Below are 72,089 nucleotides of genomic sequence, written 5' to 3' on the forward strand. Positions count from 1 at the left end.
GGGAAATTGAAATTCTGGGAATCTTACCCTTGAAATATTTGGAAATCGTTTTTTTGATTTTTGAGGAAGATAGGAAAACTCTTTTTGAAAATCTTAAGAAAATAACATTTTACAGGGAAAATCAAGGGAAGACTTTGATTTTGGAAATCCAACTTAGAAGTTTCTCGAGAAACTGATTTCCATGGAAAACTGTGAAAACTTAACTTGGGAAAACCGATTTTGGAAAATCCTCAGAGTTTCTTGAGAAATCGATTTCTTTGAGAATGAAGTTTTCTTAAGAAAATCCTGAGAAAACCAATGATTTCATGATGCAAATGACATGAGTGTATGAATGCACTTTGAAAGATTTTCTAAGAAATTTGTTGGAAAAATGTGTATTAAGTCAAAATAAATCCTTCACATATTCTGACTGTGGCCATGAATATGTTTCGAGTTTAATTGATTTAATGCACAATGCTTTGAAAATATTAGAAATATGATGTGCATTTTAAGATAGCCTAAGAGTGTAGGCTCAATGTGACTAATAGAAAGATGATGGATCTGGGTCTCGTCCATATTCCGACTAGGGCCGTAAATATGGATTCCACCGAGTTCATCAACTCCCTAAGAGTTGGTGCACGTGCCATTCGTGAACATCCATAGTGCTTTTGAAATAAAATACATGAATCACATAAACATGATATTGCAAGAATTTAAACTATATGATATGCATCCTAGTCTAAGCAGAAAAATAAATCTCTTATTCCAAAATTTACATTATTACATCACTAAATAAATGAAATAAAATGAAATTTGCAGACTTCAGCTCCTTCTTTTGAATGTCCCTTCCAAACTTGAAATAACGTTAGCTCAAATATGTGGGTTTTTCCAAGATTTTCCAATAATATTCTGAAATTATTGGATTTAATTGGATATAAACCTTAATCTCATGCTTCCTTGATATTTGAAATGGTGTAAATGCAGGAAATTCGGTGGAAAATAGTTTGAAATTCGGAATTGGGGTCAAAATGACCAAAATACCCCTAATATTAAAGTTATACCTTTAAAATCAGGGTTTTTTGAAGGAAAACTTGGTAAAATTGAGATTTTGAAATTCAAATTGAATCAAATGATGATGAAATGCAGTATGACATGCTTCTAAACACATTAGGACTGTAAAATCAGAATTTGACATTTTGCAATTTATCTAAAATAACGAATTTCGCTTGTTTTTCACTTGCCTACGAGACCCTGTTTTGGTATTATGGCTAATCCGAACCTCAAATGGATTCCAAATTGCACCAAATTCGGTATGAAGCATCTACTTACTTTGATAAACACCTAGAATGCTAAAAATCACGAAATGATATGATTTAAATGCTAAAATTTTAAAGAAAGTCCTAAAATGGTGGATTTTGCCTATGGATCCGAACCAAATGCAATGCTTAATATGGTAATGCAAGATTTACACCATGAAAACTTCTGATATTTTGCAGACTGTTAAAGGACCTGAAATGTAACATTTTTGGTTTTTACAGCCTCAGGATTTGAGCCATGGTGAGTTCGGCAACAGGGATTTAGTTCTGACAGAGGTAAAAATCACCCTAATCTGATGTAAAATGCTAACAAAATAGAATAAGCCATGGAAATTTATGAAATTAATCAGAGCTACTCACTACAACTATATTAACAACTTTTATGTTCATGACTTCGGCATTTGATCAACAGAGACACAGGTAAAAATATAACTTTTCATTCCTAAATTGACAGAACAGACAAATATAGAAAAACAGAGAACTGAAAAGAAAAATCCGAAACAGGTATCACAACTATTCTAAAAATCACAATATTCCATATGCAAATAGAGGACATTTCGGATATAACTTTCACTTTTTACAGTTTTGGATTTAGAGCAACACACAAAGAGAAACCATAGCCCTAAGTCGATCCAAAATCTCAGAGGCCCAAATCAGGCTCTGACACGTGTCCCTCATTCTCGGATTTTTGTCAGACATAATAAAAAATCAGAAAACTCTGAGAAAATCATATTAAAAACTAGACATTTTCCCGAGTTCATAACATTTTTAAGATCGAAAATCGGATCTCCCATGAGGGATATCTCGATTTAACAAGTCGGAGAATAATTTTTAAAACGCATCCCGGGTAACAAAACCCGTCTTGCCATTTTGAATGTTTACCATAGTAAAAAAATTCAAATGCTTCTGAATTTTTGGCACGAGTTTAGGAACACCTAAGGGCGCATTCCGTGATTTTTTTGAGATTTTTAATAAAAAATAAATGCATGAAATGACGTGTGTACTGACTGACAAAAACAGAGAACTACTGAAAATGAGCAGAATTGAAATAAATGCTAAATAAGTCCTAATTAATTCATGAAACATGCTAAATTAATGAAATAAAATGCAAATTAAACTTAGCTAAATACATGAATGCTAAAAATCATCAAGGAGGCATGATTGATTTTTTTTTTATATGTCGTTTTATAAGAATAGCTCAATCCATCCCTCGGATGAGCTCTTTCTTCAAACGACTCCCGAATCGAGTTATGAAATCAAATCAAGAGGAAAAGGGGTGCACCTTGCTTAGTTAGGCAGCGTTGAAGCTCTTGAAAGGGACAGCTATCACGAGCTTCGTTCATCCTTCGCTTCAGGCTTCGAATGATTCACCAAGATCGATCCACCGTGCCTTCTTCACTGAGCCAAAGGCGGCGTGAATTCCAAAGTGCAAAAATTGGATTTTCAGGAAGGCTAGGTCAAATTTCCAAGTTCACAAGAGCTAAAAAAAAATGGTCTCCTTATGCTGGGCGTGGAGCCTTGTTTTTATAGATTTTCTAAAAAAATTTGAATTTCAAACAGGCTCAATCTGAGCCCTCCATGTGGCGCCGTCTCAGGGGGTGCTATCTGGGGGTTTGAAATTCGAATTTGGCTTTTGCAGGGAGCCCTCAGGTGGCGCCACCTCATGGGGCTATCTTTATTAAAAATAAAATAAAAATAAAATTTGAAGACAAGTGGGACTCTGAATTGGCGCCACCTCAAAAGGTGTTTGACACATGTCAGAAGAACAGAGCAGTGGGCTCAGAAGGTGCCACCTCAGAGGAGTTTGAATTCTACTTTTTCTGATGAAAGGAGATATGGACATGTGGCAGTCCAGGATGGTTCCATACCTGACAAGTGTCAGCTTGCTGGAGGAGGTTCTTCAGATGGCGCCACCTCAGAAGGTGAATTTGAATTTCAAATGGAGGTTGGCTCTGGAGGAATGAAGGATGGACATGTGGCATTTCCTCAGAATGGCTCCTACGATGCCATGTGGCAGTTAGGAAAGGCAAGGAACATGTGGCGCCATCTTGGCCAAGTAGAAAAAGGTAGAACTCCAGGATTTTCGCCACCTATGCTCTTGTCTTAAAATTTTTGAATAGTTGCTTTTCTGATGGAAGCCAAGAGTGACATGTGTCCTCTACTTTTTCTGAAGGAGGTAGAAGGAGACATGTGTCACCTGCTTTTTCTGAAAGAAGCAGAGAATGACACGTGGCAGAGGGGAGAGAAGGAGGCTCAAGCCATGTGGCGCCATCTCAGACAAAATGAAAAAGGTAGAAGTTCAGGATTTGCGCCACCTATGGAGAGATTTGAATATTTGAATTCTAGCTTTTTCTGGAGAGAGCAGGAAATGACATGTGTCACTTGTTTTTTCTGAAGAAAGCAGAGAGAGACACGTGTCCCTTGCTTTTTCTGAGAAGAGCAGAGGGTGACATGTGTCACTTGCTTTTTCTGAGAAAAGCAGGGAGTGACATGTGTCTTCTACTTTTTCTGGAGATGACATGTGTCATCTACTTTTCTGAAAAAATAAGAGGGAGACATGTGTCATCTGCTTTTTCTGAAAGGAGCAGAGATTGACACGTGTCGCTTGCTTTTTTTGAGGAAAGGAGAGAGTGACATGTGTCACTTGCAGGAGACATAATTCAAATGGTGCCACCTCAGGGGAGACAAGTTCTACTTTTTCTGAACAAGACAACACATGACAGGTGGCATCTCATGGTGACCTTGGAATGACACATGGCACAGGGTGAAGATGGTAGACATTGACACGTGGCATAAAATGAAGAGGATGACTAATGACATGTGGCGGCATCTTAAGGTGGCCCCACACTGACAAGTGTCAAAGGATGGCAGAAGAGAGAAGGTGACATGTGGCGTCAACTCTAGGTGAACCCTATGTTGACACGTGGCAGGTAAATGGGAGGAGAGAGAAAAAGACAAGTGGCGTCAATCCAGGGGACAAGGTTCCTATTTTTTTGGGTTTTTCAAAGTTCAGGTTTTTCAAAAGAAAAGCCTGTGTGACACTACCTCAGTATGGGTCCCACATTGCTTCTTTATTGAAATAAGGATAAAACAACAACCTCTTTTTGGAATTTTCATAAAAATTTGGACTAATTGGCAAAACAGAAATTTTGAAAAGAGTTGGCCCCTATAGGGCGATTTTGTAAAAGGAAGATATTTGAAATTGTTTGACAAAAGGGCAAAGTCTGAGTTGAAATTTATTGAAAATTATCCAGATTGTTTTCCTAAGGAAATATTTTGAAATTCAGAGCCCTAGGGGTAAAATGGGAAGAATTGATAACTTTGAAGACCCAGGGTTTTGAAATCAATTTTGAAAAGAGTTAAAATTCTAATCTGGATTGGAAATTTTGAAATCAAGAGTTCTGGACCTCGAAATGACATGCTGTGCAGTGCAGTGCAGTGATATGAGATGCTCATGTAATGATATGCAATGCCATGTCTTATGAAATGCAATCTTGAACCAAGACTTGGAGCTGTCTGTCTCCTGTCAGGAATAAATTTTTGAACATCTGAGTTAAAAATAGAGAAATTTTGAGAGTTCCAGATGAAATTTGGACTTTTGCAGGGTTCAGGCTCAGAAAATGACCATTTTGCCCTCCGACGATTTCAAAGGTTGAATGATGATGTTTGGTGGAGATGTCGGGGAGGTGAGTGAAAATTTGGGGTGTTTACAAGCCCCAGATTCGTTGGTCCCTTCGAAGTTTTGAGCAGAATTGGAGAGACTGCCTACCGAGTAGCATTGCCACCACAATACGCGTAAATACATGATGTATTTCACGTATCAATGCTTCGTAAATACGTTCATGATCCTTCTCACGTCATTCAACATGAAGATATTGACATTCGAGAAGATATGACGGTAGAAGAAAGGCCAGTGGAGATCATGGACCGCCGGGAGCAAGTGCTAAGAACGAAGGTCATTCCACTTGTTAAAGTGAGGTGGCAGCATCATGGAATCGATGATTGCACTTGGGAGCCCGAATCGGATATGCGGGATAAATATCCTGAACTCTTCACCTTGTACTCTTAGCTGAATTTCGCGGACGAAATTCCTTTAAGGGGGTAATGATGTAAGACTCGCAATTTTTCAGAAAATATCTGAATAAAATTCATGAGGCATTTATCGATAAAAATAGCATTTTTCTCAGAATGCGAAATGAATCAATTTCTGCGAGCTAGTTATACTTAGGATATTCGTCGAATCGCGAATATATGCTCAAACACACTGGAAGCCATAACTTCCTATCCAAACGAAATCAAAGGATTCCTGCGAGCCAACTTTCTTAGTTACGTCAATACGAAGAGAATGGCGTACTCAGAATTTTTCGGAAAAAAATCGGCGAAAACCCAAAATTTTTGCGGGACCCACGAAAATATTGGTGGGACCCACAGAAATATTCCTCAGAAAATATCTGGTGGGATCCACAAAAATATCCCATGAAATATCCAAGTGGGCCCCACACCAAGGAACCTCTTGGAAATAAAAAGAAGCCAAGGGGGTAAAAGGGGCATGGAAAAACCCAAGAGAAGGTGGGTTTGGGCTATAAATAGCCCTCCCCACTCTCTCTCTTCTCATAAAAATCGACCCCCCCTCTCTCTCCTAAACCTCCCCTACCTAGCCTAGCCCACCTGACCTGGTCTGAGCCTGCCTGACTTAGCTTGAGCCTGCCTGACATGGTCCTAACCCACCTGACCTGGGTCTGAACCCACTTGACCTGGTCCAAACTCAGTTGACTTGACTTGAACCTAGTTGGGTTTGAAGTCAAAGTCAAAGTCCTTTTTGGTCTAGATTCCGATTTGGATTTCTGAACCCAGACTTAGCCTACTTGAGCTGAGTTCGAACCTGCTGAACCCACTTGACTTGGACCGAACCCTGTTTGGTTCAAACCACTTAGGTTGAGTAGCTTGATCTACTCTACCTCTTTCTCAACTAAGTCAGCTTCATCTGACTTAGTCTGACCTCCCGAAGGAAGGCTCGAAGACAAAGAAGCAACCCGGAGCCATTTCTTCCACGATTTGAAGTAAGTTCGCTTCGTTGATCCATCTCTCTCAAGTATTTGATTGTTTGTATATAGCATATACTTTCTGAAGTAGTATCTTGCTTTAGTTCTTGATTGAGCCCTTTTTGGACACTTCAGTGTTCACCCGCTCGTCTCGTAACTATCGTCGGATATATCTATATTCAAACACGCAGTATATGCGTTTTTAAAATGGTATCTCGCCCTAGTTCTTGGTTGAGCCCTTCAGAACACTTCGGTGTTCACCCGCTCACCTCGTAACTATCATTGGATACAGATCTAGGTGTATATCTGCTGATTCTGCCGATGCGTCCTATATCGCACAAGCTATGTAATTTACCTTTGTCGTCGCGTCGTATGATGCCAAGGCTCCTTATTTTCTGCACTTCCGATTATGCATTTACTTACGCCGTCGCGTCGAACGATGCCAAGGCTCTTGCTTTCTGCAATGTATTTACTTACGCCGTCGCGTCGAACGATGCCAAGGCTTCTGTTTTGTTATATATGTAGAATATTTCGTTCAGTTACACACCCTGAACAATAGTATATGCATTTCTTTACGCCGACGCTGTATAAAGCACAGGCTTCTGCTTATACTACATATATGGCGCATAAATGAGCGTTCAAAATGGAGACCAAACTCCAAATCGCCAATGCGATTTCCTGACCGCTCCTCGTTCAAGATTCTGCTTGACGAATGAATCCCCTATTAGAAAGGATTCACTTTTTGGCAAAATGCTCTTTACGTAAAGACTAAGTCAATTACGTATGGCCTGACTATGGCCCAGGGTTCCTGCAACCTTGATGGATGCAAAGTACGCACAACGGTGCACATCCATTTCCCGAATTAAGCGTAGCGATTTCCCGCCAAAGAGGGGAGATGCTGCTGAAATGGATAAAAGAAACGCACGCTTTCTCCATAAAAGAGAGGAAGTGCTGCTGAAATTTCTGAAGAAGCTATTGACAGCTCAGAAAGAACGTAGCAGGATACTCTGACATATAGCAGAGTGCTACCCAGTTCATGGTATGCCTTCTACAACGTAGAAGGGTTCGTCTCACCACTGCCGATAGAGCAGGGGAGGTGCTGACGAAATGGTTGGCAGAAGAGCTGCCAGAACCAGTTGAACGGCATAATGATGTCCGTTGATGGAACGATGCCAGATCGGCTCGTATCCTTGTGCCTACAAGGGCACCTTGCTCGTAAGGGCCGCTGAGCCGGAGTAGAGGTTGCGCCTTGGCTAGGTTTCGACTCATTGCGTAAAAATACGTCGAGTAGCCGATCTATTTAGATCGAGTCATATGCATGCTAATTGAGAACGGTTACGCAACCAGACTCGTAAGGGTCGAAGAGCCAGAGTATGTTGTTTCCACCCAAAGAGGTGTGATGCTCATGGTGGCCGAAGTGCCAAGAGTCGTGTTCTGCATGCATATGAATAAGACTTAAGGTCGCACATACCCTGCAATTGAAAATCGTGTTAGGGGTACCCCCTCAGTAATGACTGTGTTGGGGCAGACTGAATGGGGTCGGGTACATACTCCCGTAGTGCTAAAAGCACGGGCTGTCTAAATGGCATGCAGATTCTGTCCAAGTAAATGTAAGACTGGCAGACCCCTTCAGGAATTATGCTCACTGTGGAATGACAGTGATGGTACAGCCTTGAGTGACATGTATTTTACTTTGGACCTGATAGAGTCCACGATGGCCTCAGTCACTCATGGGTTTTGGGGTCGTGGTTATCCTTAAGATCTAAGGATTGAACCCAACTACTGCAAGTAGAGGATGCATCCGAATATGGGCCTAGTAGGGTTTTCCCAGTTGAAACACACTGCCCTACTATGAATAGGGTCAACAGGCCTCTGAGGTATCTAAAATACATAGAATAATCAACCCCCAGAACGTCGCGTTGATGCCCGGACAATAGCTCTACCTGCGTACCAAAGGCGGGAGCGGTTAATTATCAAACAATGCATTAGTTCTAGGTACAGCGATGCTTTGAATGTATGAGTGGATGACGTGTTGAGTCAGTCTTGCATAACCTTTGTGAAGGTGTCATGTTCGGTATACTACTGGACCGATTGGGCAAAGACCCGTGTTGTATCCGCACGACTAAGCGAAGCTCGAGGAGCTGTCCTTAGATGCGTGGGATACAGATGTGCCAAGTATGAAGACTTGAGCTAGACATCACTTTGAGACCCGGAAGAGGTCATGGCTAAGTCGTGGAGACTTAAGCGGCTATTCAAATCACAGCCCTGAAAAGGCTTGCTCTAAGTCATGAGGACTAGAGCGGATGTTCAACTTATAGCCCTGAGGAGGCTCTCGCGATTTACGCTAAGTCTTGGAGGCTTGAGCATCGTTATTGCGCATTACGACCCTGAGTGGTCATTATTGTACTTGAGTTGAATGGTTACATGATTGCATGCTTACCAGACCATCAGTGGTTCTGACCTCGTTTAATGGGGATTTCAGGTGTTGGACCTGCGTGGCGATATGCGGAGCAAGGCGGCATCGAGTTCCAGGGTTTCTCTAGACAGGGTGGTACTGCTTCATTTTATTAAACCCATGCTGCTTAATCAAGCAGTGATGTTGTAATAACCATGTGGTTTACGATAAAACGGAACATTCGGTGGTCAATGAGTAGCTTGGCCACGTACCTGCAACGTGCTCCGAGTTTTCTAAAACTGACGACTCATTATCGTCTGATTTCGCTGCTAAAAGCTTTTCTAAGTTCCGCTGCAAAGAAGAAAAAAAAAGAAATTCATGAAAATTTTAACTGAGCTTTGTTTTGGAAATCCGAGGCGTTACAGAAGCTCTCAATCAAGTTTTCAAGTGGCTCATTCTTTACAAGCTAAGACTCAATCCACAAAAATGTGTTTTTGGAGTCGAATCTGGCAAGTTGCTAGGCTTCTTGGTCAGCAAGAAGGGGATAGAGATGGATCCCGCTAAGGCCAAGGCTATCATTGGCATGCCGCCCCCGACTAATCTCAAAGAATTGCGTAGCCTTCAGGGATGCATGCAATCAATTCGGCGATTTATTTCTAATTTGGCCATGAGATGTGAGTCTTTCAATCATTTGCTCAGAAAAGGAGTAAAGTTTGAATGGGGACCAGAGTGTCAGCAATCGTTCGAACGCATCAAGAAATATCTTCTCAATCCTCCTGTTTTAAAACCGCCAGAATTGGGGAAGCCCCTATTGCTATATATTTCAGTTAATCAAGTTGCTTGCGGTGGATTCTTGGCGTAATACGAAGAAGGCAGTTTGATAGAGCATGTCATTTACTATGTGAGCAAGACCTTTATTGATTATGAGAAGAAATACTTTCAGATAGAGAAGACATGTCTAGCTCTGGTTTGGATGTATCACAAGTTGAGGCATTATCTACTGGCATCTGAAGTCAAGATTCTATCCAAATTAAATCCTCTCAAGTATATTCTCGAGCAACCATTTCTCAGCGGACGAATTGCCAAATGGCAAGTCCTATTGATGCAATATGATCTGGAGTATGTCTCCCAGCAATCTATCAAAGGCCAAGCAATTGCAGATCAATTGGCAGATTTTCCTCTGGCAGAGGATGTTAAAGCCGAGGATGATTTCCCCGATGAGAGGATCTGCAATATTCAACAATCCTCAGTTTGGAATTTATTCTTCGACGGTTCCAAGAATATGGCAGGCATAGGAATCAGAATTCTGCTAATTACACCAGAGAAGGAGATAATCCCCTTTTCTCTCAAACTGGATTTTCAGTGCACTCACAATATGGCCGAGTATGAAGCTTTGATACAAGGTCTGAAAATTCTACAGGACTTCAATGTCAAAAGAGTGCATGCTTATGGCGATTCTTTGTTAGTCATCAATCAAGTTCTAGCCAAATGGCAAGTGAAGGATCAGAAATTACTTCCTTACCAAAAGATTGTCTCAGCTCTCGCCAATAAATTCGAAGAATTCCAACTTTTTCATATCAAGAGAGACTTCAATCAAGTTGCAGACAGTTTAGCCAATTTGGGATCAATCATGTCTTTCAAGAGTGGAGAATCTTGTCGCTCATTTGAAATTGGCCGACTTGATCAACCTGCTTTCGTCCCAATAGAGCAGATAAACCAGACTGAGCAGAAGAAGAAGCCTTGGTATCATGACATCAAAAACTTCATTACAACTGGCGAACTTTTTCCAGAATTACCAAAGAAAGAGTAGCGAGCAATTCAGCGCATGTCTGTTCGATATTTTATTCTTGCTGCCGTCCTTTATCGTCGTGGATTCAGTTCTGAATATTCCAGATGTTTGGATGAAGGAGAGGCCAGAGAAGTTGTGCAAGAAGCACACGAAGGCATTTGTGGTGGTCATGTTGGCTATCAGACTCTCGTCAAACAAATCATCCGAGCAGGATACTACTAGAGAACTATGCAGCAAGATTGCTATCATTTTGTGAAGAAGTGCGTTCAATGTCAGATGCATGCACCTTCCATTCATGCGCCAGCAACATACTTGCAATCTGTCGTCTCGCCATGGCCATTTTTCATGTGGGCTTTCGATGTTGTAGGCCCGATCACTCCTTCAACTTCCAATGGTCACAAGTATTTTCTTGCCGCAACAGAATATTTTACTAAATGGGTAGAAGCAGTCACTCTACGCACAGTAGAAGGTCGACATGTGGTCTCATTCATCCACAAGAATATCTTATGTCGTTTCGGCATACCATATGATATTGTGTCAGATAATGGCAGTCATTTCAAGAATGAGAGAATGAGAACATTCTGCTAAAAGTTCAGAATTCATCATCATTTTTCCGCTCCTTATTACCCTCAAGGAAATGGTCAGGCAGAGGCCACCAACAAAATTTTAATTCGAATCCTGGAGCGAACTTTGGAAACAGGCCGTGACTGACATGAAAAGATTCATGACACACTATGGGCATACAGAACCACCATTCGAACTCCAACTAATGCTACTCCGTCAGAACTTGTCTACGGAACCGAAGTAGTACTGCCTCTACATGTTCAGAAACCTGCTTTGAAATTTGCATCACTGCTAGAATTACCTCTTGATCAGTATCAGCAACAACGACTGGTACAACTTGATTTGCTCGATGAAAGAAGGCTCAGAGCAGCAGAACATGCTCAATCCTATCGCCAGAGGATAGCCAGACAATATGCAAAATCCGTCATTGAAAGAAAATTTTGAGTCAATGATCTAGTACTCAGATCAACAGCTTATCTCAGGCACCGCCCGGGTGGCAAGTGGTCGCCAAATTGGGAGGGTCCTTATGTTGTCAAAGAAGCACTACCTCGCAATTCATATCGGCTCATCAATGCCGACGGAATAGAATTACCAGATCCCATCAATGCTCGACATTTGAAAAAATCCTATACTTGAATCCTTTTCTATTCTTTGTAATTTTTCCAAATTTCTTTCAATAATAATCAAGTTTTCTTTCCCAGCTATACTGGGGCATTTTTAAAATTTCGTTTTTATCTACAAATACACTGTATGCAGGCAGGATCAAACAAATCTCTCATTCTGCACACATGTGCACCCATTTACATTCATTTGCATTTGCATTCATCTGCATCGATTTGCATTTGCATCAAATTCCCCATTCAGGATAAGGGATGGATCCTGAGACCTCAGCAAGGCGTTCAAGTCATCGTCAGTTGGTAACCATTTAAAATTCAGTGCTCGTACTGGTAATCTTTCAAAACCCAGTGCTCGTGCTGGTAATCTTTCAACATCCAATGCTCGTACTGGTAATCTTTGAAAATCCAGTGCTCGTGCTGGTAATCTTTCAACATCTAGTGCTCATACTGGTAATCTTTGAAAATCCAGTGCTCGTACTGGTAATCTTTCAAAACCCAGTGCTCGTACTGGTAATCTTTCAACATCCAGTGCTCGTACTCGTAATCTTTGAAAATCCAGTGCTCGTACTGGTAACCTTCCAAAATCCAGCGCTCGTACTGGTAATCTCCCAAAACCCAGTATTCGTACTGGTAATTTTTCAAAACATAATGCTTGTATTGGCACATTTTCAAAATCCGGTGTTTACATTGGTACACTTTAAGATTCAGTGTCCGCATTGATCTAGTTTACCTTCGGGATTTGAGTTCCACTCGAATTTCTTTTCCTTCCGATCGTTCTAGTTTTCCTTCAGGATTCGAGTTCCGACTTGAATCTTCTTTCCTTCTAGTTGATCTAGTTTTCCTTCGGGATTCGAGTTCCGACTCGAATTTCTTTTCCTTCCAACCGGTCTAGTTTTCCTTCAGGATTCGAGTTCTGACTCGAATCTTCTTTCCTTCTAGTTGATCTAGTTTTCCTTCGGGATTCGAGTTTCGACTCGAATTTCTTTTCCTTCCGACCGGTCTAGTTTTCCTTCAGGATTCGAGTTCCGACTCAAATCTTCTTTCCTTCTAGTTGATCTAGTTTCCTTCGAGATTCGGGTTCTGACTCGAATTTCTTCTCCTTCCAAATTGATCTACCTTTCCTTCAGGATTCGAGTTCCGACTCGAATTTCTTTTCCTTCCATAATGGACCTGGTTTTCCTTCGAAGATTCGAGTTCTGACTCGAGTTTTCTTTTCCTTTAGAGTTGGTCTAGAAAATCCAAGTTCCGACTTGAATTTTCTTTCAAATCCAATTCACTTAGCTTTCCTTTACAAGTTTGAACTTCTACTCAAACTACCCTGCAAGTTGGTCTAGAAGATTCGAGTTCCAACCCAAATTTTCTTTCAAAATCCAATTCATCTAGTTTTCCTTGAAGAGTTGAATTCCGATTCGAATCTTCCCTCAAAAAACCCAGTTTAGCACCTGGTCCATTCAAAGCTCACAAGTTGGAATCATTCCTTCTTAAGCTATGATCCTTAGGTTGAATTCCTATGGAATTGATAGTTCGTAGGTCGAACCCCTGCGGAATCAATGCCGTTCTCAATAGAACCAATGTCGTTCTTAGGCTGAATCCCTATAGAGCCCATGTCATTCTCAGTAAACCAATTCACAATTTCGACCTTTTTAGCCAATCAATTTCCAATTTCCAATTTTTAAATTCCCAATCTTCAGATTTCCAACTTTCAATTTCAAATACCAAATTTCAGAACCCAAATTTCAAAATTCCAATTTTCAAAATTCGACCCTTTTGAGTCACCCAATACCCAATTTCAATCATTTTCTCTTGCGAGAGACCCTTTTTATAGGGAGAGTTCGAGGGAGCTCGCTCTTTTCGCATGCTATCCAATTCGTTCACTAAGCCCCTTTTCAGGGAGAGTTTGAAGGGACTCGTGTCTTTGTGAATCGTTTGCCAAACAAAATTCCAAATTTCACACAAGGAACCCTTTTTGTAGGGAGAGAATCGATGGAGACTTGCCTTCCTTGTGGCCCCATAATTTCAGACTAGGCCATTTCATCATGAAGGACCCTCTTTTCAGGGAGAGTGTGATGAACTCGTTCCTTCATGACCAATTTACCAATCTCACTAATTTCGGCCCCCTTTCCATAAGAGAAGCCTAATGTTAGGAAGTTTTGACGAAAGCTTAATTTCTCTTCGAAAGTTCGTTTTGCAAGCACCTCCTCTTCAGGGAAGAGAGGAGTAATTTCTAATTCCAATTTCTGAATCTTCTCTTTTGGGGAAAGGAGAAGAGAATTTCTATCACGGATGTGTTGCGTTGTGCTTTGAATGCTCGCTTTCACAAAGGATTTCAAGAAAATTTTTGCCAATTTGTCATTAAATATTTGTTGATTTCAAAAATCTTTATTGCACAAAATTATTACCTCAGGATACCCTCACTATTACTTCCGAAAGGACAAAGCTTTCGCGAAAAAGGATTCAAAATTCAAAATCTTTCTATTGGCCAACCAAAAGGATGAAGAATAAATCCTCAATATAGCCAGCAAAGAGAATTCAATGTTGTTGCAAAGCCATGAGTGATTGATATTGATCGCAGTCAATGGCACGGTTTTAAAGATCATTCTTGAAAAATAAAGCAGTCGAAATATCCTCGGTGATACAGAAAAATCCACTCAATTTTCATATCTCCTCAATCACCTAAGCTGCAATTAACTATCTGCAAAAGGGATCTCTCAATTGTCGTCAAGATGAAGACGAATTATGCGAGTCGACCCCCGGGGCCAAAGAAGATTTGGATCATCTCCAAGATGACGGAGTTTGTGACGGATTCTTTTAGGGAAAGCCCAGATCATCGTTGAGATGAAGGCGAGTGTGATGGACCTACCGACAAACCCTAAAAGATATTTAATTTCTGCTATCATCAAGAGATTCCCAACCAATGAGCCAATAATCGTCAAGATAATCCCTGAGAAAAAAAAAAAAGGATCGAAACATCTCTGAGATGAAGGAGTTTGTGACGTACCCTTCCCAAAAAGAGAGAAAAGTCAGGACATCTCCAAAATGAAGGATGATGTAATTCCCAAAAAATCCAAGAGAGCTCCAATTCTGTCAAAAAGAGTGCAGAAAGATCATCATGAGAAAAGAATCCCAGGATATCAGACTGCCGAATCTATCAAAAATCTTCTTTAATTTTGTGAAATTCTTTTATCAATATTCTTTCACCAATAGCTCTCGCAATATCAAGAATCCTTTCTTTTCCGTCCATATCAAGGAAATTGATAGCTTCCTTGAAAAAAAGTCAATCGCAAGCAATTTGAATTCGAATCTTGATTCTACGGAGTTAAGCCCAGTCGGAGGTAATACTTCAGGTAGAAAAGAGGGAATACTTTCAAAACAATGTGCATCATTTTCAATTATTTTGAATCAACAACATATTTCAACATTTTGACAATATTTTCTAGCTATCCTGGCATAAAGCGAAAGCTTGGGGTTCATCTTTGGCGCATCCTGACACCATCCCTTTTAGAACTTGATTACGGGAGTTTTCAAGATTCCTTCCCTTCTTTGGTATAATCTGAGCGCACGGGCTCTCAGATTCGCACACTTCCCTGTGTCCCCACTGTCCCACCATAGACAGTCCAATTTTGGCTTGAGGTTAAGCCACCAATTTCAGCAAAAGGCAATTTCAAAAGCTATTTAGTCTCAACAATGAGACCTCCAAAATCAAACCCTTTTCAAGCTTTAGGGACCCCAATTTCCTTCCTTTTGCAAAACCCCTATCAGATTCATTGTGCGGAAATTCGAAGGTTCCATCACGGTCTCTTCTTTCGAGGATTTCGTCCATTTTCTGCCCGATCAGGTTAAGGGTACAAAACCTGGGCCTCCTTTGATGAGGTATTTCATTTTCTGCCCAATCAGGTTAAGGGTATAAACCTGGGCCTCCTTTGATGAGGTATTTCATTTTCTGCCCAATCAGGACAAGGGTACAAACCTGAGTCTCCTTTGATGAGGTATTCCATTTTTTGCCCAATCAGGACAAGGGTACAAACCTGAGCCTTCTTTGATGAGGTATTCCATTTTCAACCTGGTCAGGTTAAGGGTTAAGCCTGAGCTTCGTTCCATACGAGGTATTTCCCGTCCCATCCAGGTTAAGGGTAAAACCTAAATCTCATTTCTTTTTGAAGTAAAATTTTCTCCTTATTCTCCATTTCATATCTACCATCATCATTTGAATTAATTCTTTCATACCCAGTCAGATTTATCCAACTGGGGCATTTTTTTATGGTTCAAATTTGGTATGTTTTCTTTGCCACTAAGCTCGGCCCTATACCGGCTTAGTAGCAAAGAGGGGCATCTGTAAACACCCCAAATTTTTACCCTCATCCAGTGTTTGTCCATTTCATATGTAATTGCATATCATTGCATACATTTTGCATATCATTTCATCGCATTGCATAGCATTGCATGTCATCCCATCTCATTTTCGAGATCCAGCACTCCTGTTTTCAAAACATTCAATCCAGATTTGAGTTTTAAAGCTTGCTTTCAAAATCAATTTTAAAACCTGGGTTTTTAATCAACATTCTATCGTTTGCCAACCCTCAGGACCTTATATTTTGAAGTATTTTCTCATAAGACAAATCTAGATTCATTTCAAACTCAATTTCAATTGATTTCAATTCTCAGATGAGACCCATTTAGGTGTCACTTCTGAATTTCTCTATTCATCAAATTTCTCAAATTTTTGAAAGTTTCAGTCAGATCGGGACTCTGTCCCAGAGTCCTAATCCAGTCAGGAGTCTGTTCGGGGGTCTGTTTTACTCCCATTGTCAGTCTTTTTCCATTGTTTTCAAAATTTAGGTCATTTTACAGAGTCCAGTTAATTCAGGACTCTATTTTAGAGGTCGGTCGAGTTAGGAGTCTGACCCTGACTGTGTTTTTTTTTTACTTATTTCGTCAATTTTTGATAAAATCTTTCAAAAATTCTTCCATTTGAATTCTAAAATCTAAAATCTCAGAATCCTAAGAGTTCAGGACTCTAACTCGGAGTTCCAGTTCGCTTGAGACCCTATTTTCAAAGATCTTGAATTTCAAATACTTATTTTAACCCCTTTTCAAAACCATTTTCAGTGTTTATTTCAAAACTCGATGTGGGCCCACTCAGTTGGCACCATATCCAGAGGAGTTCTGACTTGGTTAGAACCCTATGCCATTTCAAAAATTCTAATTTTAAGATTGCTTTTGAAAATCCTTTTGAAAACTCCTTCAATTTCAAGTTTTAAAATCGCTTTTTGAAAAACTCAAGTAGGGCCCACTCAGGGTGGTGCCATATTCGAGTAAGTCAGGGCTAGACTAGGGTTAGTCAGTGTCTTGGTTAGTGTTAGGGGTTTAGAAGAGTTAAAATTTATTTTGAAAACTCATTTTGAAAGTTAGTTTTTAAAACTAGTGTTTTTAAAGGTTTTTAAAAGGTGTTTTAAAACTCAAATGTTAAAAATGCCAAGTGGCATTACATTTGGGGATTTTTTAGGAGAGTCTAGGGGTTAATTAGGTATTAAATAGGATAATTTAGGCTAGGGGTAGGATAGTAATTACATTCCAAAATCGCCCCCCCTTTAGAGTCCAAAATTTCCAAAATTTCCATTTTTTTAAAAACCTAAAAATTTTCTATAAAAAGGGGCTATAGGGGGGACGATTTTTCCAGCCACCTCTTGAGAAAATGTTGGAGCTTCTCTCAACTCTGCAGCCTTCCTCCATTGCTGCAACTCCAAGGTAAATAATTTCTTCAATTTTTAATATTTTATTTAGTGTTTTTAATGATTTAAACCTAGATTTAGCCTTGGACACCCCTCCTTATGAAGATTCAACCATTGTTTCACCTAAAGAACCATCAAGAACGGTCCAAGAAGATGATCTAACTCTATTTTTGTGTGTTTACAGGGATTTTAATCCATTAGAATTGGTTTGAGCATGATTCTTTTCATTAATAACCAATAAAACATATGATTTACCCTTTTAATGGGTTAAATCTATGTCTTTAAAGGTAAAATCGAATTCCAGCCATTGATTCCCTGATTTTTTATTTATTTAATGGTTTATTCATGCTTATTATACGTTTTACACCATAGAAATAATTTCTATTTACTGTTTTATGGTTTATTTTATTGATTTTCATTAGTTAATGCATGGTTTCTAAAGTTTCTTAGATTTCTGTGTGTTTTAGGTTTAGAACAGTAAAGATAATGTTATTTCGGATTGAAATACTTGCTGTTTAGTTCTGATTGTTTTATATGTGATACATGTATGTGTAAATGAACTACTGTAAAAACATCAGAGATTTTGGACTTCCCCTGTCAGAAAAATCAGACATCAAATCGGGGTTTTAAAGCTTTAAAATCGTTGTTAAAATCAAGAAGGTAACTTGCTGTGATGATATTTTTCTCATACTATATCCGATTTTAGATCTGTAAAATGCCATGAATTCAAATTGATTAGATCTATCTACTGTGAAATTTTCAGAATTTTTTACCATTGTTTAGTATTTTCCCTCTCCCAGAGACTCTGATTTTTAATTTAAAACTCGTTAGGGTTTACCAAAACTCTAATCAGACTTGTGTTATTCATAAATCCAAAAATACAGATCCGATTCATGATCTGTAAAAGGTGAGTACTGTTATTTTTCTAATAACTATTCACTGTTAAAATCTCAAATATTTTTAATGAGTGCTGCTATTTATCCCAGAATTTGTAATTGAAAGTATCAGTTAGGACCAAAGTTAAAATCAATGTATTCAAGGCCGGATTGCCGGAAGAGGATCTCTTTGATCCAAAGTGCTTTTTCAGATATGTAAAAATGAAAAGTTCTGCTTTTTTGTCTATTTTGTCTTTGTAAAAAATAAAAGATTTCCATGGAGGACTGATCCCTGGTTCGGGCCTTAAACTGAGACTGGTTGGTGAACTAGGTCAAAAATAACATATTTTTAGGGTTTGATGCTATTTTCGGATTAAATTAATGTCAAAAAATTATTTTTATAATTTCAATCCGATATTAGGGTTATAACAAGTTCAGGTACCAATTTTGAGGATTTTTAGAATCCATTTGATGCTTGAATGGCTTGAATTGCAAAACAGGGCACCCAAAGAATTCTAAAACACTGCAAAAATCACAAAATTTGTGATATTCTTGAATTTTCGTGCATAAGCATATATTTTTAGGGTTTAATCATGTTCATAATCATATTAGGATGCTTTAGGTTTAATTTGATGCTTATTTGACTTCATTTAGTGCCTAAAACCTAAGTTTTACCAAAAATATTTTCTGAAAAACCCTGATTTCAAGGCCATAGTCTTGCTATCGGGGGCAATTTGGTCATTTGACCTAAATTTCGAAATCCCTAACCCTAATTTTCATATTTTTAATCATGTCATAGCATATTTGGTTTGATATATTTTTATTTGAACTTCAAAACTTGCATTTTATCAAAATATTTTTCTGAAAACCCTAATTTCAAGGCCATAGTCTTGTTATTAAGGGTATTTTGGTCATTTTGACCCCAATTTCGAAATTTCAAATTTCATTTTCATATTTATTCAATCTTATTTAATATTTTATCAATTTTTATTTAAGGGAATCATAGAAAAGGCTTATATCTAGCAAAATCCAGTAATTTCTAGATATTACTGGATAAACCTAGAAAAGCCAACATATCATTACTAACAAAGTTTTCTAGTTTTGCAGGTACATTGAAGATTTTAATTTCATGTATTTAAATTTCAATAGTGATGTAAATTAAATTAAATTAAATTTGGAAAATGAATTTAAATTTCAGCTTAGACTAGGATTGCATTGCATATAGTTTAATTCTGCAAATATTAAATGTCTGATGAATGTATCATTCATGCACATTTTTATAAATTCACTATGGTCTACACGAATGGCACATGCACTGGCTCTTATGGAGTTGACAAACTTGGTGAAATTTGTATTTATGGCCATAGTCAGAATACGAATGATACCCAGATTTGTAATCTTCGTATTAGCCACATTCAGCCTACACTCTTAGGCTAATTCCAAAATGCACTGCATTTCTCAAAAATACAAAAAGATTTTCTCAATTCCTCAAATCCATATTCATTCAATTCATGCATTTGCAAATTCCAATTTCAATTCAGAAAAATCAATTTTCTCAAAAATTTCCTAAGTCTTATTCAAAAATCGATTTTCTCAAAATATGGATTTGCCAATGATATTTCAAGTATTTCCCAAGTTCCAAATTCAATTTTTCTAAGTTATATTTTCAATTTCAAAGTTCTAATTCAAAGAAACCAAGTTTTCTCAGAATCAATTTTCACAAAATCTCAAGATTTCCCCAGAAATCGATTTTTACTTTTCTCAGAAGTATATTTCAAATCCCAATTCCCGATTTTCCATGTGATACCTATTCTAAGTGTTTCAGTTATTCAAAGAAAACATCATGTTTTCAAATATGCATTTTCAGAGATTCATAGCACATGCCGGACTCTATGTGCATTTAGGAATTAAAATGTGATTTAGACAAGTTGAATAGAGCAAAACATACAATTGATCCTTGGTTTGATTACCCCTGGTAAAGGCACCAAGAACGGTTGAACCTCGTACCGACAGGCGAGTCCCATTCTTCGGAATTATCCTGCATTTTAAAACGGAGGCGAGTTATTTTCAAAAACTTTTTCAAAGGTCAGTTTGACTCGCAAAAGTTAAAAATTTTGCGATGATAACACCCACTCCTCCAGAGGGTCCTGCAAGCAAAAGAAAAACAGAGAGCTTCTTCTTTTCTCCTCCAACAGAAGAAAAATTTCCTCTGAAGGAGCATTGACACACTCTTTCCGATTCTCTGCAAAAACCAGGTAAACGCCCCTCTTCTTTCTTAGTTTTGTCTAAGATTTCTTGTTGATTTCTTGTTTTCGGTATCCATTAAAGCACCCTTGAGGGGATTAGGTTGCTTATTGCAACATTAACCCCCTTCTTGTGCAATAGCGATAAGGAATTTCCTAATTCCTACATTTCTTTTCTGCATTTTGTTCATCTTTTGTTTGTTTTGCTCATGTTATTGGGTTCAATGATCCAATAATCTCGGCTCGATTTCCTTGTTGATGCTCAGTTTTTCTTTCATTTTTTTTTCTTCTCTCTTCTTTCAGTTTTGATCCCTTCCTCATTTCAATACAATCATGATCTATGTCTTTGCTTTCGTTATATTTTGCACTTACCTAATGGTTGCTTTGGTTTAGTTTGGGATTCCTATTCCCCTTTTCTGTTGTTTTTGAAGAATAATAACTCTTGATGTTCGGTTGAAGGATCGTTTGATTGTCAAACGAATTCCAACGATCGAACGCATGGTAATACTTCTTTCATCTATTTTCAATTAGTCCCTGGTAAAACATCCTCTAATAAAGTTCGTCCGAATTCCAGGATCAGAATTAAATGCCATTAACAGAGTTCAACTGAGTTTCACTCAGTTTGACGAGGAAGTTTAACATGACGTTTTACTGATTTTACCTTTTTTTTTTACTGCGTTCTACCTTATATGAGCATCTACATGCATTTTTCTTTTAAGCATTCGCGTGCTTTGATTCACCACGGCATCACGGTCACCGATAAGCTTCTGTCTCTTTTCTCTTTGGCATCATGACATTCATGTTTGAATCAACTGGAGAATGAATGAATGGCTCTCTGTGTTTATTGTCAAATATTGTGTGCTGGTGGTCCAAAATCAGGTTTACATCTGATTTATCGGGGAGTCCCAGGTTTGGCTTCGATGCTTGATAACTTTGGCGTGATTCTATTTTAAATTTCCCTTTTCTGTTTCTGTATTGATCTGTCATAGGGGCCTGCATTAGATTTCATCATAGATCATTTCATTCCAACTTGCGTCATATAGGCCAGGAATCCCCGTTTCATAAAATCTACCACCATAACATGTGATAGGTCATTCGATGGCATCCCCTGTGCTTAGGTTAATCTTTTCAGTCTTGACATACATTTGAGGCTACTTACTATCACCTCTAAAAAAAAAGGGAGAAAAGCAGTTCTGAGTCTTACAGATAATAAAATACAGAAATATGTTGCAAGCACCCTAGAACTCCTTGATGAGTTTTCTTTTCTAGTACCCTCATTGACCCAGTCCTATATTCCATCTCATATAGACGATAGTCATCAGGTAGTGATCTTGGGTCCCAACGAATGCAATCATCAATAGTTCAGAGCATGGTAGAGCATTGCCCACGAGGTGGTCTATGTCAGTTTTGGCTAAATTACCTCCTGCTATAAGAATTAGTTACTGAGATTGATCTAGTGGTGGGGAGTACCTTGTAGAAATATTGGAAATCAAGCTATTACAAGAGGAAAAATTGAAAAGGCATGTCAAGGTGTATCCAAGTGGTTAGTATACATTCAACCCATTCATGCTAACCTCTGTTGTATTAGGTTAGGGATGCTTTACAGGTTGTTACTCAGACTATTGTTCAACATTTAGATGATTTACATACCATTGATCATTCATCATCTCTATTGTTACTTTGATTTGCTGGGCTCATTTGAGTCATTTTGTTGGGCTTCATTGTAATGAGATTATTAATGTCTTTCAGCAGGGCTGAGCTAATTCTTGTTTGGAATCTTCTGGTGGTGAAAAATTTGGGTTAGTGATCTAAACTCTGAAGATTATGATGACAGTGTTACCTCTCAATACAGACAATTTCATTCTAGTGTTATGTTTGATATATCACTTAGTGATCTTCCACTGTGTTCTGGAAGTATTTCTGCCTCCAATATCATGCTCATTGATCACCTCACGAGTTTTTGTAATCTTAATTTTATTTTATTTTTTTTATTATTTATTTGCCTTTATATTCTCTTATAGTTTTTACCCTTTCACAATATTGTATACTCTTTTCTCTCTAGACCCATTGTTGCATGTCCATGCGATAAAAGACAGGAAAACAATACTGACTGTACCATGAGGCAAATGAAATTCATGAGAGTAAAGAAGTTTCTCTTATCGGGTTTTAGCCTATCAATAGTGCTAACAGGCGTATACATGCAAGGAAATCTAAATCCTAAATCTTCTCTTCCTGTCACCAAAATCATACAGGTGTTTTGAAAAAAAAAAATCCTAAGCCAAATGATGAAGAGAGCTCTCAACAAGGAATCATTTCCCCTTTAGAAACCCATGCCTATGATTGAAATATGAGTTTTCCTGAAACAATGGCAACAACCAATAGTTCTGGTCCAGAAAACAGAGGTTCTAACGATGGATCTCATAGATAAATTTGCCTTGGAGCAGCTCACTGATCATACTTTCAGTACCATTCCAATTAACCTGCATCACCTGTGATTTCTGTGTCATATTCGTCCCTTGCACTTCACAAAACCCCTCATACTCGTCCCATTTTAGTGCATATACCATCACACTGACGTCTCATGCTTAGTCTGTATGCAGGGCCTGCTTTATTTATTGTAGCATTTAGCTATGTTAAACTTTTATCATAACTTAATTGTTCCCCAGCTCACTAGCAATTGCTCCCAATCACCTGTGAGTTGTCAATTACTTCTAACATCAAGGCCGGTTAGTGTCAATAGTCTATACATACACTGCACATACCATGTGTGCATATGCTAAAATGCCCATTAGTTAAGCACACCTCGCTAGGTGTATACACCATTCACCTCCACTACAAGCACATGGCTATATTCATCAAAGCATCTTAATGTCTGCTATCAGGTTATTCCCTGCTTCTTGTGAAAATTCTGATATGCCATAGAGAATCATTTTAGCATAGTCTACTGAATTGGTCTAATATGTCAGCTGGAGATACCTTGACAAGACCGAACCAAAATTACTGTTTATTGATTCAGAATCGGGTTTGGGATTTACCAAATAACAGTTCCTTTTCTCTTCCCTCTGCACATCCAATACATACCTTGCCACCACCAGTCATAGTGGCAACTGTTCCCCTGCAGAATTGGAGGTAAATCTCTCAATAAACCTGTCATTTTATTAACAGGTCTATTTTTAAATATATTAAGCTCTCACCATATCATATATCATCTCACTATTTACACTTACATAGTATCACCTTCTATAACAGCGCCACTTACAGGTTGGTTCAATACCTATGTTGCAGCATTGTAGTGACATCCTGTATATATAACTTAGGTGTATACATCCCATCATTCTGTCAAATATGATATCTCTTATGATATGCATCTCTCGTCTATGCTAACCCTTGTTTTGCAGGATTTCTTCATTGGTTTAGAGGCTTGGACATTCTCAAATTCAATTCAAATAATGTAATAGATAGAGCATAATGAGAATTCCACATTTACATTCCCTATAGAATGAATGATGCATTGTAAGCATCATGAATTGTTTTCATGCATTTTTGGCCTTTATTTCTCAAATTCTCACAATGGTGAAACACGAATGGCACGTGCACCACTTCGTAAGAGGTAAATTAATCCTAAGTTGATGATTTACATCAACGGCCATAGTCGGGATGTAAACAAGACTTAGTATTTTTATCTTTTATGAAATAACACTGGATCCACACTAGATCCCTCTTTTCAAAAAATCATCATATTTTCTTTAAATAGTTTTCTCTTTTATCAGAATTTAATCTAAAATTAATTCAATATATATACCAATGGCCATAGTCAGGGTATATTGAGAGTTAATTTCATTTTAAATTCTATAAAAGCACAAAAAATGTAGTTTATTCTTCACTTGAATTTAAATGTGGTTATTATATAATATATTCAATGACCATAGTCAGGGATATATTATATCTTCAACCTCATTCTTAATTCATTTAAAGAATGAAATAGCTTTTTCAAAATCCAATTTCAAAATTATTTAATTCATTTCATCATTTAGGATAGAATTACATCATATTTTCAAAAATTCCTTTTTCAAAACTCCAAGTGATGTAAATATCTTCTTCAATCAATCTTCAATTCTTGTAAAATTCAATTCATCTTTTTCATTTTTCAATTCTATTTCATTTCAATCTCAAAGTTCAATTTAACTTTGAGATTTTCAAATTCATTTTATATTCAAAATTTCCAATTCAAATCAGATTTCAAAGTTCAATTTGACTTTGAAATTTCAAACTCATTTTATATTAAAAAATTCCAATTCAAAGCGGATTTTAAAGATCAATTTGACTCTGAAATTCCAAATTCATTTTAATTCAAAGTTCAATCTAACTTTGAGATTCTTGATTTATCTTCTAAATTTCAAATTCAAGCTCCAAGTTCAAGTCCAATTTGACTTTGAAATTCATTTGTATATTCAAGATTCAAATTCTAAATTTCATTTCAAACTTGGAAATTTTTAATTCATCTTCTGAATTTAACAACTCCAAATCCATTTTAGGATCCAGGATTCAACATTCATATCGGATCTCAGACCTCAAATCCAAATTCTATTTTAGGATCCAGAATCCAGTTCTACTTTGGATCTCAGACTTCAGATCCAAAATCCATCTTAGGATCCAAGAATTCAACTTCTACTTTGGATCTCAGACTTCAGATCCAAATTCCATTTTAGGATCCAGAATCCAGTTCCACTTTGGATCTCAGACTTCAGATCCAAAATCCATCTTAGGGTCCAGAGTCCAACTCTTTCTTGGGTCTTAGATTTCAGATCCTAAACCCATTTTAAAGATCTAAAATTCATCTTAGGGTCCAGAGTCCAACTCTATTCCAGATCTTGGATCCAGTTCTATTCAGGATCCAGAATACAATTCTATTCCCAATTCCAACTTTCAAATCAATCTCACCTCTCAATTCTACTTGGATTTCCCAAAACTCTTTCAAATTTCAAACTTCAAAGCCAGAGTTCAACTCTATTTCAGATATTCATCTTCTTCTCCTAAATCCATGATTAAATTCAAAGTCCGTTTTGGACTTTGAAACTTCATTTTCTTTCATTTCAAAACTTCTTTCTCAAAGTCAAGATTTATTCTTCTAACTCTGATTCACTTCAAAGACTTAGAACTTCCCTGATCTATCTCAAGTTCTAAAGTTAGATTCAATCATTTCTTCACTCCCTTACCAAGTTCATCTCAGAATACTTGGAAATTTTCAAAACATCTTTCAAAAAGAGCATACATCCTTGCATTGCACAAGCATGATTCTTTGCGCATTTAGATTTAGAATAAATTCTTAGGCAAAGCAAAAGGCATAGATTTGATCCTTGGTTCGATTACCTCTGGTAAAGGCGCCAGGAACGGTCGAACCTCGTACCGACGAGCGAATCCCGTCTCTCCATTTTTTCCGCAAATTTTCAAAACGGAGGCGAGTTAAATTTTTAAATATTTTCAAATTAAGGTCAAGTGAGACCCCGCAAAAGAGTTCCTCTTCTCTCTTTCTTTTCTTTTCTCTTCTATCTTCTTTTTCTCTCTTTTATTTTTCTCCCCTCAAAATGGCGGAAAATAGAGGTTAGAAAAGGAAAAGGGAAGGAAGAGAGAGAAACCACAAGAGAGGAAAATTTTTGCAATGATCACAAGTTTGTGACGGATCCTTCCAGGGAAAGTCTAAAGCACTGTCGAGATGAAGGCAGATGCGATGAACCTCCCGACAATGCCCAAAAGATATTTAATTTCAGCCATCACCCAAAAAATCCCTAACCCATGAGCCAACATCATCGAAGAAGGATCGAAACATCTCCAAGTTGAAGGAGTTTGTGACGTACCCTTCCCAAAAGAGAGCAAGAGAGGAAGAAGAAAGAGAGAAAAAGTCAGAACATCTCCAAAATGAAGAAGAATGTAGTCAAAACCCAAGAGAGCCAAAAGAGTGCAGAAAAATTGTCATGAGAGAAGCTCTCAGGACATCAGACTGCCCCATTTATCAAGAATCTTCTTTAAATTCGTGAAATTCTATTATCAATATCCTTTCATCGATTGCTTTCATAATATTAAATTTTCTCTTTTCTGTTCACATCAAGGAAATTGATAGCTTCCATGAAGAAGGTCAATTGCAAGCAATTTGGATTTCAAATCTCGATTCTACGAAGTCAATCTCGTTGGGAGGTAATGCTTTAGGTAGAAAAGGAGGGACATCTTTGCAAAAATACGCATCAATTTCAAATATTTTGAATCAACAACAAAATTTTCAACATTTTGATGATATTTTCTAGCTATTCTGACGTGAAGTGAGAGCGTGATGTCCGTTTTTGATATATCCTGACACCAATTTTAAATCCCTCTTAAGGACTTGATTCCTTCCCTTCTTTGAGAACGTGAGCTCTCAAATTTGCACACTTCCCTGTGTCCCCACTGTCCCACCATAGATAGTCCCATTTCGGTTCGAGGTCGAACCACCAATCATTTTCTTGCAAAAGGCAATTTCAAAAGCTATTTAGTCTCATCAATAAGACACTCAAAATCAACCCCTTTTCAAGCTTTAGGGACCCCATTTTCCTTCCTTTTGCAAAACCTCTGTCAGATTTACTGTGCAAAATCTGAAGGTTCCATCATGGTTTCCTCTTTCGAGGATTCCATTTCATTTTTTCTCCCGATCAGGATAAGGGCATAAACCTGAGCCTCATTCAAAGAGGTATTTTATTTTTTTCCCAATCAGGTCAAGGGTTCAAACCTGAGCTTTGCTCTATGCGAGGTATTTCTGACCCATCTATGATAAGGGCAAAAACCTGAATTTCACTCTCACAGAGCAAATCTTTTCTCTTTATTCTCCATTTCATATCTACCATCTTCCTCGAGCTAATTTCTTCATACCCAGTCAGATCCTTCCAACTGGGGCATTTTTTTTTTATATAGCCCAAATTTGGAGTGTTTTTCTTTGCCACTAAGCTCGGCCATAAGTCAACTTAGTAGCAAAGAGGAGCATCTGTAAACACTCCAAATTTTCACCCATCTCCCCGACATTTCCACCAAGCATCATCATCTAGCCTCTGAAATCGCCGAAGGGCAAAATGCTCATTTTCTGAGCTCAGAACTTGCAAAAGTCCAAATTGCATCTGCAACTCTCAAAATTTCTCTATTTTAGCTCAGATGTTCAAAATTCTACTCCTGACAGGAGACGGGAATCTTCAAATCCTGGTTCAGGATTGCATTTCATAAGATATGTCATTGCATAGCATGGCATGAACATTTCATATCACTGCACTGCACAACATGTCATTTCGAGGTCCAGAACTCTCGATTTCAAAAATTTTCAATCCAGATTCGAATTTCAACTATTTTTAAAATCGATTTCGAAATCCTGGGTCTTCAAAATTATCAATTCTTCCCATTTTACCCCTAGGACTCTGAATTTCAAAATATTTTCTCAGGAAAACGATCTGGATAGTTTTTAATATGGATTTCAGCCACCTTATCTCAGATTTTGCCCTTTTGTCAACAATTTCAAATATCTTCCTTTTACAAAATCGCCCTACAGGGGCTAACTCATTTCAAAATTTCTGTTTTGCCAATTAGTCCAGATTTTATGAAAATTCCAAAAAGAGGTTTTACTGTCTTGTCCTTATTTCAATAAAGAAGCAATGTGGGGCCCACCCTGAGGTGGTGTCACATAGGCTTTTCTTTTGAAAAACCTGAATTTTAAAAAAAACCAAAAATATAGGAGCCTTGTCCCTGGATTAGCGCCACTGGACCTTTTTCTCTCTCCTCCCATTGCCCTGCCATGTGTCAGCATGGGGTTCACCTAGAGGTGGCACCACATGTCATTTCTCTCTTCTTCCATCCTCCGACACGTGTCAGTGTGGGGACACCTTAAGATGCCGCCACATGTCATTAGACATCCTCTTCATTCCATGCCACGTGTCAGTATCCACCATCTTCACCTTGTGCCATGTGTCAATCCCATGCCACCCTGAGATGCCACATGTCATGTGTTGTCCTGTTCAGAAAAAGTAAAACTTGTCTTTCCTGAGGTGGCGCCATTTGAAGTGTGTCTTTTGCAGAGACACGTGTCAATCTCTCCCTTCTTCAGAAAAAGCAGACTGACACATGTCTCTCCCTACTTTTCTCAGAAAAGTAGGTGACACATGTCACTTTTAGCTTCCTTCAGAAAAAGTAGAGGACACATGTCACTCTTGGCCTTCTTCAGAAAAAGCAACTATTCAAACCCAGGGTGAGGTGGCGCAAATCCTGAACTTTACCTTTTCTATCTGGTCTGGGATGGCGCCACATGTACTTGTCCCTCATTCTCTTCCCTCCGCCACATGTCAGCCTCTGCTCCCTCCAAAAAAAGCAGAACTTTGAATATTCAAACTCCTCTGAGGTGGCACCTTCTGAGCCCACTGCCCTGTTCTTCTGACATGTGTCAGTGGAGAGCCACTCTGATATGGCGCCACATGGCATGGTCCTACTGCTTCTAGATTCAAATCTCAAACTCCTTTTTGAGGTGGCACCATTCTAGAGCTCCCACTTGGCTTCACTTTATTATTTTATTTTTTATTCAAAATAAACCCACCATGAGGTGGCGCCATATGAGAAGCCCAGAAAAAGTAGATTTCAAATTTCAAACTCCCCTGCTGAGGTGTCTCACCCACAAAATTCTCATTTTTTTATTTTTTCAAAATTCCACATGGCATGCTCTGAGATGGCGCCACATGGAGGCATCAAATTGAGTCTGTTTGAAATTCAAAATTCTCCAGAATTGCTACAAATACCCTAGCCCACACCCAGTACAGGGAGAGCCCTAGTTTGAGAATTGAACTTCAAATTTCTATTTTTTTCCTTTCTTGGTTTCCCCTGGATTCACGCCCCTCTGGAGCCCATTATCAAGGTAGTCGTTCATTTTGGGAGTTCCAAAGCTGCAGGAAAACACAAGGTGCAATTATATTCCTATTAAATTTGATATTATAATATCATTGCTCGATTCATATTGTCGTTTTGAAGAAAGAGCTCATCCGAGTGATGGATCGAGCTATTCTCATAAAATGACACATATCAAAGGATGTCTTTCATGATTTCTTGATTAAATTTCTGCACTTCATCATGTTCATGCATTAAAATAAGTTAGATTTACATTTTATTTTATTAAAATAGCATGTTCCATGAATTTATTTAATATTTCATACATTCAACTTCATTTAGGTAACTCTCTATTTTTGTCAATCAGTCCACACGTCATTTCATGCATTTATTTTTCATTAAAAATGCTGAGAAAATCGTAGTATGCGCCCTTAGGTGTCCCCAACAATCTGACAAAAATTCGGAATGATTTGAATTTGTTTACTATGGTAAAAGTTCAAAATGGTAGGTCGGGTTTTGTTACCCATAATACGTTTTGAAAATTTATCTCCGACTTGTAAAATCGAGATCTCTCTCATATGAGGTCTGATTTTCGATCCGAAAGATGTTCTAAACTTGAAATGATGTCTAGTTTTTAATATGATTTTTTTAGAGTTTTCTAAATTTTTTTGATGTCTGACAGAAATCCGAGAGCTCGGGACACGTGTCAGAGCCTGATTCGGGCCTTTGAGACTTTGGATCGACTTAAGTTGATGGGTTCTCTTTGGGTATTGCTCCAAATCCAAATCTGTAAAAAGTGAATGTCATGTTCGAGATGTCTTATATTTGCATCTGAAATTTTATGATTTGTAAAACAGTCTTATTATCAGTATCGGATTTTTCTTGTCAGTCTCCTGTTTTGTTGTATTTATCTGCTCTGTTGATTTAGGCATGAAAAGTCGTATTTTTATCTCTGTTCTTGTGGATCAAATGCCAAAATCATAAAAATAAAAGTTGTTCCTGTGTGTGTCATTAGTTCCTCAGTTAAATATCAGAAATTGTTATGGTAGGATGCTATTTTGTATGCAATTGTACATCGGATCGGGTTGATTTTGCCTCCGTCAGAACCAAATTCTCGTTACTGAACTCACCGTAGTTCAAATCCTGGGGCTGTAAAATCCAAAATTGCTTATTTTTATGTCATTTAGCAGTCTGAAAAATCTCAGATGTTTCTATGGTGTAATTCTTGTATTACTGCATTAAGTGTTGCATTTGGTTCGGGTCCGTAGGCGAAATTCGCCCCTTTTAGGACTTTCTTTAAATTTCAATATCTAAACCATGTTATTTCCTGAGTTTTAGCATTCTAGAATGTTTATCAGAATAGGTAGATGCTCCATACCGAATTTGACAGCATTTGGAATTCGTTTGATGTTCGGTTTAACCATATCATCAAAACAGGGCCCCGTGGGACCCGGATCCAAGCGAAAAACAAGAGAAATTCATTATTTTGGATGAATTGCAAAATGTCAAATTCTAATTTTACAGTCCTAAAGTGTTTAACAGCATGTCATCATGTCTCATCTTGCTTTTTATCATCATTTGGTCCAATTCAAATTTCAAAAACTCGATTTTACCAAAATTTCTGTCAAAAAACCCTGATTTTAAAGGTATAACTTTAATATTAGGGGTATTCTGGTCATTTTGACCACAATTTCGAGTTTCAAAAACATTTCTTATTGAATTTCTTGCATTTACATCATTTCAAATATCAAGAAGCATGAGAATAGGGTTTATATCCAACTAAGTCCAATAATTTCAGAATATTATTGGAAATCTTGGAAAAACCCACATATTTGAACTAACCCCATTTCAAGTCTGGCAGGGACATTCAAGGGAAGGATCTGAAATCTGTAATTTCTTTTATTTCATTTATTTAGTAATGTTATCATGTAAATTTTGGAATAAGAGATTTAATTTTGTGCTTAGACTAGGATGCATATCATATAGTTTAAATTCCTGTAATATCCTGATTCTATGATTCATACATCTTATTTCAAAAGCACTATGGATGTACACGAATGGCACGCGCACCAACTCTTAGGGAGTTGATGAACTCGATGGAGTCCATATTTACGGCCCTAGTCAAAATATGGACGAGACCCAGATCCATCATCTTTCTACTAGTCACATTGAGCCTACACTCTTAGGCTATCTTCAAAATGCACATCATATTTCCAATTTTGCAAAATATTGTGAATTAACTCAATTAAACTCTGAACATATTCATGACCACAGTTAGAATATGTGAAGAATTTACTTTGGTTTAATACATATTTTTCCAACAAATTTCTTAGAAAATCTTTCCAGATATCTTTTCCAAAGTGCATTCATATATTCAAATCATCTGCATCATGCCATCATCTGCTTTTCCCATGATTTCCTCAAGAAAATTTCATTCTCAAGAAAATCAATTTCTCAAGAAACTCTGAGAATTTTTCAAAGTCGGTTTTCCCAAGTCAAGTTTTTCCATAGTTTTCCATGGAAGAGGTTATTTTCTCAATATTTTCAAAAGGGAGTCTCTCACCTTTCTCAAAAATCAAGATCGATTTCCAATTTCTCAAGGCTAAAATTTTCTGAATTTCAAGTTCCTAAGATTTGACTTTCCTTCTCCAAAAGTTTTCCTATGAATCTTCAATCATTTTTCAAAGGAAATTTTCAGAGCTGGAGTTTTTCTGGCAAACATTTTCTCTTTCAATGTTTATCTTTTCTCAAGAATTCTCTTCATTTTCCCAAGATTTTCTCACATCCTCATAAACTTTCTTATGATTTTCAAATCCTTTTATCTAAGTTTTCCTGAGAAATCAATTTCCATCATTTGCCTTAAAAATATTTCAAACTCCAAAGCATTTTTCAAGCATGCATCATGTTTTCTAACTTGCATTTTACAAAATCTCATAGCACATGCCTGAATTCTCTGTGCATTTAGGATAGAATACAATTTCGATAATTTAACTAAGTCAAGCACAATTTTGGTCCTTGGTTCGATTACCTCTCTTAAAGGCGGCAGGAACGATCGAACCTCGTACCGACAGGTCGAGCCCCATCCCATGGATTTTCTCGTGATTTTAAAAAATGGAGGCGAGTATTTCAAAATTCATTTTCAAACACCGGTCAAGTTTGAATCGCGAAAGCAATCATTTTCCTCTCTCTCCCGCAGGGAAGGGAAGACGGGAAAAAATTTTGCGACGATAACACCAGCAAAACATGAATTTGTGATATGATGTTTAGAAACACTGAGTTAGTGTTTCATTTTGCTTTGGTCGTGTTTAAGTTGTTGGCAGTGTTTGTTTAACCCTATCTTGATAAAGGGTACTTCTGTAATGTCTTAGTTTCCCTATTAATAAAATAGAAATTTTCCTATTTCTGAGCAATTGTTGGTTGCTTACGTATAGATTTTTGCGTATTTAGATGGCATGCCGAACCAGGTGTGGCGATCTTATGGAGACTCTGAACAACCTTACCGAGGTTGTGGGTCGACAAGTAGAGACTATGAGGAACATGGGCGAGCACCTCCAGCAGGCTGCTCAGGGACAGGGAACACCTGCCCAGGTTCCTATTGCAGCAGTCCCATACAAGCAGTTTATGAGCTTGAACCCTCCCTCGTTTGATGGAAAGTCATTGCCAGAAGCAGCTGAAGATTGGATCAGAGAAAAAGAGCGTATTTTCCGTGTGTTACAAGTCGGCGATGATCGGAAAGTAGATTTTGTGACATATCGTCTCAGGAAAGATGTAGAGAGGTGGTGGGCGACCACCTAGGAGATAAAATTCGACAACCAGCCTGTAGAGTGGGACCAGTTCGTAGAGGCGTTCTACGCAGCCTATTTTCCAGCTCACGAGAGGAGCCAGAAGATGCAGGAGTTTCTTGACCTCCAACAGGGTAGTTCTTCTCTTTCTGAATATGTCATGCGATTTTGTAGCCTGGAGAGGTTTTGTCCGCACCTATACACGACAGAAAAGAAACGAGCTCTTAAATTTGCTCGAGATCTGAAGCTAGTCTTACGGACGAAGGTGTACACGCGTGCACCTACGACGGTCGATGAGACTTTAGAGACGACCTCCTTGCTTGAGTACGACTGGACCGAATCACAGAAGACTCTGTAAACATCCCAAATTTTCACTCACCTTCTTGATATATCCATCCATCATCACATTTCGGTTCTCCAGAATCAATGAAGGGCAAAATGGTCATTTTTTGAGATTGAACCTTGCAGAAAGTCCTAAATTCCTTTCTCAAGTCTCAAAACCTCTCTATTTAAACTCAGAGACATCTTCAAACTGCAAATTTTCAAAATCTCATGCTTAACCAGAAGTCAGAATTTTCAAATTCAAATTCAGAGTGGCAATTTTGTAGGACATGTCTTTGCATAACATTGCATGAGCATTTAATATCATTTCACTGAACAACATGTCATTTTGAGATCCAGAACTCCTGATTTTCAAAAATGTCAATCCAGATTCGAGTTTTAAATATTTCAAAATTGATTTCAAACCCCTGGGTTTTTAAAAATGCCAAATTCTTCCCATTTTGCCCTCAGGGCTCCGAATTACAAAAGTTTTTCTCAAGAAAACGATCTGGATAGTTTTGGACATTGAGTTTCAAGATTTCGTCAATTGAAAAGAAGGGGACACAATTTCAAAATTCATAAGACCTTATTTCAAACTTTTACAAAAAAACTTTGAATTTCCCTACATCTTTCAAAATTTTGCCCTGAAGGACCAGTTTCTCCTAAGTGCTGAAATCAAGCCAAATTTTGCTTCGTGTTTGACAAAACTAGCCCACTATTATGAAAATTCCAAAAATTTCACTTGGCTTTTATTTCAAATAGGCGACGTGGGACCCACCCTGAGGTGGTGTCACACTCAAATTCTCAAAATTTTCTCTTATTTTCAAAACACTGCCCATTCAGGAGTGGCACCGATTTATAAAAAAAAAATTATTTATTTAACTCAATTTTAATAAAATAGTTAGTGGGCCCACGTAGGTGGCACCCCACTAAGACTCTTTGCCAAGAAAAACAATTTTTTTTATATGTATTTCAAAAAGTTTTCAAATTTTGTTGAGGTGGCACCACCTTAAAAAAAAAGAGAAAAAAAAGAAGAAAAAAAAACCAAATTCGTTTTATCATTTTTTGTTTTGTTTTGTTTTTTATTATTATTATCACTTTTCAAACCCAAAACTTTTACTTTACCTAAGTTTCAAAATTTCTCCGGAGAAAGGGAGTCGTGCCCCCTCAAATCGGCGAGTTCACTTTTTCAAAAGATTTCAAAAAATTTTAAAAGTCTGTTTTAAGGGTTATCAAGGTCGGCTAAAGAGGAGGAAAAGGGGGGATTTGAAGGGCTGACTATTAAAGAGAGGAGGAGGGTCCAACAAAGGATCCATCGGTGATTTCAGATCTCTTGACTCCTTATTTTCACCACTTTCCCTCTCGGCTAGCAGGAGGTCGACGCCATCTGCAAATTCCAGCTCTCTTACTCCCTCCACCATCTTCTTCAACCCAGCCGATTGCCTTTCCTTCAGCCCACCAGCAGCCAGCTTCTTCAGCCTCTGCCAAATCAAGGTAAAGACCTTCCCTTTCACCTGTAGATAAAACATGTATCATGTTCACACCAGGTGCATCGCAGGTCCATCACATGTAATGATGTGGGCTGCGTCTGGGTTCATTTTCGCATGTTAAGAATCGGCTACACCTCGCAATGGTGTGGTCGATTCATGTGGGTAACCAGGTTTCTGACCCAATTGCTGCTTCCCCTAAAGATTTCATAAGCTCTGTTTCAGCATCATGGCATTGAGAAGTAAGGCTTCATAGTTTTCAGTTTCATGTTCAGGTTATTTCATGGTGGGCATTCCTGCGTCATTGAGGTTGTTCCCACTTTCTGCAAAACACAGTGAACAGAATTTTCTGTGTCATTGACGATAACGCATCCATTTTCGCATGATACTAAGTCCACTGTTTCTGCAGGTTATGGACCTCCATAAGAACATACGCATCTGACAAGGGTGTTTGTGTATCATTAATTTCATCCATACCATTTAGGGTCATTTTACAGGGGATATCCAGTTATTAATATTTCAGCCTATGCAAAACCCAGTGAATGGGATCCCGAACGATCTCACATTCACTCTAGTCGTTTTACAACCCTGTCACTTTTCCATTTTTTTTCACCCATACAGTTTTGAAAATGAAGCATCAACATCTCATGGCCCCAAGCGATATCCTTATGAATTTATCGTACAGAAAATGGCACTCTTGACCTGAGTGCAACATCTGAATTTGACATAAATGTTGATCTTAATTCGTCATAATATTTCATTATTCATTGATGTAGTTACTATTATCATCTGTATGCTGTGATACTCTATGACCTTCTAGATTTCTCTGGTTCCAAGAACCCATGTCTTGTTTCATGTAACTTACCATATGCCTCTGATTTCTGCATAATTTTTATTTATCTTGTTTTTTTTTATTACCTCTAATTTGTCTTGCTAATCATGTGTATTCTTATGGTTAGTTAAGTTCATTTCACTTATAGTTAGTTTCCTGCATTAAGTTTTGTTTTAGTGCCTTTCTAATTCGAAGATTGTGGACCTACGATTGTCACTTTGTGTATTTTACTACAGATTTTTTTTTGATGTCCTTTAACCTGTGCCATTCCCACGTTTTCTGCATATTTATTTTTGTGATCTCTATGTTACAGTTTGCACTCTACTGCTCATCTTGCCGATCTTTAAATCATTCCTGCGGCAAACCATCCCCATTCCCATGCCATAACAGACTATTTACAATTTCATGCTACTAACTTTTTTTTTTTGCAGTAAGTTGGTTCTAACGTCACTTGTCTTCCAATCAGTTTCATTTTTATCATGTCTTAATATTGTCCATCTCTTGCCCCATGCATTTACAGTGATCTTGTGTTAGTATATTCACCTTATTAAAACCTTGTTCTTAGTTACAGAAGCAAAAAAAAAATGTGAAATGGACATTAATGTATATGCCATATATTGATCTGTGTATCATGTGTTCCAGAATTTTTTTTTACCGTATATGTGTTTTCTGCTATACATCTATTAACATTTTGCCTCTTCCCCATCATTCCCATTTGTAGTTGCTTACCCATCTTACTGCCCAGACTTCCATATTTAGTCCATTTAGTTGTCAATTCATTGGTGTTGCTACCCTTAGGCAGTCATTTGTCCAGCCTCATTTAGCAGGTGAATGTATTCATTGTCATCCACATGGATCAACCCTCTGTACACCCTAGAGTAACCAAGGGCTACAGCATGATATTTCTTTCATCCGAGTCATTAACATTTCCTGCATATACCTATACCCCATTTAATCCTTAAAGTCATCACATCCACGTTACTTCCCCTGCATTTCTCCATAGCCATTTCACTGAATTTTTTTTAAGCATATTAACAGCCTAGTATGTCTTCCTTTTTTTTTTTTTTTGTGACACCTCACCTTCATACCTTAAATGCACCTTTTGATATTTGTGCTGCCTTTGCATTGCATATTTGCATTAACCAGGGCATTTGCCCACATTATGCATATTCTATTCAAGCCATCTTTGTCGTTTCATTGTGTATGTTATCCTTCATTTGCATTTACATACCACAATGCATCATACCTCGCATTTTCTATTTCGCCCATGACATGAACATTTTCATCTTATACACATTATATACACTTTCTAATATAACACATTCTATGCATTTCCCACTTCATTCCATCATATCCATTTCTCAGATAGTAATACACTTAGGCATGAGTTTAGACTTCCTTTCTTTAGCATAGATATGAACTTTAGGCATTAGCATAAGTCCGATCCTATGTGTCTCAGGGTAAATTTTTTTTTTGTCTTGCATATCTTGTGCTAACGTATACTTGCAGGGAAATTTGGAGGAAGCTGATTCCCTTAACTCTGTATATACATATTTTTTTTTGTTTATTTTGCTTTATGTCAGAGATGTAATAATCAAGTTTGGAATAAGATTTGCTTTTACTGCTTAGATTAGGTCGCATATCATATAGTTTAAGTTTCGTAATATCCTGATTCTATGAATCATGCATTTTATTTCAAGATCACTATGGATGAATACGAATGACACGTGCACCAACTCTTAGAGAGTTGATGAACTCGGTGGAGTCCATATTTATGGCCCTAGTCAGAATATGGATGAGAACCAGATCCATCATCTTTCTACTAGTCACACTGAGCCTACACTCTTAGGCTATCTTAAAAATGCACATCATGTTTCCAAAATTTTCAAATATAGTGAATTAACTCAAATAAACTCTGAACATATTCATGGCCACAGTCAGAATATGTGAAGGATTTATTTTGACTTAATACATATTTTTCCAACAAATTTCTTAGAAAATCTTTTTCAAAGTGCATTCATTCACTCATATCATTTGCATCATGAAATCATTGGTTTTCTCATGATTTTCTTAAGAAAATTTCATTCTCAAGAAATCGATTTCTCAAGAAACTCTGAGAATTTTTCAAAATCGGTTTCCCAAGTCAAGTTTTTCCACAGTTTTCCATGAAAAGGGTTATTTTTTCAAGATTTTCAAAAGAAGTCTCTCACCTTTCTCAAATATCAAAATCAATTTCCAAGGGTTTCAAGGCTAAGATTCTCAGGATTTCAGTTTCTCGAGTTTCAATTCTCCTTCTTCAAAGAATTTTCCAATGAATCTCAACCATTTTCCAAAGAAAGCTTTCGAAACTTGAAGTTTTCTGACAAACATCTTCCCTTCAAAGATTCACCCTTTTCTCAAGAATTCTTTCCATTTTCTCAGGATTTTCTCACATCTTCATAAACTTTCTGGTGATTTTCAAATACTTTCATCTGAGTTTCTTGAGAGATTGATTTCCATCTTTTTCCTGAGAAATGCTTTTCAACTCCAAATATTTTCTAAAGCATACATCATCTTTTTCTCAACAAACACTTTTACAAAATCTCTTAGCACATGCCTGAATTCTCTGTGCATTTAGGATAGAATACAATTTCGAGGATTTCACTAAGTCAAGCATACATTTTGGTCCTTGGTTCGATTACCCCTATTAAAGGCGACAGGAACGGTCGAACCTCGTACCGACAGGTCGAGCCCCATCCCATGGATTTTCCCGCTATTTTCAAAATGGAGGAGAGTATTTCAAAACAATTTCCAAAATTCGGTCAAGTTTGACTCGCAAAAACAATTTTCCTCTCTCTTCCGCAGGGAAGGGAAGATAGGGAGAAAAATTTTGCGACGATAACAGGTTTAGCGACCGTGATGGGACCTGTCCTTGCCTGATCACAAATGTGCTTGACTTAGTTCTATTTTTGAAACTGTGTTCTCAAAATGTCAGTTCTTTTACTTTTTGATATCATGCGAACCTAAGAGCCTAGACTCTGACCTAGCTGACATTGATTGCACATAGCTTAGGCATGGTTTGGTAGGACCAGATTGAGGAGATATTTTCATGCTCACATAGACTTAGGTCTAAACACAACTCTCCTCAATTTAGGATTTGAATGCAAACAATGTATGCTTCTTCAAAGTTTTCAAAATCTATCTCTCTAGGATTTAGAGCCCTCTATTTCTTGCATGAGATCATTTTTTTCAAAACCTCTATTACCTATCATTACCCGGTCTTCATGTTGCTGGGCTCTCTTCCAGAACCCTAGTTCGGGACAGAGCCTCACAACTGGGTCAATTATTTGGGTTAACACCCCCCTACCACGTACCGCGGGCCACAGTCCGAAGTATATCAGTAGGCGCTCAAGGATGTTGGGAAACCTTACCTTAGAACTGGAGTTGAAATTATATGCCACGTACCTCGGATTTCGGTTCGGGTATATCGGCATAACTGGATTGGACAAAGATGATCTGAACCTAGAGTTAGGATTAAGGTCCTACAACTATTTTCAAAATGATGCATCTAGAGTCAGCCTTTTAGGGAGTGTCGTATGTGCATAAATTTTTGTGCAGGATGTGATTGTATGTATGTTATTTCCTCGATTCTTCATTCCCAATTTTTTCCAAAATATTGGGCCTTTTTCAAAATATCCTTATTTTCCACGAGATATTTTCTCAAACCCTAGATGATTTTCCCAAATATCCAATTTCTTTTAAAACTCCAGGTGATTTTTCATTCCCCCCGTTCTACTAGATCTCGGATTTCCAGCTTTATTCTGATCCTGCCTGCAAATTTTTGAAATTTCAAATTTTGCTCATATCTTCAAAAACCTTTTTTTTCGATATATCTTCCAATTTTTATCCAAATTTTTTGTTTGTCATGTCCTTCCAAGATTGCCAACCTGATCCCATCATTTGTTTTCTCTCAAGAGTGTTGCTTTCAAAATTCTTTTTTCCATCATGCTAAACATCCCATGTGGTTCTGCAGAGGGCATTGGCATGGTTGTGTGATCCAGACGAGATCAAAGACCGCGCTACTTCAGCACATTAGTTACAGACAGTGAGTGAGGAATGGATTCCATGAAGTCTATCAAAGAAGGAGCTCAGACCATCAAGGAGAAGATTGATCCCACTATATATCGATTGTTCAAAAAAATGATAATTGAGATATTATCCCAGCAAGCTTAAGCCAATTTCAGAAAAGTTCCTATTAAAGAAAAGGCATCTATCACTATCCCTATGAGCATCATTGGCAACCACAACAGCGCAACCAGTTCTAAACCCAGCAACAACAAAAACAGAGGCAGTCAAAGCAGCAATTTAGAAGAGTCTAAAGATCGGAAAGGAAAGTATTCTAGAATCCAGGATAGACCTTTTCAATCCATCCCTCAACAAAAGGAAAAAAATCAAGGAAAACCAAAGCGCGGAAACTGGAGCGGTGATCGAGATTTCACTCCTATAGATGAGCCACTCGACAAAGTCCTCGAATACATGTTGATCAAGGGATTAGTCAGGCTCCCAAAAGTCACGGATCCTCCCACCATCATGGGAAGATTTTTGAACCAGTTCTGCAACTTTTATCGAGCAGTAGGGCATGACACTGATCATTGTTTTGTCTTCAAAAACCTTGTGCAAGACTGCATTGATAAGAACCTCTTTGTTGAAAACAGAGAAGAAGAACATCCCGTAGCCCTAACCAAACAAGTTCAGTCTAGTTCCCAGAGAGAAGTCAAAAAAGTCAAAGAAATCAACACTCAACAGAAATTCAACAATTCGAAGAAGATAAAACATGATGGTTGGAGTTATGATCGCGAGTTTACTCCTTTAGGTCAGCCAATCAAAGAAATTCTTGGATATCTGCTCACGAAGATCATGATCAAACTTCCAAGGATTGTGGATCCTCCCGTCACCATGGGAAAATGGAATGATTGTTTCTGCAAATTCCATCGGGCGGTAGGGCATGCCACTGAATGCTGCTTCGTTCTCAAAAATATTATACATGACTACATTGATAAAGAGCTTTTGGTGTCGGAAGAAAGAGAGGGACGAGTTGCAGTCCTGACCAAGCCTTTCCCAGATCACTCGGAAGAATGATAATGCCAATGCCAATGCCTTCTCATTTTTTGTCATATTTATTTTTGTCAGGACGATATAGTCTTAGTTGTTTTCCTTTTTTAAGTTGTCATCCCTTTTAGGCATCAATAAAATCATCAACTTTTCTCATTTAACTATGATATTCTTCTTTTATTGTTATGTTTCTTTTCAAGAGCCCTCTTTTAATATTATTCTCTCTTCCCCATTACACTGGGGCATCTTTTTGAAAATTTGTTTTCAAACATTCTATATGCAGACAGGATCAAATAAAAATCCCTCACCATTCATTTGCACTTCATTTGCATTTTCATGTGCATGTGCATTTCATTTGCATTAATTATGCACCCAACTCACTTCGCATTCAGAATAATGGATAAATCCTGAGACTATGAATGATTTCCCATCTTAATCATCAATCTCTGACTCCAGTTTATAATCTCTGTTGATTTTTTCTCAAAATTCTTCAGCTAGAATCCTCTTTTCAAAAATCCAGTCCCCGCACTGACAATTTGCAAAATTTTGATCCCCTAACCGGTTCTCCTCTGAAGATCTGAATTCCGATTCAGGCTTCTTTTTCTTTCAAAATCCAACTTTCAAGTTGGTCCATATTTTTCCTTTGAAAAACCGAGTTCCGACTCGGGTTTTCCTTCAAATTACTTTTCTTTTGGAAAACTGAGTTCCGACTCGGGTTTTCTTTCAAATTATTTTTCCTTTTGAAAAACCGAGTTCCGACTCGGGTTTTCCTTTAAATCAATTTTTTTTTTGAAAAACCGAGTTTCGACTCGGGTTTTCCTTCAAATTATATTTTCTTTGAAAAACTGAGTTCCGACTCAGGTTTTCCTTCAAATTATTTTTCCTCTTAAAATATGAGTTTCGACTCAGGTTTTCTTTTAAATCATTTTTTTCATTGAGGATCTAAGGTCCGACTCAGGTTTTCCTTTAAATTATTTTCTTTTGAAGATCTGAGTTCCGACTCGGGTTTTCCTTTAAATTATTTTCCTTGGAATAACCGAGTTCCGACTCGGGTTTTCTTTAAAATTATTTTTCTTTGAAGATCCGAGTTTCGACTCGGGTTTTCTTTTAAATTATTTATTTTGAAAAACCGAGTTCCGACTCAGATTCTCCTTCAAATTATTTTTCCTTTGGAAATCTGAGTTCCGACTCAGGTTCTACCTTTAAATTATTTTCTTTAAAAAATCGAGTTCCGACTCGGATTTTCTTTCAAATTATTTCTCCTTTGAGATCCGAGTTCCGACTCGGGTTCTCCTTTAAATTATTCTCTTTGAAAAACCGAGTTCCGACTCAGATTTTCCTTCAAATTATTTCTTCTTTAAGATGATACGAGTTCTGACTCAGGTTCTCCTTTAAATTATTCTCTTTGAAAAACCGAGTTCCGACTCGGATTTTCCTTCAAATTATTTCTCCTTTGAGATCCGAGTTCCGAATCGGGTTCTCTTTTAAATTATTCTCTTTGAAAAACCGAGTTCCGACTCAGATTTTCCTTCAAATTATTTCTCCTTTAAGATGATTTGAGTTCAGACTCGGGTTCTCCTTTAAATTATTTTCATTGAAAAACCGAGTTTCGACTCGAGTTTTCCTTCAGATTATTTCTCCTTGGTCGATCCGAGTTCCGACTCGGGTTCTCCTTTAAATTATTTTCTTTGAAAAACCGAGTTCCGACTCGGGTTTTCCTTCAGATTATTTCTCCTTTGTTGATCCAAGTTCCGACTCGTGATCTCATTACCTTATTCGAGCTCTGATTCAGGTTCTTCATTTTCTTTGTTGATCCAAGTTCTGACTCGTGATCTCATTACCTTATTCAAGCTCTGATTCGAGCCCTTTATTTTCTTTGTTGATCCGAGTTCCGACTCGTGATCTCATTACCTTATTCGAGCTCTTCATTTTCTTTTGTTGATCTGGGTTCCAACTCGTGATCTCTCAACCTCATTCGAATTCTGACTCGAGCACTTTATTTTCCTTTGTTGATCTGGGTTCCGACTCATGATCTCTTTACTTTATTCGATCCTTGACTCGAGCTCTTCAATCTCCTTTGCTGATCCAGGTTCCAACTCGTGATCTCTCTACTTTATTCGAGCTCCGACTCGAGCCATCATTCTCCTTTGTTAATCCAAGTCATTTCGATCCTCAGGGTCTGTCAATTGCTCAAATTTGATATTTTGCCCACCAATTTTCAATTCAAATCTTCGGATCATTCAATTCTCCAATCTCGACCCCCGGGTCACCCAATTTCCAAATACCAAATTCCAATTCTTAATTCCAATTACCAAATTCTCAATTTTGACGTCCAGATCATTCAACTTCCAATTTTTGACCTCTAGGGTCACCCAATTCTAATTTTCCATGTTCAATTTCCAATTTTGTCCTCCAAGTCACCCAATTTCCAATTTTCAACATTCGGGTCACTCAATTCTCAATTTTGACTTTCGGGTCACACAATTTTGACCTTTTGGTCAACCAATTCTCCAATTTCGACCATTAGGTCATCCAATTTCGACCTCCGGGTCATCCAATTTCCAAACAATCAATTTTTCAATTTCCAATTTCGATCTTTGGGTCAATCAATCTCAATATCCAATTTCAATCATTTTCTCTTGCGAAAGACTCTTTTTAGGGAGAGTTCAAGGGAGCTCGTTCTTTTCGCATGCTATCCAATTTGTTCACTTAGCCCCTTTTCAGGGAGAGTTTGAAGGGACTCGCGTCTTTGTGAACCGTTTGCAAAACAATTTCCAATTTCACACAAGGAACCCTTTGATAGGGAGAGGCTCGACGGAGACTCACTTTTCTTGTGACCCCCCAATTTCATACTAGGCCATTTTCGTCATGGAGGACCTGTAAACACCCCAAATTTTCACTCACCTCCCCAACATTTCCACCAAGCATCAACATCCAGCCTCTGAAATCGCTGGAGGGCAAAATGGTCATTTTCTGAGTCGGACCTTGCAAAAGTCCAAATTTCATCTGCAACTCTCAAAATTTCTCTAATTTCAGCTCAGATGTTCAAAATTTTACTCCTGACAGGGGACAGACATCTCCAAGTCTTGATTCAAGATTGCATTTCATAAGACATGACATTGCATATCATTGCATGAGCATTTCAAATCACTGCATAGCATGTCATTTTGAGGTCCAGAACTCTTGATTTCAAAATTTTCAATCCAGATTAGAATTTCAACTCTTTTCAAAATTGATTTCAAAACCCTGGGTCTTCAAAATTATCAATTTTTCCCATTTTACCCCCAGGACTCTGAATTTCAAAATATTTCCTCAGGAAAACCATCTGGATAGTTTTCAATATGGATTTGAGTCACTTCACCTCAGATTTTGCCCTTTTTGACAATTTCAACTATCTTTCTTTTACAAAATCGCCCTACAAGGGCCAACTCTTTCCAAAATTCCTGTTTTGCCCATTAGTCCAGATTTTATGAAAATTCCAAAAAGAAGTTGTGGTTTTATCCTTATTTCAATAAAGAAGCAATGTGGGACCCACACTGAGGTGGTGTCACACAAGCTTTCCTTTTGAAAATTTGAATTTTGAAAAACCCAAAAATATAGGAGCCTTGTCCCCTGGATTGGTGCCACTTGTCTTTTCTCTCTCCTCCCATTTATATGCCATGTGTCAGCATAGGGTTCACCTAGAGTCGGTGCCACATGTCACCCTCCCTCTTCTGCCAAGTGTCAGTGTGGGGCTACCTTAAGAAGCCGCCACATGTCTGCCATGTGTCAGTATCCATCCTGCGCCATGTGTCATTTCAAAGACTACCAGAAGATGCCAAGTGTCATAGGTTGTCCTGTCTAGAAAAAGTGGAGTTTGTCTCCTCTGAGGTGGCGCCACTTGAAGTGTGTCTCCTGCAGGGGACACGTGTCAACCTCTCCTTCCTTCTAGAAAAGTAGCCTGACACATGTCCTCTCCCTACTTTTCTCAAAAAAAGTAGGAGACATGTGTCACTCATAAATTCCTACAGAAAAAGTAGGCTTGTCTCCTCTGAGGTGGCGCCATCTGGAGTGTCTCCTACAGAGGACACATGGCAAGCTCTCATTTCCTCAGAAAAAGCAAGTGCCATGTGTCATTTTCTGCTTTCTTCAGAAAAGCTAGAATTCAAATATTCAAAAATCCCCATAGGTGGCGAAAATCAAGAACTCCTACCTTTTTCATCCTGTCTGAGATGGCGCCACATGGCTTGGCCCACCTTCTCTCCCCTCTGCCACGTGTCATTCTCTGCTTCTTTCAGAAAAAGTAGAGGACACATGTCTTCTCCCTACCTCTTTCAGAAAAGTAGGAGACACATGTCACTCCTGGCCTTCTTCAGAAAAAGCAAACCATTTAAAATTCAAACAAGGCATTAGGTGGCGAAAATCCGGAGCTCTGATTTTTCCAGATGGCATATGAGGGCGCCACATGTCCCTTCCCTCCTTCTCACCCCTCTGCCACGTGTCATCTTCTACTTCTTTCAGGAAAAGAAGGTGACACATGTCTCCTTCTAACTCCTTCAGAAAAAGTAGAGGACACATGTCCTCTCCCTACTTTTTTTCAGAAAAGTAGGAGACACATGTCCCGTTCCCTCTTTTTCCTCCCTCTTGCCACATGGCATTGTAGGAGCCACCCTGAGGTGGCGCCACATGTCCATCCTCCATTCCTCTAGGGCCAACCTCCATTTGAATTTCAAACTTCCCCCTGAGGTGGCGCCATCTGAGAAAGCCTCTCCAGCAGGCTGACACTTGGAACCATCCTGGACTGCCACATGTCTAGATCTCCTTTCACCAGAAAAAGCAAAATTCAAATTCCTCTGAGGTGGCGCCTTCTGAGCCCACTGCTCTGTCCTTCTGACATGTGTCAAACACCTTTTGAGGTGGCACCATTCCAGGACTCCACTTGGCTCCATTTTTATTTTTTTTATTTTTAATAAAGGTAGCCCACCATGAGGTGGCGCCACCTGAAGACTCCCTACAAAAGGTGAGTTTGAATTTCAAATTCCAAGAGAGCACCCTCTGATGTGGCGCCTTCTGGGAGCTCCCTGCAGAGAGAATCAAGCTAACTTTTAAAAAATTCCAAATTTCCCCTGCCGAGGTGTCTCACCCACAAAATTTCCATTTTTATTTTTCTCAAAAAATCAAAATAGCCTTTTGAGGTGGCGCCACCTGAGGGCTCCCTGCAAAAGCCAAATTCGAATTTCAAACCCCCAGATGGCACCCCCTGAGATGGCGCCACATGGAGGGCTCAGATTGAACCTGTTTGAATTTCAAAAATTTTCAGAAAAATTATAAAAACAAGGGTTTACGCCCAGCCTAGAGAGAGGATTTTTTTTTTTAGCTCTTGTGAACTTGCAAAATCCGACCTAGCCTTCCTAAAATCCGATTTTGAACTTTGGAAATCATGCCCCCGTTGGCGCATTGAAGAAGGCGGAGTAGAGCTCGTGCTGTGGCCAATTCGATTCCAACAGAGCTCGATTTTGGTGGACCATCCGAAGCTCGGAGCGAAGGACGAAGGAAGCTCGTGATAGCTGCCCCTTTCAAGAGCTCCTACGCTGCATAACGAAGCAAGGTGCACTTCTTTTCCCATTGATTGGATTCCATAATTCGAATCGGGGGTCGTTTGAAGAAAGAGCTCATCCGAGGGATGGATTGAGCTATTCTCATAAAACGACATACATAAAAATGTTTCATTATGCTTCCTTGATGATTTTTAACATTCATATAGTTAGCTAGGTTTAATTTGCATTTTATTTCATTCATTTAGCATATTTCATGAATTAATTAGGATTAATTTAGCCTTTATTTCAATTCTGCTTATTTTCAGTAGGTCTCTGTTTTTGTCAGTCAGTCCACACGTCATTTCATGCATTTGTTTTTTATTAAAAATTCCAAAAAAATCATGGAATGCGCCCTTAGGTGTCCCTGAAATTTTGCCAAAAATTCGGAGGCATTTGAATTTGTTTACTGCGGTAAACATTCAAAATGTCAAGTCGGGTTTTGTTACCCGGGATACGTTTTGAAAATCATTTTCCGACTTGTAAAATCGAGATATCCCTCATGGGAGATCCGATTTTCGATCCGAAAGATGTTTTGAACTTGAAAGAATGTCTAGTTTGTAATATGATTTTATAAGAGTTTTCTGATTTTTTTTTATGTCTGACAAAAATCTGAGATGTCGGTACACGTGTCAGAGCCTAATTTGGGCCTCTGAGATCTTGGATCGACTTAGGGCTATGGTTTCTCTTTGTGTGTTGCTCCAAATCCGAAACTGTAAAAAATGAAAGTTATGTCCGTGGTGTCCTCTGTTTTCATCTAAAAACCTGTAATTTTTAGAACAGTGTTGACCCCTGCTTCGGATTTTTCTTGTCAGCCCCCTGTTTTGCTACATTTGTCTGTTCTGTTAGTTTAGGCAGAAATAGTTATATTTTTATTTGTGCTTCCGTTGCTCAAATGCCAAAGTCATAAACATGAAAGTTGTTCATGTAGGTGTCGTGCATAACTCTGATTAATTTCATAAATTTTCATGGCCGTTTTGTATTTTTTTAGCATTTTACATCAGATTAGTGTGATTTTTACCTCTGTCAGAACTAAATCCCTGTTATTGAACTCACCATGGCTCAAATCCCGAGGCTGTAAAAACCAAAAATGTTCCATTTCGGGTATTTTAGCAGTCTGCAAAATATCAGAAGTTTCCATGGTGTAAATCTTGCATTATCATATTAGGCATTGCATTTGGTTCGGATCCATAGGCAAAATCCATCATTTTAGGATTTTCCTTGAATTTTAGCATTTAAATCATATCATTTCGTGATTTTTAGCATTCTAGGTTGTTTATCAGAGTGTTTAGATGCTTCATACCGAATTTGGTGCAATTTGGAATCCATTTGAGGTTCGGATCATCCATAATACCAAAATAGGGTCCCGCAGGACCCAGATCCAAGCGAAAAACAAGCGAAAATCGTTATTTTTGATAAATTGCGAAATACCAAATTCTGATTTTACAGTCCTAATGTGTTTAGCAGCATGTCATCATGTCTCTTACTACATTTCATCATCATTTGATTCACTTAGAACTTCAAAATCTCAATTTTACCAAGTTTTCCTTCAAAAAACCCTGATTTTAAAGGTATAACTTTATAATTAGGGGTATTTTGGTCATTTTAACCTCAATTCCGAATTTCAAATTGTTTTTCACTGAATTTCTAGCATTTTCATCATTTCAAAATATCAAGGAAGCACGAGAATAGGGTTTATATCCAATTAAATCCAATAATTTCATAATATTATTGGAAAATCTTGGAAAAACCCACATATTTGAGCTAACTTTATTTCAAGCTTGGCAGGGACATTCCAAAGAAAGAGCTGAAGTCTGCAAATTTCTTTTATTTCCTTTATTTAGTGATGTAATAATGTAAATTTTGGAATAAGAGATTTAACTTCCTGCTTAGACTAGGATGCATATCATATAGTTTGATTTTATGCAATATCCTGATTATATGATTCATGCATTTTATTTCAAAAGCACTATGGATGTTCACGAATGGCACGTGCACCAACTCTTAGGGAGTTGATGGACTCGGTGGGATCCATATTTACGGCCCTAGTCGGAATATGGACGAGACCCAGATCCATCATCTTTCTACTAGTCACATTGAGCCTACACTCTTAGGCTATCTTAAAATGCACATCATATTTCCAAAGTTTTCAAAATCATGTGCATCAAATCAACTAAATTCTGAGCATATTCATGGCCACAGTCAGGATATGTGAAGGATTTATCTTGACTTAATGCACATTTTCCCAACAAATCTCTTAGAAAATCTTTTCAAAGTGCATTCATTCACTCATATCATTTGCATCATGAAATCATTGGTTTTCTTATGATTTTCTTAAGAAAATTTCATTCTCAAGAAATTTCATTCTCAAGAAACTCTAAGAATCTTTCAAAATCGGTTTTCCCAAGTCAATTTCCCCATAGTTTTCCCTGGAAAATTTTATTTTCGTAAGAGCTTCAAAAGAGTTTTCCAATCTTTTTCCAAGATCAAAATCGATTTCCAAGTATTTCAAGAGTAAAATTCCCAGGATTTCAATTTCCCAAGTTTTGAATTTCCTTCTCCAATGAGCTTTCCTATAAATCTTCCATCATTTTCCTAAGAAAACTCTCAAAGTCCAAGTTTTCCTAATAAGTGCTTCTCTTTTCAAAAAGTCCATCTTTTCTCAAGAATCACTTCCATTTTCCCAAGATTTTCAACTATTTCTGATTTTTCCACATCTTTATAAGCTTTCTCATGTTTTCAAAAACCCCTTTTTTTATCTGAGTTTCCTGAGAAATTGACCTTTTTCCTAAGAGATTCTTTCCAACTCCAAAGTTTTTCTAAGCATACATCATGTTTTCCAACTGGCATTTTCCAAAATCTCATAGCACATGCCTGAATTCTCTATGCATTTAGGATAGAACATAACTTTGATAATTTCGCTAAGTCAAGCATAGTTTTGGTCCTTGGTTCGATTACCCCTGTTAAAGGCGGCAGGAACGGTCGAACCTCGTACCGACAGGTCGAGCCCCATCCCATGGATTTTTCCGCAATTTTAAAAAACGGAGGCGAGTATTTCAAAACAATTTCCAAAATCCGGTCAAAAGTTTGAAGCGCGAAAGCGTTTCTCTCTTTTTCTCTTCCGCAAGGAAGGGAAGACGGGGGAAAAATTTCGCGACGATAACAGGTTTGGCGACCGTGATGGGACTTGTCCTTGTCTGACCTAAATTATGCTTGACTTAGTTCAATTATCAAAATTATGTTCATAAAATGTCAGCTCTTTTACTTTCAATATCATGTGAACCTAGGAGCCTAGATTCTGACCTAGCTGACATTGATTACATATAGTTTAGGCATGGTTTGGTAGGACCATATTGAGGAGAAGCTTTCATGCTCACATAGACTTAGGTCTAAATACAACTCTCCTCAATTTAGGATCTGAATGCAAACAATGTATGCTTCTTCAAAGTTTTCAAAATCTATCTCTCTAGGACTTAGAGCCCTCTATTTCTTGCATGTGATCATTTTTTCAAAACCTCAATTACCTATCATTACCCGGTCTTCACGTTGCTGGGCTCTCTTCCAGAACCATAGTTCGGGACAGAGCCCCACAACTGGGCCAACTATTTGGGTTAACACCCCCCTACCACGTACCGCGGGCCACAGTCCGAAGTATATCGGTAGGCGCTCAAGGATGTTGGAAAACCTTACCTTAGAACCGGAGTTGAAACTCTATGCCACGTACCTTGGATTTCGATTCGGGTATATCGGCATAACTGGATTGGACAAAGATGATCTGAACCTAGAGTTAGGATTAGGGTCCTACAACTGTTTTCAAATGGATGCATTTAGAGTCAGCCTTTTAGGGAGTGCTGAATGTGCATAAATGTTTGTGCAGGATGAGATTGTATGTATGATTTTCTCAATTCTTTATTTCCCAATGTTTTAACTCATTAGGCCTTTTTCAAAACATCCTTATTTTCCACAAGATGTTTTCCTCAAACCCTGGATGATTTTTTCAAATATCCCATTTCTTTCAAAACTCCAGGCGATTTTACATTCTACCATTCTACTGGATCTCGAATTTCTAGCTGCCTTTTTATCCTACCTGCAAAATTTTTCAAAATTTCTCATATTTTCCTAAGTCTCATTCTGAGTCTTTCTCTGTTTTCAGTTCAATGGCATCCAGTCAAGTCGATCCTATCTTTCCTGAAGGTCACATCTCCTTCGAGGTGCGACAAGGTCGTCCTGAACATCGAGCCCTTAGCACCGGAACTTTCATTCCCCGGTGGTATTATTCCTGGCTAAAGAGCTTTTCCCGAATGTTCCCGGACCATTTGAGCGAGTGCGGATTAGAGCTGGCATCAGCAGTCGGAAAGCAGACCATTAATGGCAACCTGATCCATGCAATGGCGGAGCGATGGAATCCTCAAACATGTACCTTCTGGTTCCCGTGGGGAGAGATGACTGTTTTAATGGATGAATTTTCAGAAATCATGGGGTTGCCAGAACCAGCTGGTCAACCAAGCGACCCATTAGAGCATCAATTCCTTATCAATGTCAAGGGTTTGGACCCCCGAGACTCCTTAGCTCGTATGACAGGCCGCCGATCTTGGCCCCTGATCCAGTTAGAAGGAGATGAATATGTTGACCTACTTGAATTGTACCGCCAGTACGGGACCTTCGTCGAAGTCAGCTCACTTTCAAGAACAGCCAAAGAAAAGATTCAGAATGCAATGGTTCTATGCACTGTAGGACTGTCCCTTTTCCCAGATGGACAGAACTACATGGACATCAGAATAATCCAGCTTATGAGAAGATGGGGAAGTCGGCAAACCAATCGCCTCTCTATAGCCATGGCAGCGCTCGCCTTCCTTTATCGAGGTCTGACTCGATTCTCACTCGGAGAGTCCATTTTAGTTGAAGGATGCATCTATGCACTTCAGTCCTGGTTTTTCCAGCACGTTCCAGCCCGAGCAAGCTCTTTCAGATACAATGGTCAAGAACTCCTTCCAGTGGCGCAGTACCGGTCTATGATCAACAACATTCAAGAGGATGACGTTGTTTGGGACTATTTTGATCGGCAGCTGTCTCCTCCCAGATATACCTACGCTTATGGCAAGCGGTTCAAGTTGCTGGGACCATTCTTCTGCACTTATTATCAACCAGAGAGATGTGTTCGGCAATTCTCTCAAAGGCAGCAGTACGTCGAAGCCCGACTGTTATCAGGAACTATGGCAGAGTTTGATGTCACTTCCGCACAATGGTCCGGGGCATATCATTCTGCCCGCTACGGCTGGGATTCCTTTGTCTCTCTTAAAATCTTTCCAGGTCCTAGAGTGTCTGCCGACTATCATGAATGGTGGCAAATTGTCTGTCCTCCACCTCTTTGTCAAGATCAATAAAATCTTATTCTTCTCATTTTAATAAAATTCTCTTTCTTCCTATTGTGGTTTGACGACCTCGCCTAGGTAACAAGGCATATTTTCGTTGTTTATTTCTTTTGCAGAAGGAATGACAACACAATTGTCGTGATTCCCACGACGACTCAGTCCCTAGTAATGGGACATCTTTTCCAAATTGTCTACCATATTTTCAGCAAATATTTCCTCCAAAAGCTAATTCCCTCAAAATCTAATCAGGTCTTTTGCCCTGCAGAGAGCATCCATATCATTTGATGGTTGAGACAAGATCAGGCAAAAGAACCACAGCATCCCAGTACTCGTCAGCCTCAGAAGAAGAGATGAGTTCCCCTCGATCTGAGAAGAGTCGAGAGCAGCAGCAAGAAGACGATGGCATAGACCCTCAAATGTATGCCATGTTCAGAAAAATGATGAACAAAATGATGAATGAGCAGCCTGGGACCAGCTCAGAAAGGAACCCATTCAGAGAAAAGTTCCATGGTCACAGGGGTAAGAAGGCTCCCAAGAAGCAGATCCAGCCAGAAGAGATTTCAGATGAATCAGATTCCACTGAAGATACAGATGAAGAATATGAGGTGCCTCCGGCATTTCAGAAGCGTGGCCAAAGTAAAAGCCGCAGATCCAAAAGCAGAGATAAAGAAGAGCCTTTACAAGCGCAATTTAAAGAAATGCCCCGAATTGTCAAAGATCTGCAAGCCCGCGACAAGGGCAAGAAAGTCTTCACCAGTGAGGACTTCTATGACGGCTTAGAAGGGGATGACGATCTAGAGAATCTCCCTCGTAAATTCATCAAGTTCGATGGTTCTGGCGACCCAAAAGCTCATCTCGCCACCTTCTTCGCAGAATGCTCGAGGTTCAGAAGGGATAACCGAGCATTGTTTCTATGCTTCCCCCGCAGCTTGGAAGGAGTTGCCGCCAAATGGTATGCTGAGCATATCAACCCCATCGAGCTCAAGGAGTTCGACAAAGTTGTAAATCTCTTTATTGAACGCTTCTTGTTCAACACAGAAGCGCTGCCTACATTAAGTCATCTCTGCAATTTGAGGCAGAATGAGAATGAAAAAGCACGGGACTTCATTCACAGATGGAGATCAGCCTGTAACAAGATGAGAGATCCTATCTCGGAAAGGCATGCATTGTCCTTAATCCTCAACAATTTCTCGCAGCCGTTAAGAGGATTAATTTCCACAGCGCCGTCCAGGACCTTCATTGAGCTGACTGAACGAGCCGAATGGCTCGAGCTAAGTGTGGAAAATGGAGTCTATGAAGGCTTCACTTTTTCCAAGAACAACTCCCATGGTGAGCAGAAGAAGAAAGCTCACTTCACTTATTCTACCAACAACAACAGCAAAGGCCGTAATCAGCACAAAGGGCAGAAGACAGATTACTGCTACAGCTCAGGCAGTTCGAACAACAAAGATCAGAAAGCAAAGCCTGCTCCTCAGTACAGCAAGCCTCCTCAGCAGGATCAAGGGCCGAAGCTGCGCGAGAAAACCAAACATGAAGGATGGAGCTATGACAGAAAGTTTACTCCCCTTGACCAATCGCTCGAGGACGTGCTCGAGTACATGCTATCAAAAGAGATGGTCAAATTGCCCAGATTGGCCGATCCTCCTGTGCCCATGGGGAAATGGAAAGATCAGTTCTGCAAGTTCCACAGGACAGTGGGACACAATACCGAGAACTGCTTTGTTCTCAAAAACATCGTGCAAGATCTCATTGAAAAGAATCTATTGGTAGAAGGAGAAGAAGAAGAGAAAATGGACATTCTCAACCGCCCCTTCCCTTCGCACACCACAGCAGTAGTATCTGCACAACCCTTCCTACCGCATGAACATATCAAGCCATGTTCTGCGCAAGATCTCCAAGTTCAACATCAGGTGACGGTGCTACGACAAGCAGCTCCAGATTCTAAGAAGATGGACTTAATTTCAGCATTCGGTAAAATGAAAGTTGCGGAAGCACCTGTGAAGTCAATTCCCAAATCAAAAGGAACTCCTGACTTCTTCAAGCAAATCGTTAGACCAAGGCCAGAGAAGTCAAGTCAGAAGCCTCTGACTGCTTTATCCAATGTCTCCATCCTTGACTTGGCCAAGAATTCTAGCAAGCACCAGCAAGTACTGGATGATTTACTCAGGAAAATCAAAGTTAAGCCCACTACCACTCCTGAAGACATGGCACAGATTGTGAACTCTGCCATGACCAATGCGCCAATCACCTTTTCAGATGAGGACCTTCCAAAGCCTCATTCCTTTCATAATAATGCCTTGTATATTGTCGTTCGAGTCAGAAGAATGACGGTACCGCATGTGCTGGTCGATGGAGGCAGTAGCCTCAACATATGTCCTGAAATGACCGCAAAGGCATTAGGGATCAAGGATGAAGAATACATTCCAGATCCCATCACTATCTATGGGTTTGACAATCATGGTCAAACGGCCAAGGGCAAGATATTCTTGGAGGTGTTTATCAACTATTCGGTGCACTCTGTCCTTTTTCATGTGGTTAACGTACCACCAACCTACAACTTGCTGCTCGGTAGGACGTGGATTCACAATGCTAATGCAGTGCCTTCTACCCTCCATCAATGTGTGAAATGGTCAAAGGGTGGAATGATAACCACAATACTGGGAGAAGACCCAGAAGAAAGGCTCCCGCAGCCCATGATTCCTCGGCCATCATTCAATGCAGACATTCCCAGCATCAGGGAAAGTGAAGAGATCAATCTCGGGGAGAATCGAGAAATACTTCAGGCACCATCAAAGCCATCTCTGCACACAGTAGCCACGACACAATGGAAAGGTCCTCAATTCTTCAAGGTTGGAGGTCGAATCGACTACAGCACCATTAAGGATCATCCCTTGTTTCGTCAATTCATGAAGTCAAGAAAGGGATTTGATTTACTCCTGAAGCATGGCTATCAACCCTTCAAGGGACTCGGCAAGAATGAAGATGGCCGCATCGAGCCAATGATTCAGAAACATCGTCCCCACAGAGCAGGACTGGGGTTCTCCGGAGGAAGCTCATCAAGGAAGACTGTTTTTGTCAAAGGGGCACAATGAAGACCATTTGTTATTTCCTTTCTATTCTTTTCCAAATAAATGTCTCATTTTACCAATGTCATTGATCCATTCAATCAATAAAATTCCAAGCTTCTTTGTCTATCCGGATGCCATCTACTCCCTTTTTGTCTGTCTCATCATTTTATAATTCAATGCCATTTTATGTATGGTTCTCTTCAAATGATTGCTTGTCTTACTATAGGCCAATTTGTCTGAACCAGATTTCTTCTCCAAAATTTCAGAATGACTTCTCGGACAATCAAGAAGCTCGTACTCAATCCCAAGGCCTTTCAGAAGCCGACAGCAATTCACAGAATCAAAGCAAGCACCGAAAATGACAAGAGTGCAAAGCAGTCTGATGATTGTGCGGAATATGATCAGTCTCTTCAGGAATTACCGGAGTTCGCCGCAGTTCAGAAGCAGGACGAACCATTTCCTCTAGTACAAGATCCAACTGAAGGCGTCAATATCGGTTCAGAGGAAGATCCAAAAATTCTCCAGATCGGAACCAGTCTAAGTCCAGAAGAAAAGAAAAGGCTTATAGATTTTCTCAAGCGGCATGAAGAAGTGTTCGCATGGACGTATGAAGACATGCCGGGCTTAGACCCCAAATTGGTCGAGCACCGTCTTGTCTTAAAGCCGGATGCTAAGCCAGTCAAGCAGAAGCTGAGAAAAATGGATCCCAAAATAGAACAACAAGTCAAAGAAGGACTTGAAGATCTGCTCAAAGCAGGATTTATTCGAGCTATTGACTACCCAGATTGGTTAGCCAATATCGTCGTCGTCCCAAAGAAAAGTGGCAAAGTGAGGATCTGCATAGACTTCAGAGACCTCAACAAGGCAACTCCGAAGGATGACTATCCACTTCCAAGCATCGATCTTCTAGTCGATAGCACGGCAGGACATGCCATGTTTTCTTTCATGGACGGATATTCCGGCTACAATCAGATTAAGTTGGCCGCCCGCGACCAATCAAAAACTTCCTTTACTACGCCTTGGGGCACTTTCTGCTACACGGTTATGCCTTTTGGGCTCAAGAATGCTGGAGCAACGTATCAACGGGCAATGGCTGTCATCTTTCACGATCAGATGCGCAAAATCATGGATGCGTATGTTGATGATATTCTCGTAAAATCTAAAGAGGAAGAAGATCACCTCGAAGCACTTGATCAAGTCTTTAAAAGACTTATTCTTTACAAGTTAAGGCTTAACCCGCAAAAGTGTGTCTTTGGAGTCGAATCAGGTAAACTGTTGGGTTTTCTGGTCAGCAAAAAGGGAATTGAAGTTGACCCAGCCAAAGCAAAGGCTATCATTGATATGCCTCCCCCGAAGGATCTCAAAGAACTACGTAGCCTTCAAGGACGTATGCAGTCAATCCGACGATTCATTTCCAATTTGGCAATGAGATGCGAGCTTTTCAACCACTTGCTCAGAAAAGGAGTGAAGTTCGAATGGGGACCAGAGTGTCAGCAATCGTTCGATCGGATCAAGAAGTATCTTCTTAATCCTCCCATCCTGAAGCCGCCAGAATTAGGAAAGCCTCTTTTGTTATACATCTCAGTCAATCAAGTCGCATGCGGTGGATTCTTGGCGCAATACAAAGAAGGCAGCCTGATAGAGCACGCCATCTATTACGTGAGCAAGACTTTCATAGATTATGAAAAGAGATACTCTCAAATAGAGAAGACCTGCCTAGCTCTGGTATGGATGTGTCAGAAGCTAAGACACTACCTGTTGGCATCAGAGGTCAAAATCTTGTCTAAACTCAATCCTCTCAAGTATATCTTAGAGCAACCTTTCCTAAGCGGACGAGTCGCAAAATGGCAAGTCTTACTGATGCAGTATGACCTAGAATACGTCTCGCAACAATCAATCAAAGGCCAAGCAATTGCAGATCAATTGGCGGATTTTCCTCTGGCCGAAGAAGTGAAAGCCGAAGATGACTTCCCTGATGAGCAAATTTGCAACATCCAGCAATCTCCAGTCTGGAATTTATTTTTCGATGGTTCTAAGAATATGGCGGGAATAGGCATCGGAATCCTATTAATCACTCCTGAAAAAGAGATGATTCCGTTTTCTCTCAAGTTAGATTTTCAATGTACTCACAACATGGCTGAATATGAAGCCCTGATTCAAGGTCTAAGGATTCTATTAGACTTCAATGTCAAGAGAGTACATGCCTACGGTGACTCACTACTTGTTGTCAATCAAGTTCGAGCCGAATGGCAGGTCAAAGATCAGAAGCTATTTCCCTATCAGAAAATTGTTTCAGCTCTTATCAGCAAGTTTGAAGAATTCCAGCTCTTCCATATCAAGAGAGATTTTAATCAAGTGGCCGATAGTCTAGCCAGTTTAGGCTCCATTATGGCATTAAAAAATGGAGAATCTTGTCGCTCTTTTGAAATTGGCAGACTTGACCAACCTGCCTTCATTCCAGCGGAACAGGTAAACCAGGCTGAGCAAAGGAAGAAGCCCTGGTATTACAACATCAAAACTTTCATAGAAACTGGCAAATTTCCTCCAGAACTCTCAAAGAAAGAGCAACGAGCAATCCAGCGTATGTCTACTCGATACTTCATTTTGGCCAATGTCCTCTATCGTCGTGGATTCAGTTCAGAGTATTCCAGATGTTTAGATGAAGACGAAGCCAAAGAAGTCGTGCGAGAAGCACATGAAGGCATTTGTGGTGGTCACGTTGGCTACCAAACCCTTGTCAAGCAAATCATAAGAGCAGGGTACTATTGGAAGACTATGCAACAAGACTGTTATCATTATGTGAAGAAGTGTGTACAATGTCAAATACATGCACCTTCTATCCATGCTCCGGCAACTTATTTACAGTCTGTTGTCTCTCCATGGCCATTCTCCATGTGGGCCTTCGATGTCGTAGGTCCCATCACTCCTTCAGCTTCAAATGGCCACAAATATTTCCTTGCCGCAACAGAATACTTCACCAAGTGGGTAGAAGCCATCAGTCTCCGCACAGTAGAAGGCCGACATGTGGTCTCTTTTATTCACAAGAACATCCTTTGCCATTTCGGCATCCCGCATGACATTGTATCAGACAACGGCAGTCATTTCAAGAATGAAAAGATGAAGACATTCTGCTCAAAATTCAAGATCTATCACCATTTTTCCGCTCCATATTATCCTCAAGGGAATGGTCAGGCAGAGGCCACCAACAAGATTTTAATTCGTATTTTGGAGCGAACTGTGGAAACAGGCCGTGACTGGCATGAGAAGATCCACGATGCACTGTGGGCCTATCGGACCACCATTCGTACACCAACGAATGCTACTCCATCAGAACTGGTCTATGGAACAGAAATAGTATTGCTGCTACATGTTCAGAAGCCCGCTTTGAAATTTGCTTCACTTCTGCAATTACCTCTTGATCAATACCAGCAGCAGCGACTAGTGCAGCTAGACTTACTCGACGAGAGAAGACTAAAAGCAGCAGAGCATGCTCAATCCTATCGCCAGAGAGTAGCCAGGCAATATGCGAAGTCTATCATCGAAAGAAGATTCAAAGTCAATGATCTAGTACTTCGATCCACAGCTTATCTCAAGCATCGTCCTGGCGGCAAATGGTCGCCAAATTGGGAAGGTCCCTATGTTGTCAAAGAAGCATTATCCCGCAACTCATATCGGCTCATCAATGCCGATGGAGTAGAATTGCCAGATCCTATCAATGCTCGACACTTGAAAAAGTTTTATACTTGAAACATTTATTCTCCTCTTGTAATCCTTCCTGTTTCCTTCAAATAATGATCCAACTTTCTTTCCCAGTTACACTGGGGCATTTTAAAATTTTGTTCTATATGCAGGCAGGATAAACAAATTCCACATTTCATGCACATGTGCATTCATATGCATCAACCCATATTCATTTGCATTCAATTGCATTAATAACAATCCGGTCAGTATTGGGATTTCAACAAACAGTCCCATCACAATTCCTAATGATTCAAAGATCATCGCCAATACTGAACCAAAACCCAGCACTCGAACTGGTATTATTTCAAAATCCAGTATTCAAGCTGGCACATTTTCAACTTTTAGGAAAACCGAGTTCCGACTCGGGTTTTTATTCAAATCATTTTCCTTTGTTGATCCGGGTTCCGACTCGTGATCTCTCTACCTTATTCGAGCCTTGACTCGATTTCTTCATTTTCCTTTGTTGATCCGGGTTCTGACTCGTGATCTCTCTACTTTATTCGAGCCTTGACTCGATTTCTTCATTTTCCTTTGTTGATCCGGGTTCCGACTCGTGATCTCTCTACTTTATTCGAGCCTTGACTCAAACTTTTCATCTTCCTTTGTTGATCCGGGTTTCGACTCGTGATCTCTCTACCTTATTCGAGCCTTGACTCGAACTCTCCATTTTCCTTTGTTGATCCAGGTTCCGACTCGTGATCTCTCTACTTTACTCGAGCCTTGACTCGAACTCTTCATTTTCCTTTGTTGATCCGGGTTCCGACTCGTGATCTCTCTACTTTACTCGAGCCTTGACTCGATTTCTTCATTTTCCTTTGTTGATCCGGGTTCCGACTCGTGATCTCTCTACTTTACTCGAGCCTTGACTCGAACTCTTCATTTTCCTTTGTTGATCCGGGTTCCGACTCGTGATCTCTCTACTTTACTCGAGCCTTGACTCAAACAAATCATTTTCCTTTGTTGATCCGGGTTCCGACTCGAGATCTTTTCGAGCTTGTCATTCTCTTTTGTTGATCCGGGTTCCGACTCGTGATCTCATTACCTTACTCAAACCCTGAATCGAGTTCTTCATTTCTTTTGTTGATCCGGGTTCCGACTCGAGATCTCTTTATCTTATCCAAGCTCTAATTCGAGTCCTTCATTTTCCTTTGTTGATCCGGGTTCCGACTCGTGATCTCATTATCTTATTTGAGCTCTGATTCGAGCCTTCCATTTTCCTCTGTTGATTCGGGTTCCGACTTGTGATCTCTATATTGTATTCGAGCTCTGACTCGAACTCATCATTCTCTTTTATTGATCCAAGTCATTTCAGGGTCTGTCAATTGCTCAAATTTGATATTTTGCCCTCCAAATTTCAATTTAAGTCCTCAAATCAGGCAATTCTCCAATTTCGACCTGTGGGTCACCCGATTTCCAATTCTCGATTTCCATTACCAATCTCAATTTCGACCTTCGGGTCTATCAATTTCCAATTTTCGACCTTCGGGTCAATCAAACTCCAATTTTTGACCTTCGGGTCAATCAATTTCCAATTTTCGACCTTCGGGTCAATCAATTTCCAAATTTCGACCTTCGGGTCAATCAATTTCCAATCTTTGACCTTCATTTTCAAATTTCGACCTTCGGGTCACCCAATTTCGACCTTTTGGTCAATCAATTCTCAATTTTGACCTTTTGGTCAAATCAATTTCCAAATTTCGACCTTCGGGTCACCCAATTTCAACCTTTTGGTCAAATCAATTTCCAAATTTCGACCTTCGGGTCACCCAATTTCAACCTTTTGGTCAATCAATTCTCAATTTTGACCTTTTTGGTCAAATCAATTCTCAATTTCGACCATCAGGTCATCCAATTTCGACCTTCGGGTCATTCAATTTTCAGCAACCAATTTTCCAATTTTCAATTTCGACCTTTGGGTCAATCAATCTCAATATCCAATTTTAATCATTTTCTCTTGCGAAAGACCCTTTTAGGGAGAGTTCGAGGGAGCTCGTTCTTTTCGCATGCTATCCAATTCGTTCACTTAGCCCCTTTTCAGGGAGAGTTTGAAGGGACTCGCGTCTTTGTGAACCGTTTGCAAAACAATTTCCAATTTCACACAAGAAACCCTTTTTAAGGGAGAGGCTCGACGGAGACTCGCTTTTCTTGTGACCCCCCAATTTCATACTAGGCCATTTTCGTCATGAAAGACCCTCTTTGCAGGGAGAGTGTGATGGACTCGTTCCTTTCATGACCCAATTTTCAGACCTCACTATTATCGGCCCCCTTTCCATAAGAGAAGCCTAATATTAGGGAGCTTTGACGAAAGCTCAATTTCTCTTCGAAAGTTCGTTTTGCAAACACCTCCTCTTTAGGGAAGAGAGGAGTATTTCCCATTTCCCATTCAGGTAAGGGCTAAGCCTGAGTCTCTCTTTTTGGGGAAAAAGAGAGGAGAATTTTCGTCACGGATGCGTTGAGCCGGATTTCAAATACTCACTTTCACTAAGGATTTCAAGAAAATTTTGTCAATTTATCAAATTATTTGTTGATTTCAGAATCTTTATTGCACTAGTCAGTTTACCCTCAGCATCACTTCCAAAAGAGCGAAGCTTTTGCGAAAAGGGATTCAAAATTCAAATTCTTTCTATTGGCCAACCAAAAGGATGAAGGATAAATCCTCGATATGGCCAGAAAAGAAGATTCAAGGTTATTGAAAAGCCGTAGATGATCGATATTGATCGCAGTCAATGGCGCATCGTTAAAGGCTATTCTTGTAAGGACGAGACAGTGGAAATATCCTGAGTGCTAGAAAAGAGAGAATTCACCCAAACCCTGTCTCCTCAGAATCACCTAAGCTGCAATTAAATATCCGCAAAAGGGATCTCTCACCTGTCGTCAAGATGAAGGCGAATTAGGCGAGTAGACCCCCAGGGCCAAAGAAGATTCGAAACATCTCCAAGATGACGGAGTTTGTGACGGATCCTTCCAGGGAAAGTCCAAAGCACTGTCGAGATGAAGGCAGATGCGATGAACCTCTCGACAATCCCTAAAAGATATTTAATTTCAGCTATCACCCAAAGATCTCCAAACCCATCATCCAAGAAGGATCGAAACATCTCCAAGTTGAAGGAGTTTGTGACGTACCCTTCCCAAAAGAGAGAAAGAGAGGAAAAAGAAAGAGAGAAAAAGTCAGAACATCTCCAAAATAAAGGAGAATGTAGCCAAAACACCAGAGAGTCAAAAAAAAAAAAAAAAAAAAAGAGTGCAGAAAGATTATCAAGAGAAAAACTCTCAGGATATCAAACTGCCAAATTTACCAAGAATCCTCTTTAACTTTGTGAAATTCTATTATCAATATTCTTTCATCAATTGCTTTCATAATATCAAATTCTCTTTCCTGCTCATATCAAGGAAATTGATAACTTCCTTGAAGAAGGTCAATTGCAAGCAATTTGGATTTCAAGTCTCGATTCTACAAAGTGAACCTTGTTTGGAGGTAATGCTTTGGGTAGAAAAGAAAGAATATCTTTGCAACAATGTGCAACATTTTCAAATATTTTGAATCAACAGCAAAATTTCCAACATTTTGACAATATTTTCTAGCTATCCTGACATGAAGTGAGAGCTCGAGGTCCGTTTTCAATGCATCCTGACACCAATTTTAAATCCCTCCTAAGGACTTGATTCCTTCCCTTCTTTGAGAGCATGAACTCTCAAATTTGCACACTTCCCTGTGTCCCCACTGTCCCACCATAGACAGTCCCATTTCGGTTCGAGGTCGAACCACCAATCATTTCCCGCAAAAGGCAATTTCAAAAGCTGATTTTAGTCTCAGCAATGAGACGCCCAAAACCAATCCCTTTTCAAGCTTTAGGGACCCCATTTTCCTTTTGCAAAAACCCTATTGGATTTATTGTGCAAAATCCAAAGGTTCCATCATGGTCTCTTCCTTTGAGGATTCCATTTCATTTTTCACCTGATCAGGATAAGGGTACAAACCTGAGCCTCCGTCGATGAGGTATTTCATTTTCCGCCCGATCAGGATAAGGGTACAAACCTGAGCCTCCTTTGAAGAGGTATTCCATTTCAACGCCCGATCAGGATAAGGGTACAAACCTGAGCCTCCGTCGATGAGGTATTTCATTTTCCGCCCGATCAGGATAAGGGTACAAACCTGAGCCTCGATCAAAGAGGTATTCCATTTTCCGCCCGATCAGGATAAGGGTACAAACCTGAGCCTCAATCAAAGAGGTATTTCATCTTCCGCCCGATCAGGTTAAGGGTACAAACCTGAGTCTCATTTCGATGAGATATTCCATTCCCCAATCAGGTCAAGGGTCAAAACCTGAGCTTTGTTCCATGCGAGGTATTTCTGTCCCATCAGGTTAAGGGTCAAACCTGAGCTTCGTTTCATGCGAGGTATTTCTGTCCCATCCAGGTTAAGGGCATAAACCTGAACTTCACTCTCATAGAGTGAATCTTTTCTCTCCATTCTTCGCTTCATATCTACCATCTTCCTCGGGCTAATTTCTTCACACCCAGTCAGATCCTTCTAACTGGGGCATTTTTTTCGTATAGCCCAAATTTGGTGTGTTTTCTTTGCCACTAAGCTCGGCCATGAGCCGGCTTAGTAGCAAAGAGGGGCATCTGTAAACACCCCAAATTTTCACTCACCTCCCCAACATTTCCACCAAGCATCAACATCCAGCCTCTAAAATCGCTGGAGGGCAAAATGGTCATTTTCTGAGTCGGACCTTGCAAAAGTCCAAATTTCATCTGCAACTCTCAAAATTTCTCTAATTTCAGCTCAGATGTTCAAAATTTTACTCTTGACAGGAGACAGACATCTCCAAGTCTTGATTCAAGATTGCATTTCATAAGACATGACATTGCATATCATTGCATGAGCATTTCAAATCACTGCACTGCACAGCATGTCATTTTGAGGTCCAGAACTCTTGATTTCAAAATTTTCAATCCAGATTAGAATTTCAACTCTTTTCAAAATTGATTTCAAAACCCTGGGTCTTCAAAATTATCAATTTTTCCCATTTTACCCCCAGGACTCTGAATTTCAAAATATTTCCTCAGGAAAACCATCTGGATAGTTTTCAATATGGATTTGAGTCACTTCACCTCAGATTTTGCCCTTTTTGACAATTTCAACTATCTTTCTTTTACAAAATCGCCCTACAAGGGCCAACTCTTTCCAAAATTCCTGTTTTGCCCATTAGTCCAGATTTTATGAAAATTCCAAAAAGAAGTTGTGGTTTTATCCTTATTTCAATAAAGAAGCAATGTGGGACCCACACTGAGGTGGTGTCACACAAGCTTTCCTTTTGAAAATTTGAATTTTGAAAAACCCAAAAATATAGGAGCCTTGTCCCCTGGATTGGTGCCACTTGTCTTTTCTCTCTCCTCCCATTTATATGCCATGTGTCAGCATAGGGTTCACCTAGAGTCGGTGCCACATGTCACCCTCCCTCTTCTGCCAAGTGTCAGTGTGGGGCTACCTTAAGAAGCCGCCACATGTCTGCCATGTGTCAGTATCCATCCTGCGCCATGTGTCATTTCAAAGACTACCAGAAGATGCCAAGTGTCATAGGTTGTCCTGTCTAGAAAAAGTGGAGTTTGTCTCCTCTGAGGTGGCGCCACTTGAAGTGTGTCTCCTGCAGGGGACACGTGTCAACCTCTCCTTCCTTCTAGAAAAGTAGCCTGACACATGTCCTCTCCCTACTTTTCTCAAAAAAAGTAGGAGACATGTGTCACTCATAAATTCCTACAGAAAAAGTAGGCTTGTCTCCTCTGAGGTGGCGCCATCTGGAGTGTCTCCTACAGAGGACACATGGCAAGCTCTCATTTCCTCAGAAAAAGCAAGTGCCATGTGTCATTTTCTGCTTTCTTCAGAAAAGCTAGAATTCAAATATTCAAAAATCCCCATAGGTGGCGAAAATCAAGAACTCCTACCTTTTTCATCCTGTCTGAGATGGCGCCACATGGCTTGGCCCACCTTCTCTCCCCTCTGCCACGTGTCATTCTCTGCTTCTTTCAGAAAAAGTAGAGGACACATGTCTTCTCCCTACCTCTTTCAGAAAAGTAGGAGACACATGTCACTCCTGGCCTTCTTCAGAAAAAGCAAACCATTTAAAATTCAAACAAGGCATTAGGTGGCGAAAATCCGGAGCTCTGATTTTTCCAGATGGCATATGAGGGCGCCACATGTCCCTTCCCTCCTTCTCACCCCTCTGCCACGTGTCATCTTCTACTTCTTTCAGGAAAAGAAGGTGACACATGTCTCCTTCTAACTCCTTCAGAAAAAGTAGAGGACACATGTCCTCTCCCTACTTTTTTTCAGAAAAGTAGGAGACACATGTCCCGTTCCCTCTTTTTCCTCCCTCTTGCCACATGGCATTGTAGGAGCCACCCTGAGGTGGCGCCACATGTCCATCCTCCATTCCTCTAGGGCCAACCTCCATTTGAATTTCAAACTTCCCCCTGAGGTGGCGCCATCTGAGAAAGCCTCTCCAGCAGGCTGACACTTGGAACCATCCTGGACTGCCACATGTCCAGATCTCCTTTCACCAGAAAAAGCAAAATTCAAATTCCTCTGAGGTGGCGCCTTCTGAGCCCACTGCTCTGTCCTTCTGACATGTGTCAAACACCTTTTGAGGTGGCACCATTCCAGGACTCCACTTGGCTCCATTTTTATTTTTTTTATTTTTAATAAAGGTAGCCCACCATGAGGTGGCGCCACCTGAGGACTCCCTACAAAAGGTGAGTTTGAATTTCAAATTCCAAGAGAGCACCCTCTGAGGTGGCGCCTTCTGGGAGCTCCCTGCAGAGAGAATCAAGCTAACTTTTAAAAAATTCCAAATTTCCCCTGCCGAGGTGTCTCACCCACAAAATTTCCATTTTTATTTTTCTCAAAAAATCAAAATAGCCTTTTGAGGTGGCGCCACCTGAGGGCTCCCTGCAAAAGCCAAATTCGAATTTCAAACCCCCAGATGGCACCCCCTGAGATGGCGCCACATGGAGGGCTCAGATTGAACCTGTTTGAATTTCAAAAATTTTCAGAAAAATTATAAGAACAAGGGTTTACGCCCAGCCTAGAGAGAGGATTTTTTTTTTAGCTCTTGTGAACTTGCAAAATCCGACCTAGCCTTCCTAAAATCCGATTTTGAACTTTGGAAATCGTGCCCCCGTTGGCGCATTGAAGAAGGCGGAGTAGAGCTCGTGCTGTGGCCAATTCGATTCCAACAGAGCTCGATTTTGGTGGACCATCCGAAGCTCGGAGCGAAGGACGAAGGAAGCTCGTGATAGCTTCCCCTTTCAAGAGCTCCTACGCTGCATAACGAAGCAAGGTGCACTTCTTTTCCCATTGATTGGATTCCATAATTCGAATCGGGGGTCGTTTGAAGAAAGAGCTCATCCGAGGGATGGATTGAGCTATTCTCATAAAACGACATACATAAAAATGTTTCATTATGCTTCCTTGATGATTTTTAACATTCATATAGTTAGCTAGGTTTAATTTGCATTTTATTTCATTCATTTAGCATATTTCATGAATTAATTAGGATTAATTTAGCCTTTATTTCAATTCTGCTTATTTTCAGTGGGTCTCTGTTTTTGTCAGTCAGTCCACACGTCATTTCATGCATTTGTTTTTTATTAAAAATTCCAAAAAAATCATGGAATGCGCCCTTAGGTGTCCCTGAAATTTTGCCAAAAATTCGGAGGCATTTGAATTTGTTTACTGCGGTAAACATTCAAAATGTCAAGTCGGGTTTTGTTACCCGGGATACGTTTTGAAAATCATTTTCCGACTTGTAAAATCGAGATATCCCTCATGGGAGATCCGATTTTCGATCCGAAAGATGTTTTGAACTTGAAAGAATGTCTAGTTTGTAATATGATTTTATAAGAGTTTTCTGATTTTTTTTTATGTCTGACAAAAATCTGAGATGTCGGTACACGTGTCAGAGCCTAATTTGGGCCTCTGAGATCTTGGATCGACTTAGGGCTATGGTTTCTCTTTGTGTGTTGCTCCAAATCCGAAACTGTAAAAAGTGAAAGTTATGTCCGTGGTGTCCTCTGTTTTCATCTAAAAACCTGTAATTTGTAGAATAGTGTTGACCCCTGCTTCGGATTTTTCTTGTCAGCCCCCTGTTTTGCTACATTTGTCTGTTCTGTTAGTTTAGGCAGAAATAGTTATATTTTTATTTGTGCTTCCGTTGATCAAATGCCAAAGTCATAAACATGAAAGTTGTTCATGTAGGTGTCGTGCATAACTCTGATTAATTTCATAAATTTTCATGGCCGTTTTGTATTTTTTTAGCATTTTACATCAGATTAGTGTGATTTTTACCTCTGTCAGAACTAAATCCCTGTTATTGAACTCACCATGGCTCAAATCCCGAGGCTGTAAAAACCAAAAATGTTCCATTTCGGGTCTTTTAGCAGTCTGAAAAATATCAGAAGTTTCCATGGTGTAAATCTTGCATTATCATATTAGGCATTGCATTTGGTTCGGATCCATAGGCAAAATCCATCATTTTAGGATTTTCCTTGAATTTTAGCATTTAAATCATATCATTTCGTGATTTTTAGCATTCTAGGTTGTTTATCAGAGTGTTTAGATGCTTCATACCGAATTTGGTGCAATTTGGAATCCATTTGAGGTTCGGATCATCCATAATACCAAAATAGGGTCCCGCAGGACCCAGATCCAAGCGAAAAACAAGCGAAAATCGTTATTTTTGATAAATTGCGAAATACCAAATTCTGATTTTACAGTCCTAATGTGTTTAGCAGCATGTCATCATGTCTCTTACTACATTTCATCATCATTTGATTCACTTAGAACTTCAAAATCTCAATTTTACCAAGTTTTCCTTCAAAAAACCCTGATTTTAAAGGTATAACTTTATAATTAGGGGTATTTTGGTCATTTTAACCTCAATTCCGAATTTCAAATTGTTTTTCACTGAATTTCTAGCATTTTCATCATTTCAAAATATCAAGGAAGCACGAGAATAGGGTTTATATCCAATTAAATCCAATAATTTCATAATATTATTGGAAAATCTTGGAAAAACCCACATATTTGAGCTAACTTTATTTCAAGCTTGGCAGGGACATTCCAAAGAAGGAGATGAAGTCTGCAAATTTCTTTTATTTCCTTTATTTAGTGATGTAATAATGTAAATTTTGGAATAAGAGATTTAACTTCCTGCTTAGACTAGGATGCATATCATATAGTTTGATTTTATGCAATATCCTGATTATATGATTCATGCATTTTATTTCAAAAGCACTATGGATGTTCACGAATGGCACGTGCACCAACTCTTAGGGAGTTGATGGACTCAGTGGGATCCATATTTACGGCCCTAGTCGGAATATGGACGAGACCCAGATCCATCATCTTTCTACTAGTCACATTGAGCCTACACTCTTAGGCTATCTTAAAATGCACATCATATTTCCAAAGTTTTCAAAATCATGTGCATCAATCAACTAAATTCTGAGCATATTCATGGCCACAGTCAGGATATGTGAAGGATTTATCTTGACTTAATGCACATTTTCCCAACAAATCTCTTAGAAAATCTTTTCAAAGTGCATTCATTCACTCATATCATTTGCATCATGAAATCATTGGTTTTCTTATGATTTTCTTAAGAAAATTTCATTCTCAAGAAATTTCATTCTCAAGAAACTCTAAGAATCTTTCAAAATCGGTTTTCCCAAGTCAATTTCCCCATAGTTTTCCCTGGAAAATGTTATTTTCTTAAGAGCTTCAAAAGAGTTTTCCAATCTTTTTCCAAGATCAAAATCGATTTCCAAGTATTTCAAGGGTAAAATTCCCAGGATTTCAATTTCCCAAGTTTTGAATTTCCTTCTCCAATGAGCTTTCCTATAAATCTTCCATCATTTTCCTAAGAAAACTCTCAAAGTCCAAGTTTTCCTAATAAGTGCTTCCCTTTTCAAAAAGTCCATCTTTTCTCAAGAATCACTTCCATTTTCCCAAGATTTTCAACTATTTCTGATTTTTCCACATCTTTATAAGCTTTCTCATGTTTTCAAAAAACCCTTTTTTTATCTGAGTTTCCTGAGAAATTGACCTTTTTCCTGAGAGATTCTTTCCAACTCCAAAGTTTTTCTAAGCATACATCATGTTTTCCAACTGGCATTTTCCAAAATCTCATAGCACATGCCTGAATTCTCTATGCATTTAGGATAGAACATAACTTTGATAATTTCGCTATGTCAAGCATAGTTTTGGTCCTTGGTTCGATTACCCCTGTTAAAGGCGGCAGGAACGGTCGAACCTCGTACCGACAGGTCGAGCCCCATCCCATGGATTTTCCCGCAATTTTAAAAAACGGAGGCGAGTATTTCAAAACAATTTCCAAAATCCGGTCAAAAGTTTGAAGCGCGAAAGCGTTTCTCTCTTTTTCTCTTCCGCAAGGAAGGGAAGACGGGGGAAAAATTTCGCGACGATAACAGGACCCTCTTTTTAGGGAGAGTGTGATGGACTCGTTCCTTTCATGACCCAATTTTCTGACCTCACTATTATCGGCCCCTTTCCATAAGAGAAGCCTAATATTAGGGAGCTTTGATGAAAGCTTAATTTCTCTTCGAAAGTTTGTTTTGCAAACACCTCCTCTTCAGGGAAGAGAGGAGTATTTCCCATTTCCCATTCAGGTAAGGGCTAAGTCTGAGTCTCTCTTTTGGGGGAAAAAGAGAGGAAAATTTTTGTCATAGATGCGTTGTGCTGGACCTCAAACGCTCTCTTTCACCCAGGATTTCAAGAACATGTTGTCAATTTTTCAATCAAATTAGCGGCAAGTCATTCGCTGCCACAACAGCACATTGTTGTGACCTCTCACCATCCCTGTTGTTCATCATCCATAGTAGCTGCAGCCTTTTCACTCCCTGTTATAGCCCCCATCTTACTTTCTTTTTGCATTTACTGCAAATTCCACTATTTATTCACTGCAAAATTTGCCATAGTATCACAACCACTTTATTTCTTCACTTAACATCCCTTTTCAGTTGCACTTGTCATCTCCGCATATTTTCCCAGCACTCACTCCAACAACACTTTGCTGTCTAATTGAGACTTCATTCCAGTTGCATTTTCAATATCACAATCCCCTTGTCATTTTCCTCACCTTAATGCTAGTATTCATCCATTATAGCATTGCATCCCAGCCTATCACTGCATCTTTATCTTCCCTGTATTCCAACATTTTCATATGAACAACAGTGAACTATACCCCATAAACTTCAACACATTGCCACCATACATCGTTTCTTGCTGTAAATACATGCATGGATGCTGTGTGCACACCACTGCTGCATACCTTCGTCGGCACTCAATCCCCCATTGCCTTCATTCACTGCTATCATAAATGTGACACATTTGGTACAGTTTCAAAAGCACCTCCAGCACCACTTATGCACATCTGTTGTACACCTTCAATACACAACATATATCAGCAACCTACAATAGTAATCAATTCCCCTTTAGCATACCTCTTGTGGCATTGCTTTCATATCCACATTGTTATATCTCAGTATATTCCTGTATCATCTTACAAATTGCTTGTACAAATATAAATGGATCATGTAGGTGACTCAGTCATCAGGCATTCAGGTATATACATCTTCATTAGTCAAATGTATATAGATTTTGGTTTGATGTTTTCCACTATTTCCCTCAAGTTATGTCCTTGCTTCACTAACTCTATTTTGTAGGAAGTAAGTTAAAAATATCATTTTAGCTTAGGAATGTTAAATTCAAATCTCAAATTCAATTTAATATTGTAATAAGAAATTCTTATTTCTTACACTAGATCAGAATGTAGGAGCATACATATTTCTCTAGAATTGCTTGTTTTTCATATCATTTTCTCCTTTTTTGCAAAAATCTCACAATGGGGAAACACGAATGGCACGTGCACCATTTTGTAAGAGGTAAATTAATGCTAAGTTGATGATTTACATCAACGGCCATAGTCGGGATGTAAACAAGACTTAGTATTTTTATCTTTTATGAAATAACACTGGATCCACACTAGATTCTTTTAAAAAATCATCATATTTTCAAATATTTCATCTTTTATCAGAGTTTAACTTAAAATTAATTCAATATATATACCAATGGCCATAGTCAGGTTATATTGTGGGTTAATTTCATTTTAAACTCTATAAAAACACAAAATATGTTTCATTCTTCACTTGAATTTAGATATAGATTATTATATAATACATTCAATGACCATAGTCAAGGATGTATTATATCTTCAATCTTATTTTAATTCATCTAAAGAATGGAATAGCTTTTCAAAATCCAAATTTCAAAAATTCAAATTCATTCATCATTTAGGATAGAACTGCATCATATTTTCAAAATTCCTTTTTCAAAAACTCCAAGTGATGTAAATATCTTCCTCAATCTATCTTCAATTCTTATAAAATCCAATTCATCCTTTCATTTTCAAATTCAATTTCATTTTCAATCTCAAAGTTCAATTTCACTTTGAGATTTCAAAGTCATTTTTATATTCAAATCCAAATCAGATTTCAAAGTTCAATTTGACTTTGAAATTCCAAATTCATTTTATATTCAAAACTCCAATCAAACTCAAAGTTCCAAATTAACTTTGAGATTCTTGACTCATCTTCTAAATACCAAATTCAAACTTCAAAAATTCAAGATCTAATTTGACTTTGGAATTCGTTTGTATATTCAAATTCTAAATTTCATTTTCCAAGTTCAATTTAAACTTGGAAGTTATTGATTCATCTTCTGAATTTAACTCCAAATCCATTTTAGGATCCAAGATTCAACACTCAAATTGGATCTCAGACTTCAGATCCAATTCCTCTTTAGGATCCAGACTCCAATTTCACTTTGGACCTTAGACTTCAGATCCAATTCCATTTTAGGATCCAGAATCCAATTTCACTTTTGGATCTCAGACTTCAGATCTAATTTCTTTATAGATCCAGGATCCAATTTCACCTTGGATTTCAGACTTCAGATCCAAATCCATCTTAAGATCCAGAGTCCAACTCTACATTGGATCTCAGACTTCAGATCCAAATCCATTTTAGGGTCCAGAATCCAATCGTACTTTGGATCTCAGACTTCAGATCCAAATCCATCTTAGGATCCAGAACCCAATTTTACATCGTATCTCAAATCCCAGATCTTAAATCCATTTTAAAGATCCAATTCCATTCCCAATTCTAGATTTCAAATCCAAGTCCATTTCCAAATCTCATTTGAGCTCCCTAAATCCATTTCTATTCTTAAATACCATTTGATTTTCTCAGACCCATTCTAAGATTCAAATTCAATATCACTTCAAAACTTCATCTTCTTCTCTTAAATCCATGA

The sequence above is a fragment of the Nuphar pumila genome, chromosome 12 (assembly GCF_984573655.1).
Source record: "Nuphar pumila chromosome 12, dmNupPumi1.hap1.1, whole genome shotgun sequence".
Classification (NCBI taxonomy): domain Eukaryota; kingdom Viridiplantae; phylum Streptophyta; class Magnoliopsida; order Nymphaeales; family Nymphaeaceae; genus Nuphar; species Nuphar pumila.